Source organism: Capricornis sumatraensis, unplaced genomic scaffold, assembly GCF_032405125.1.
Source record: "Capricornis sumatraensis isolate serow.1 unplaced genomic scaffold, serow.2 scaffold7, whole genome shotgun sequence".
Lineage (NCBI taxonomy): Eukaryota > Metazoa > Chordata > Mammalia > Artiodactyla > Bovidae > Capricornis > Capricornis sumatraensis.
Window position 1 is genome coordinate 3,699,147 of NW_027184618.1, and position 71,683 is coordinate 3,770,829.

Genomic DNA, 71,683 nt, shown 5'->3' on the forward strand with positions numbered 1-71,683 from the left:
CACGTGCATGCCCCCACTCGAGACGAGGCCATACTCCCATGGGGAGACTCCAGAAGTACCCAAAGATCCATGTCAGCCCCTGAGAGGAATCCTCGGTTCCGGCCGTGACTCCACACAAGGTTTTTGGCCCCGGTATCGACGGGAGAGTAATCCCGAGAGGCCCCCTAGCAACTCGCATGGGGACTGGCCTCTCCTGAGGCCACCAGGGCGGGTCCCTGAGGTCCCCGTCGTAACTCGAGAACACCTGCCGCAACTCGAGAAAATCCAGGAAGTTCTCCCTTCCAGGCGAGATGAGGCCTATTTCCGATCAGGCGTCTGGAGACTAATGACACCTAAACTCTGGAACTTCGAAAGGGTCTTTCACACCCTTGCTGCAACTCAAGAAGTTCACCGCCATACCCGTCTCCACTCTAGAGGAAGCACGATGGTCCCGCCCACATCCAGAGGAGCCCCGTTTCCCCCTCGTAGCTCGAGATGAGCGATCCTTTCCCTGCTTTCAACGGGAAAGAATTCCAGGCGTTCCCGTCGCTTCTCAAGAGGAGGCACTCTCAACAGAAAAGGCGAGAGGAACTCCATGGTCGTACCACCATTCCAAGAGTCCCCCAGATGTCTCAGTCCATTCCAGAGGAACCTCTTTGCCCTGCACTGGCTCATCTTTCACGCCGAGGATCGACTCACACCACGGTGGCACGTGGGACAGCCCTGTGGGAAAGACTCGAGGGAAAGCCTCGAGGGAAAACCACAGATCCTTTGATCCACGCGATGGGAAGCGTGACATTGCTGCTACAGCCTGGAAGGAAAGCGCAAGTGCATGTCCCCACTCGAGCCGAGGCCTGACTACCCTGGGGAGACTCCAGAAGTACCCAAAGATCCATGTCAGCCCCTGAGAGGAATCCTCGTTTCCGGCCCTGACTCCACACAAGGATTTTGGCCCCGGTATCGACGGGAGAGGAATCCCGAGAGGCCCCCTAGCAACTCGCCTGGGGACTGGCCTCTCCTGAGGCCACCAGGGCGGGTCCCTGAGGTCCCCGTCGTAACTCGAGAACACCTGCCGCAACTCGAGAAAATCCAGGAAGTTCTCCCTTCCAGGCGAGATGAGGCCTATTTCCGATGAGGCGTCTGGAGACTAATGACACCTAAACTCTGGAACTTCGAAAGGGTCTTTCACACCCTTGCTGCAAATCAAGAAGTTCACCGCCATACCCGTCTCCACTCTAGAGGAAGCACGATGGTCCCGCCCACATCCAGAGGAGCCCCGTTTCCCCCTCCTAGCTCGAGATGAGCGATCCTTTCCCTGCTTTCAACGGGAAAGAATTCCCGGCGTTCCCGTCGCATCTCAACAGGAGGCACTCTCAACAGGAAAGGCGAGAGGAACTCCATGGTCGTACCACCATTCCAAGAGTCCCCCAGATGTCTCAGTCCATTCCAGAGGAACCTCTTTGCCCTGCACTGGCTCATCTTTCACGCCGAGGATCGACTCACACCACGGTGGCAAGTGGGACAGCCCTGTGGGAAAGCCTCGAGGGAAAACCACAGATCCTTTGATCCACGCGATGGGAAGCGTGACATTGCTGCTACAGCCTGGAAGGAAAGTGCACGTGCATGCCCCCACTCGAGATGAGGCCTTTCTCCCCTGGCGAGACTCCAGAAGTACCCAAAGATCCATATCAGCCCGTGAGAGGAATCCTCGGTTCCGGCCCAGACTCCACACAAGGTTTTTGGCCCGGGTATCGACGGGAGAGGAATCCCGAGAGGCCCCCTAGCAAGTCGCATGGGGACTGGCCTCTCCTGAGGCCACCAGGGCGGGTCCCTGAGGTCCCCGTCGTAACTCGAGAACACCTGCCGCAACTCGAGAAAATCCAGGAAGTTCTCCCTTCCAGCGAGATGAGGCCTATTTCCGATGAGGCGTCTGGAGACTAATGACACCTAACCTCTGGAACTTCGAAAGGGTCTTTCACACCCTTGCTGCAACTCAAGAAGTTCACCGCCATACCAATCTCCACTCGAGAGGAAGAACGATGGTCCCGCCCCCATCCAGAGGAGCCCCGTTTCCCCCTCGGAGATCGAGATGAGGGATCCTTTCCCTGCTTTCAACGGGAAAGAATTCCTGCGTTCCCGTCGCATCTCAAGAGGAGGCACTCTCAACAGGAAAGGCGAGAGGAACTCCATGGCCGTACCACCATTCCAAGAGTCCCCCAGATGTCTCTTTCCATTCCAGAGGAACCTCTTTGCCCTGCACTGGCTCATCTTTCACGGAGAGGTCGACTCACACCACAGTGGCACGTGGGACAGCCCTGTGGGAAAGCCTCGAGGGAAAACCACAGATCCTTTGATCCACGTGACGGGAAGCGTGACATTGCTGCTACAGCCTGGAAGGAAAGTGCACGTGCATGCCCCGACTCGAGACGAGGCCTGACTCCCCTGGGGAGACTCCAGAAGTACCCAAAGATCCATGTCAGCCCCTGAGAGGAATCCTCGGTTCCGGCCCTGACTCCACACAAGGTTTTTGCCCCGGTATCGACGGGAGAGGAATCCCGAGAGGCCCCCTAGCAACTCGCATGGGGACTGGCCTCTGCTGAGGCCACCAGGGCGGGTCCCTGAGGTCCCCGTCGTAACTCGAGAACACCTGCCGCAACTCGAGAAAATCCAGGAAGTTCTCCCTTGCAGGCGAGATGAGGCCTATTTCCGATGAGGCGTCTGGAGACTAATGACACCTAACCTCTGGAACTTCGAAAGGGTCTTTCACACCCTTGCTGCAAATCAAGAAGTTCACCGCCATACCCGTCTCCACTCTAGAGGAAGCACGATGGTCCCGCCCACATCCAGAGGAGCCCCGTTTCCCCCTCCTAGCTCGAGATGAGCGATCCTTTCCCTGCTTTCAACGGGAAAGAATTCCCGGCGTTCCCGTCGCATCTCAACAGGAGGCACTCTCAACAGGAAAGGCGAGAGGAACTCCATGGTCGTACCACCATTCCAAGAGTCCCCCAGATGTCTCAGTCCATTCCAGAGGAACCTCTTTGCCCTGCACTGGCTCATCTTTCACGCCGAGGATCGACTCACACCACGGTGGCAAGTGGGACAGCCCTGTGGGAAAGCCTCGAGGGAAAACCACAGATCCTTTGATCCACGCGATGGGAAGCGTGACATTGCTGCTACAGCCTGGAAGGAAAGTGCACGTGCATGCCCCCACTCGAGATGAGGCCTTTCTCCCCTGGCGAGACTCCAGAAGTACCCAAAGATCCATATCAGCCCGTGAGAGGAATCCTCGGTTCCGGCCCAGACTCCACACAAGGTTTTTGGCCCGGGTATCGACGGGAGAGGAATCCCGAGAGGCCCCCTAGCAACTCGCATGGGGACTGGCCTCTCCTGAGGCCACCAGGGCGGGTCCCTGAGGTCCCCGTCGTAACTCGAGAACACCTGCCGCAACTCGAGAAAATCCAGGAAGTTCTCCCTTCCAGCGAGATGAGGCCTATTTCCGATGAGGCGTCTGGAGACTAATGACACCTAACCTCTGGAACTTCGAAAGGGTCTTTCACACCCTTGCTGCAACTCAAGAAGTTCACCGCCATACCAATCTCCACTCGAGAGGAAGAACGATGGTCCCGCCCCCATCCAGAGGAGCCCCGTTTCCCCCTCGGAGATCGAGATGAGGGATCCTTTCCCTGCTTTCAACGGGAAAGAATTCCTGCGTTCCCGTCGCATCTCAAGAGGAGGCACTCTCAACAGGAAAGGCGAGAGGAACTCCATGGCCGTACCACCATTCCAAGAGTCCCCCAGATGTCTCTTTCCATTCCAGAGGAACCTCTTTGCCCTGCACTGGCTCATCTTTCACGGAGAAGTCGACTCACACCACAGTGGGACGTGGGACAGCCCTGTGGGAAAGCCTCGAGGGAAAGCCTCGAGGGAAAACCACAGATCCTTTGATCCACGCGATGGGAAGCGTGACATTGCTGCTACAGCCTGGAAGGAAAGCGCACGTGCATGGCCCCACTCGAGCCGAGGCCTGACTCCCCTGGGGAGACTCCAGAAGTCCCCAAAGGTCCATGTCAGCCCCTGAGAGGAATCCTCGTTTCCGGCCCTGACTCCACACAAGGATTTTGGCCCCGGTATCGACGGGAGAGGAATACCGAGAGGCCCCCTAGCAACTCGCCTGGGGACTGGCCTCTCCTGAGGCCACCAGGGCGGGTCCCTGATGTCCCCGTCGTAACTCGAGAACACCTGCCGCAACTCGAGAAAATCCAGGAAGTTCTCCCTTCCAGGCGAGATGAGTCCTATTTCCGATGAGGCGTCTGGAGACTAATGACACCTAAACTCTGGAACTTCGAAAGGGTTTTTCACACCCTTGCTGCAACTCAAGAAGTTCACCGCCATACCCGTCTCCACTCGAGAGGAAGCACGATAGTCCCGCCCACATCCAGAGGAGCCCCCTTTCCCCCTCCTAGCTCGAGATGAGCGATCCTTTCCCTGCTTTCAACGGGAAAGAATTCCCGGCGTTCCCGTCGCATCTCAAGAGGAGGCACTCTCAACAGGAAAGGCGAGAGGAACTCCATGGTCTTACCACCATTCCAAGAGTCCCCCAGATGTCTCAGTCCATTCCAGAGGAACCTCTTTGCCCTGCACTGGCTCATCTTTCACGCCGAGGATCGACTCACACCACGGTGGCACGTGGGACAGCCCAGTGGGAAAGCCTCGAGGGAAAGCCTCGAGGGAAAACCACAGATCCTATGATCCACGCCACGGGAAGCGTGACATTGCTGCTACAGCCTGGAAGGAAAGCGCACGTGCATGCCCCCACTCGAGACGAGGCCATACTCCCATGGGGAGACTCCAGAAGTACCCAAAGATCCATGTCAGCCCCTGAGAGGAATCCTCGGTTCCGGCCGTGACTCCACACAAGGATTTTGGCCCCGGTATCGACGGGAGAGGAATCCTGAGAGGCCCTCTAGCAACTCGCATGGGGACTGGCCTCTCCTGAGGCCACCAGGGCGGGTCCCTGAGGTCCCCGTCGTAACTCGAGAACACCTGCCGCAACTCGAGAAAATCCAGGAAGTTCTCCCTTCCAGGCGAGATGAGGCCTATTTCCGATGAGGCGTCTGGAGACTAATGACACCTAACCTCTGGAACTTCGAAAGGGTCTTTCACACCCTTGCTGCAACTCAAGAAGTTCACCGCCATACCCGTCTCCACTCTAGAGGAAGCACGATGGTCCCGCCCACATCCAGAGGAGCCCCGTTTCCCCCTCCTAGCTCGAGATGAGCGATCCTTTCCCTGCTTTCAACGGGAAAGAATTCCCGGCGTTCCCGTCGCATCTCAAGAGGAGGCACTCTCAACAGGAAAGGCGAGAGGAACTCCATGGTCGTACCACCATGCCAAGAGTCCCCCAGATGTCTCAGTCCATTTCAGAGGAACCTCTTTGCCCTGCACTGGCTCATCTTTCACGCCGAGGATCGACTCACACCACGGTGGCACGTGGGACAGCCCTGTGGGAAAGCCTCGAGGGAAAGCCTCGAGGGAAAACCACAGATCCTTTGATCCAGGCGATGGGAAGCGTGACATTGCTGCTACAGCCTGGAAGGAAAGCGCACGTGCATGCACCCACATGAGATAAGGCCTGTCTCCCCTGGCGAGACTCCAGAAGTACCCAAAGATCCATATCAGCCCGTGAGAGAAATCCTCGGTTCCGGCCCTGACTCCACACAAGGATTCTGGCCCGGGTATCGACGGGAGAGGAATCCCGAGAGGCCCCCTAGCAACTCGCATGGGGACTGGCCTCTCCTGACGCCACCACGGCGGGTCCCTGAGGTCCCCGTCGTAACTCGAGAACACCTGCCGCAACTCGAGAAATTCCAGGAAGTTCCCCCTTCCAGGCGAGATGAGGCCTATTTCCGATGAGGCGTCTGGAGACTAATGACACCTAACCTCTGGAACTTCGAAAGGGTCTTTCACACCCTTGCTGCAGCTCAAGAAGTTCACCGCCATACCCGTCTCCACTCGAGAGGAAGCACGATCGTCCCGCCCACATCCAGAGGAGCCCCCTTTCCCCCTCATAGCTCGAGATGAGGAATCCTTTCCCTGCTTTCAATGGGAAAGAATTCCCGGCGTTCCCGTCGCATCTCAAGCCGAGGCACTCTCAACAGGAAAGGCGAGAGGAACTCGATGGTCGTACCACCATTCCAAGAGTCCCCCAGATGTCTCAGTCCATTCCAGAGGAACCTCTTTGCCCTGCACTGGCTCATCTTTCACGCCGAGGATCGACTCACACCACGGTGGCACGTGGGACAGCCCAGTGGGAAAGCCTCGAGGGAAAGCCTCGAGGGAAAACTACAGATCCTATGATCCACGCCACGGGAAGCGTGACATTGCTGCTACAGCCTGGAAGGAAAGCGCACGTGCATGCCCCCACTCGAGCCGAGGCCTGACTCCCCTGGGGAGACTCCAGAAGTACCCAAACATCCATGTCAGCCCCTGAGAGGAATCCTCGGTTCCGGCCCTGACTCCACACAAGGTTTTTGGCCCAGGTATCGACGGGAGAGGAATCCCGAGAGGCCCCCTAGCAACTCGCCTGGGGACTGGCCTCTCCTGAGGCCACCAGGGCGGGTCCCTGATGTCCCCGTCGTAACTCGAGAACACCTGCCGCAACTCGAGAAAATCCAAGAAGTTCTCCCTTCCAGGCGAGATGAGTCCTATTTCCGATGAGGCGTCTGGAGACTAATGACACCTAAACTCTGGAACTTCGAAAGGGTCTTTCACACCCTTGCTGCAACTCAAGAAGTTCACCGCCACACCCGTCTCCACTCGAGAGGAAGCACGATGGTCCCGCCCACATCCAGAGGAGCCCCGTTTCCCCCTCGTAGCTCGAGATGAGGGATCCTTTCCCTGCTTTCAACGGGAAAGAATTCCTGGCGTTCCCGTCGCATCTCAAGAGGAGGCACTCTCAACAGGAAAGGCGAGGGGAACTCCATGGTCGTACCACCATTCCAAGAGTCCCCCAGATGTCTCAGTCCATTCCAGAGGAACCTCTTTGCCCTGCACTGGCTCATCTTTCACGCCGAGGATCGACTCACACCACGGTGGCACGTGGGACAGCCCTGTGGGAAAGCCTCGAGGGAAAGCCTCGAGGGAAAACCACAGATCCTTTGATCCACGCCACGGGAAGCGTGATATTGCTGCTACAGCCTGGAAGGAAAGCGCACGTGCATGCCCCCACTCGAGACGAGGCCATACTCCCATGGGGAGACTCCAGAAGTACCCAAAGATCCATGTCAGCCCCTGAGAGGAATCCTCGGTTCCGGCCGTGACTCCACACAAGGTTTTTGGCCCCGGTATCGACGGGAGAGTAATCCCGAGAGGCCCCCTAGCAACTCGCATGGGGACTGGCCTCTCCTGAGGCCACCAGGGCGGGTCCCTGAGGTCCCCGTCGTAACTCGAGAACACCTGCCGCAACTCGAGAAAATCCAGGAAGTTCTCCCTTCCAGGCGAGATGAGGCCTATTTCCGATCAGGCGTCTGGAGACTAATGACACCTAAACTCTGGAACTTCGAAAGGGTCTTTCACACCCTTGCTGCAACTCAAGAAGTTCACCGCCATACCCGTCTCCACTCTAGAGGAAGCACGATGGTCCCGCCCACATCCAGAGGAGCCCCGTTTCCCCCTCGTAGCTCGAGATGAGCGATCCTTTCCCTGCTTTCAACGGGAAAGAATTCCAGGCGTTCCCGTCGCTTCTCAAGAGGAGGCACTCTCAACAGAAAAGGCGAGAGGAACTCCATGGTCGTACCACCATTCCAAGAGTCCCCCAGATGTCTCAGTCCATTCCAGAGGAACCTCTTTGCCCTGCACTGGCTCATCTTTCACGCCGAGGATCGACTCACACCACGGTGGCACGTGGGACAGCCCTGTGGGAAAGACTCGAGGGAAAGCCTCGAGGGAAAACCACAGATCCTTTGATCCACGCGATGGGAAGCGTGACATTGCTGCTACAGCCTGGAAGGAAAGCGCAAGTGCATGTCCCCACTCGAGCCGAGGCCTGACTACCCTGGGGAGACTCCAGAAGTACCCAAAGATCCATGTCAGCCCCTGAGAGGAATCCTCGTTTCCGGCCCTGACTCCACACAAGGATTTTGGCCCCGGTATCGACGGGAGAGGAATCCCGAGAGGCCCCCTAGCAACTCGCCTGGGGACTGGCCTCTCCTGAGGCCACCAGGGCGGGTCCCTGATGTCCCCGTCGTAACTCGAGAACACCTGCCGCAACTCGAGAAAATCCAGGAAGTTCTCCCTTCCAGGCGAGATGAGTCCTATTTCCGAATAGGCGTCTGGAGACTAATGACACCTAAACTCTGGAACTTCGAAAGGGTCTTTCACACCCTTGCTGCAACTCAAGAAGTTCACCGCCATACCCGTCTCCACTCGAGAGGAAGCACGATGGTCCCGCCCACATCCAGAGGAGCCCCCTTTCCCCCTCCTAGCTCGAGATGAGCGATCCTTTCCCTGCTTTCAACGGGAAAGAATTCCCGGCGTTCCCGTCGCATCTCAAGAGGAGGCACTCTCAACAGGAAAGGCGAGAGGAACTCCATGGTCTTACCACCATTCCAAGAGTCCCCCAGATGTCTCAGTCCATTCCAGAGGAACCTCTTTGCCCTGCTCTGGCTCATCTTTCACGCCGAGGATCGACTCACACCACGGTGGCACGTGGGACAGCCCTGTGGGAATGCCTCGAGGGAAAGCCTCGAGGGAAAACCACAGATCCTTTGATCCACGCCACGGGAAGCGTGACATTGCTGCTACAGCCTGGAAGGAAAGCGCACGTGCATGCCCCCACTCGAGACGAGGCCATACTCCCATGAGGAGACTCCAGAAGTACCCAAAGATCCATGTCAGCCCCTGAGAGGAATCCTCGGTTCCGGCCGTGACTCCACACAAGGTTTTTGGCCCCGGTATCGACGGGAGTGGAATCCCGAGAGGCCCCCTAGCAACTCGCATGGGGACTGGCCTCTCCTGAGGCCACCAGGGCGGGTCCCTGAGGTCCCCGTCGTAACTCGAGAACACCTGCCGCAACTCGAGAAAATCCAGGAAGTTCTCCCTTCCAGGCGAGATGAGGCCTATTTCCGATGAGGCGTCTGGAGACTAATGACACCTAACCTCTGGAACTTCGAAAGGGTCTTTCACACCCTTGCTGCAACTCAAGAAGTTCACCGCCATACCCGTCTCCACTCTAGAGGAAGCACGATGGTCCCGCCCACATCCAGAGGAGCCCCGTTTCCCCCTCCTAGCTCGAGATGAGCGATCCTTTCCCTGCTTTCAACGGGAAAGAATTCCCGGCGTTCCCGTCGCATCTCAAGAGGAGGCACTCTCAACAGGAAAGGCGAGAGGAACTCCATGGTCGTACCACCATTCCAAGAGTCCCCCAGATGTCTCAGTCCATTTCAGAGGAACCTCTTTGCCCTGCACTGGCTCATCTTTCACGCCGAGGATCGACTCACACCACGGTGGCACGTGGGACAGCCCAGTGGGAAAGCCTCGAGGGAAAACCACAGATCCTTTGATCCACGCCACGGGAAGCGTGACATTGCTGCTACAGCCTGGAAGGAAAGCGCACGTGCATGCCCCCACTCGAGCCGAGGCCTGACTCCCCTGGGGAGATTCCAGAAGTACCCAAACATCCATGTCAGCCCCTGAGAGGAATCCTCGGTTCCGGCCCTGACTCCACACAAGGTTTTTGGCCCCGGTATCGACGGGAGAGGAATCCCGAGAGGCCCCCTAGCAACTCGCATGGGGACTGGCCTCTCCTGAGGCCATCAGGGCGGGTCCCTGTGGTCCCCGTCGTAACTCGAGAACACCTGCCGCAACTCGAGAAAATCCAGGAATTTCTCCCTTCCAGGCGAGATGAGGCCTATTTCCGATGAGGCGTCTGGAGACTAATGACACCTAACCTCTGGAACTTCGAAAGGGTCTTTCACACCCTTGCTGCAACTCAAGAAGTTCACCGCCATACCCGTCTCCACTCGAGAGGAAGCACGATGGTCCCGCCCACATCCAGAGGAGCCCCGTTTCCCCCTCGTAGCTCTAGATGAGGGATCCTTTCCCTGCTTTCAACGGGAAAGAATTCCCGGCGTTCCCGTCGCATCTCAAGAGGAGGCACTCTCAACAAGAAAGGCGAGAGGAACTGCATGGTCGTACCACCATTTCAAGAGTCCCCCAGATGTCTCAGTCCATTCCAGAGGAACCTCTTTGCCCTGCACTGGCTCATCTTTCACGCCGAGGATCGACTCACACCACGGTGGCACGTGGGACAGCCCTGTGGGAAAGCCTCGAGGGAAAACCACAGACCCTTTGATCCACGCGATGGGAAGCGTGACATTGCTTCTACAGCCTGGAAGGAAAGCGCACGTGCATGCCCCCACTCGAGATGAGGCCTGTCTCCCCTGGCGAGACTCCAGAAGTACCCAAAGATCCATATCAGCCCGTGAGAGAAATCCTCGGTTCCGGCCCTGACTCCACAAAAGGTTTCTGGCCCGGGTTTCGACGGGAGAGGAATCCCGAGAGGCCCCCTAGCAACTCGCATGGGGACTGGCCTCTCCTGACGCCACCACGGCGGGTCCCTGAGGTCCCCGTCGTAACTCGAGAACACCTGCCGCAACTCGAGAAATTCCAGGAAGTTCCCCCTTCCAGGCGAGATGAGGCCTATTTCCGATGAGGCGTCTGGAGACTAATGACACCTAACCTCTGGAACTTCGAAAGGGTCTTTCACACCCTTGCTGCAGCTCAAGAAGTTCACCGCCATACCCGTCTCCACTCGAGAGGAAGCACGATCGTCCCGCCCACATCCAGAGGAGCCCCCTTTCCCCCTCATAGCTCGAGATGAGGAATCCTTTCCCTGCTTTCAATGGGAAGGAATTCCCGGCGTTCCCGTCGCATCTCAAGCCGAGGCACTCTCAATAGGAAAGGCGAGAGGAACTCGATGGTCGTACCACCATTCCAAGAGTCCCCCAGATGTCTCAGTCCATTCCAGAGGAACCTCTTTGCCCTGCACTGGCTCATCTTTCACGCCGAGGATCGACTCACACCACGGTGGCACGTGGGACAGCCCAGTGGGAAAGCCTCGAGGGAAAGCCTCGAGGGAAAACCACAGATCCTATGATCCACGCCACGGGAAGCGTGACATTGCAGCTACAGCCTGGAAGGAAAGCGCACGTGCATGCCCCCACTCGAGCCGAGGCCTGACTCCCCTGGGGAGACTCCAGAAGTACCCAAACATCCATGTCAGCCCCTGAGAGGAATCCTCGGTTCCGGCCCTGACTCCACACAAGGTTTTTGGCCCCGGTATCGACGGGAGAGGAATCCCGAGAGGCCCCCTAGCAACTCGCATGGGGACTGCCCTCTCCTGAGGCCATCAGGGCGGGTCCCTGTGGTCCCCGTCGTAACTCGAGAACACCTGCCGCAACTCGAGAAAATCCAGGAATTTCTCCCTTCCAGGCGAGATGAGGCCTATTTCCGATCAGGCGTCTAGAGACTAATGACACCTAACCTCTGGAACTTCGAAAGGGTCTTTCACACCCTTTCTGCAACTCAAGAAGTTCACCGCCATACCCGTCTCCACTCGAGAGGAAGCACGATGGTCCCGCCCACATCCAGAGGAGCCCCGTTTCCCCCTCGTAGCTCGAGATGAGGGATCCTTTCCCTGCTTTCAACGGGAAAGAATTCCCGGCATTCCCGTCGCATCTCAAGAGGAGGCACTCTCAACAAGAAAGGCGAGAGGAACTGCATGGTCGTACCACCATTTCAAGAGTCCCCCAGATGTCTCAGTCCATTCCAGAGGAACCTCTTTGCCCTGCACTGGCTCATCTTTCACGCCGAGGATCGACTCACACCACAGTGGCACGTGGGACAGCCCTGTGGGAAAGCCTCGAGGGAAAACCACAGATCCTTTGATCCACGCGATGGGAAGCGTGACATTGCTGCTACAGCCTGGAAGGAAAGTGCACGTGCCTGCCCCCACTCGAGATGAGGCCTGTCTCCCCTGGCGAGACTCCAGAAGTACCCAAAGATCCATATCAGCCACTGAAAGGAATCCTCGGTTGCGGCCCTAACTCCACACAAGGTTTTTGGCCCCGGTATCGATGGGAGAGGAATACCGAGAGGCCCCCTAGCAACTCGCATGGGGACTGGCCTCTTCTGAGGCCACCAGGGCGGGTCCCTGAGGTCCCCGTCGTAACTCGAGAACACCTGCCGAAACTCGAGAAAATCCAGGAAGTTCTCCCTTCCAGGCGAGATGAGGCCTATTTCCGATGAGGCGTCTGGAGACTAATGACACCTAAACTCTGGAACTTCGAAAGGGTCTTTCACACCCTTGCTGCAACTCAAGAAGTTCACCGCCATACCCGTCTCCACTCGAGAGGAAGCACGATCGTCCCGCCCACATCCAGAGGAGCCCCGTTTCCCCCTCGTAGCTCGAGATGAGCGATCCTTTCCCTGCTTTCAACGGGAAAGAATTCCTGGCGTTCCCGTCGCATCTCAAGAGGAGGCACTCTCAACAGGAAAGGCGAGGGGAACTCCATGGTCTTACCACCATTCCAAGAGTCCCCCAGATGTCTCAGTCCATTCCAGAGGAACCTCTTTGCCCTGCACTGGCTCATCTTTCACGCCGAGGATCGACTCACACCACGGTGGCTCGTGGGACAGCCCAGTGGGAAAGCCTCGAGGGAAAACCACAGATCCTTTGATCCACGCCACGGGAAGCGTGACATTGCTGCTACAGCCTGGAAGGAAAGCGCACGTGCATGCCCCCACTCGAGCCGAGGCCTGACTCCCCTGGGGAGATTCCAGAAGTACCCAAACATCCATGTCAGCCCCTGAGAGGAATCCTCGGTTCCGGCCCTGACTCCACACAAGGTTTTTGGCCCCGGTATCGACGGGAGAGGAATCCCGAGAGGCCCCCTAGCAACTCGCATGGGGACTGGCCTCTCCTGAGGCCATCAGGGCGGGTCCCTGTGGTCCCCGTCGTAACTCGAGAACACCTGCCACAACTCGAGAAAATCCAGGAATTTCTCCCTTCCAGGCGAGATGAGGCCTATTTCCGATGAGGCGTCTGGAGACTAATGACACCTAACCTCTGGAACTTCGAAAGGGTCTTTCACACCCTTGCTGCAACTCAAGAAGTTCACCGCCATACCCGTCTCCACTCGAGAGGAAGCACGATGGTCCCGCCCACATCCAGAGGAGCCCCGTTTCCCCCTCGTAGCTCGAGATGAGGGATCCTTTCCCTGCTTTGAACGGGAAAGAATTCCCGGCGTTCCCGTCGCATCTCAACAGGAGGCACTCTCAACAAGAAAGGCGAGAGGAACTGCATGGTCGTACCACCATTTCAAGAGTCCCCCAGATGTCTCAGTCCATTCCAGAGGAACCTCTTTGCCCTGCACTGGCTCATCATTCACGCCGAGGATCGACTCACACCACGGTGGCACGTGGGACAGCCCTGTGGGAAAGCCTCGAGGGAAAACCACAGACCCTTTGATCCACGTGATGGGAAGCGTGACATTGCTGCTACAGCCTGGAAGGAAAGCGCACGTGCATGCCCCCACTCGAGATGAGGCCTGTCTCCCCTGGCGAGACTCCAGAAGTACCCAAAGATCCATATCAGCCACTGAAAGGAATCCTCGGTTCCGGCCCTAACTCCACACAAGGTTTTTGGCCCCGGTATCGATGGGAGAAGAATACCGAGAGGCCCCCTAGCAACTCGCATGGGGACTGGCCTCTTCTGAGGCCACCAGGGCGGGTCTCTGAGGTCCCCGTCGTAACTCGAGAACACCTGCCGCAACTCGAGAAAATCCAGGAAGTTCTCCCTTCCAGGCGAGATGAGGCCTATTTCCGATGAGGCGTCTGGAGACTAATGACACCTAACCTCTGGAACTTCGAAAGGGTCTTTCACACCCTTGCTGCAACTCAAGAAGTTCACCGCCATACCCGTCTCCACTCGATAGGAAGCACGATAGTCCCGCCCTCATCCAGAGGAGCCCTGTTTCCCCTCGTAGCTCGAGATGAGGTATCCTTTCCCTGCTTTCAACGGGAAAGAATTCCCGGCGTTCCCGTCGCATCTCAAGAGGAGACACTCTCAACAGGAAAGGCGAGAGGAACTCCATGGTCGTACCACCATTCCAAGAGTCCCCCAGATGTCTCAGTCCATTCCAGAGGAACCTCTTTGCCCTACACTGGCTCATCTTTCACGCCGAGGATCGACTCACACCACGGTGGCACGTGGGACAGCCCTGTGTGAAAGCCTCGAGGGAAAGCCTCGAGGGAAAACCACAGATCCTTTGATCCACGCGACGGGAAGCGTGACATTGCTGCTACAGCCTGGAAGGAAAGCGCACGTGCATGCCCCGACTCGAGACAAGGCCTGACTCCCCTGGGGAGACTCCAGAAGTACCCAAAGAATCATGTCAGCCCCTTAGAGAAATCCTCGGTTCCGGCCTTGACACCACACAAGGTTTTTGGCCCCAGTATCGACGGGAGAAGAATCCCGAGAGGGCCCCTAGCAACTCGCATGGGGACTGGCCTCTCCTGAGCCCACCAGGGCGGGTCCCTGAGGTCCCCGTCGTAACTCGAGAACACCTGCCGCAACTCGAGAAAATCCAGGAAGTTCTCCCTTCCAGGCGAGATGAGGCCTATTTCCGATCAGGCATCTGGAGACTAATGACACCTAATCTCTGGAACTTCGAAAGGGTCTTTCACACCCTTGCTGCAACTCAAGAAGTTCACCGCCATACCCGTCTCCACTCTAGAGGAAGCACGATGGTCCCGCCCACATCCAGAGGAGCCCCGTTTCCCCCTCCTAGCTCGAGATGAGCGATCCTTTCCCTGCTTTCAACGGGAAAGAATTCCCGGCGTTCCCGTCGCATCTCAAGAGGAGGCACTCTCAACAGGAAAGGCGAGAGGAACTCCATGGTCGTACCACCATTCCAAGAGTCCCCCAGATGTCTCAGTCCATTCCAGAGGAACCTCTTTGCCCTGCACTGGCTCATCTTTCACGCCGAGGATCGACTCACACCACGGTGGCACGTGGGACAGCCCTGTGGGAAAGCCTCGAGGGAAAGCCTCGAGGGAAAACCACAGATCCTTTGATCCACGCCCCGGGAAGCGTGACATTGCTGCTACAGACTGGAAGGAAAGTGCACGTGCATGCCCCGACTCGAGACGAGGCCTGACTCCCCTGGGGAGACTCCAGAAGTACCCAAAGATCCATGTCAGCCCCTGAGAGGAATCCTCGGTTCCGGCCCTGACTCCACACAAGGTTTTTGCCCCGGTATCGACGGGAGAGGAATCCCGAGAGGCCCCCTAGCAACTCGCATGGGGACTGGCCTCTCCTGAGGCCACCAGGGCGGGTCCCTGAGGTCCCCGTCGTAACTCGAGAACACCTGCCACAACTCGAGAAATTCCAGGAAGTTCCCCCTTCCAGGCGAGATGAGGCCTATTTCCGATGAGGCGTCTGGAGACTAATGACACCTAACCTCTGGAACTTCGAAAGGGTCTTTCACACCCTTGCTGAAACTCAAGAAGTTCACCGCCACACCCGTCTCCACTCGAGAGGAAGCACGATGGTCCCGCCCACATCCAGAGGAGCCCCGTTTCCCCCTCGTAGCTCGAGATGAGGGATCCTTTCCCTGCTTTCAACGGGAAAGAATTCCTGGCGTTCCCGTCGCATCTCAAGAGGAGGCACTCTCAACAGGAAAGGCGAGGGGAACTCCATGGTCGTACCACCATTCCAAGAGTCCCCCAGATGTCTCAGTCCATTCCAGAGGAACCTCTTTGCCCTGCACTGGCTCATCTTTCACGCCGAGGATCGACTCACACCACGGTGGCACTTGGGACAGCCCTGTGGGAAAGCCTCGAGGGAAAGCCTCGAGGGAAAACCACAGATCCTTTGATCCACGCCACGGGAAGCGTGACATTGCTGCTACAGCCTGGAAGGAAAGCGCACGTGCATGCCCCCACTCGAGACGAGGCCATACTCCCATGGGGAGACTCCAGAAGTACCCAAAGATCCATGTCAGCCCCTGAGAGGAATCCTCGGTTCCGGCCGTGACTCCACACAAGGTTTTTGGCCCCGGTATCGACGGGAGAGGAATCCCGAGAGGCCCCCTAGCAACTCGCATGGGGACTGGCCTCTCCTGAGGCCACCAGGGCGGGTCCCTGAGGTCCCCGTCGTAACTCGAGAACACCTGCCGCAACTCGAGAAAATCCAGGAAGTTCTCCCTTCCAGGCGAGATGAGGCCTATTTCCGATGAGGCGTCTGGAGACTAATGACACCTAACCTCTGGAACTTCGAAAGGGTCTTTCACACCCTTGCTGCAACTCAAGAAGTTCACTGCCATACCCGTCTCCACTCTAGAGGAAGCACGATGGTCCCGCCCACATCCAGAGGAGCCCCGTTTCCCCCTCCTAGCTCGAGATGAGCGATCCTTTCCCTGCTTTCAACGGGAAAGAATTCCCGGCGTTCCCGTCGCATCTCAAGAGGAGGCACTCTCAACAGGAAAGGCGAGAGGAACTCCATGGTCGTACCACCATTCCAAGAGTCCCCCAGATGTCTCAGTCCATTTCAGAGGAACCTCTTTGCCCTGCACTGGCTCATCTTTCACGCCGAGGATCGACTCACACCACGGTGGCACGTGGGACAGCCCTGTGGGAAAGCCTCGAGGGAAAGCCTCGAGGGAAAACCACAGATCCTTTGATCCACGAGATGGGAAGCGTGACATTGCTGCTACAGCCTGGAAGGAAAGCGCACGTGCATGCACCCACTCGAGATAAGGCCTGTCTCACCTGGCCAGACTCCAGAAGTACCCAAAGATCCATATCAGCCCGTGAGAGGAATCCTCGGTTCCGGCCCTGACTCCACACAAGGTTTTTGGCCCGGGTATCGACGGGAGAGGAATCCCGAGAGGCCCCCTAGCAACTCGCATGGGGACTGGCCTCTCCTGAGGCCACCAGGGCGGGTCCCTGAGGTCCCCGTCGTAACTCGAGAACACCTGCCGCAACTCGAGAAAATCCAGGAAGTTCTCCCTTCCAGGCGAGATGAGGCCTATTTCCGATGAGGCGTCTGGAGACTAATGACACCTAACCTCTGGAACTTCGAAAGGGTCTTTCACACCCTTGCTGCAACTCAAGAAGTTCACCGCCATACCCGTCTCCACTCGAGAGGAAGCACGATCGTCCCGCCCACATCCAGAGGATCCCCCTTTCCCCCTCGTAGCTCGAGATGAGGAATCCTTTCCCTGCTTTCAACGGGAAAGAATTCCCGGCGTTCCCGTCGCATCTCAAGAGGAGGCACTCTCAACAAGAAAGGCGAGAGGAACTGCATGGTCGTACCACCATTTCAAGAGTACCCCAGATGTCTCAGTCCATTCCAGAGGAACCTCTTTGCCCTGCACTGGCTCATCTTTCACGCCGAGGATCGACTCACACCACGGTGGCACGTGGGACAGCCCTGTGGGAAAGCCTCGAGGGAAAACCACAGATCCTTTGATCCACGCGATGGGAAGCGTGACATTGCTGCTACAGCCTGGAAGGAAAGCGCACGTGCATGCCCCCACTTGAGATGAGGCCTGTCTCCCCTGGCGAGACTCCAGAAGTACCCAAAGATCCATATCAGCCACTGAAAGGAATCCTCGGTTCCGGCCCTAACTCCACACAAGGTTTTTGGCCCCGGTATCGATGGGAGAGGAATACCGAGAGGCCCCCTAGCAACTCGCATGGGGACTGGCCTCTTCTGAGGCCACCAGGGCGGGTCCCTGAGGTCCCCGTCGTAACTCGAGAACACCTGCCGCAACTCGAGAAAATCCAGGAAGTTCTCCCTTCCAGGCGAGATGAGGCCTATTTCCGATGAGGCGTCTGGAGACTAATGACACCTAACCTCTGGAACTTCGAAAGGGTCTTTCACACCCTTGCTGCAACTCAAGAAGTTCACCGCCATACCCGTCTCCACTCGATAGGAAGCACGATAGTCCCGCCCTCATCCAGAGGAGCCCTGTTTCCCCTCGTAGCTCGAGATGAGGGATCCTTTCCCTGCTTTCAACGGGAAAGAATTCCCGGCGTTCCCGTCGCATCTCAAGAGGAGACACTCTCAACAGGAAAGGCGAGAGGAACTCCATGGTCGTACCACCATTCCAAGAGTCCCCCAGATGTCTCAGTCCATTCCAGAGGAACCTCTTTGCCCTACACTGGCTCATCTTTCACGCCGAGGATCGACTCACACCACGGTGGCACGTGGGACAGCCCTGTGGGAAAGCCTCGAGGGAAAGCCTCGAGGGAAAACCACAGATCCTTTGATCCACGCGACGGGAAGCGTGACATTGCTGCTACAGCCTGGAAGGAAAGCGCACGTGCATGCCCCGACTCGAGACAAGGCCTGACTCCCCTGGGGAGACTCCAGAAGTACCCAAAGAACCATGTCAGCCCCTGAGAGAAATCCTCGGTTCCGGCCTTGACACCACACAAGGTTTTTGGCCCCAGTATCGACGGGAGAGGAATCCCGAGAGGGCCCCTAGCAACTCGCATGGGGACTGCCCTCTCCTGAGGCCACCAGGGCGGGTCCCTGAGGTCCCCGTCGTAACTCGAAAACACCTGCCGCAACTCGAGAAAATCCAGGAAGTTCTCCCTTCCAGGCGAGATGAGGCCTATTTCCGATCAGGCGTCTGGAGACTAATGACACCTAATCTCTGGAACTTCGAAAGGGTCTTTCACACCCTTGCTGCAACTCAAGAAGTTCACCGCCATACCCGTCTCCACTCTAGAGGAAGCACGATGGTCCCGCCCACATCCAGAGGAGCCCCGTTTCCCCCTCCTAGCTCGAGATGAGCGATCCTTTCCCTGCTTTCAACGGGAAAGATTTCCCGGCGTTCACGTCGCATCTCAAGAGGAGGCACTCTCAACAGGAAAGGCGAGAGGAACTCCATGGTCGTACCACCATTCCAAGAGTCCCCCAGATGTCTCAGTCCATTCCAGAGGAACCTCTTTGCCCTGCACTGGCTCATCTTTCACGCCGAGGATCGACTCACACCACGGTAGGCACGTGGGACAGCCCTGTGGGAAAGCCTCGAGGGAAAGCCTCGAGGGAAAACCACAGATCCTTTGATCTACGCCCCGGGAAGCGTGACATTGCTGCTACAGCCTGGAAGGAAAGTGCACGTGCATGCCCCGACTCGAGACGAGGCCTGACTCCCCTGGGGAGACTCCAGAAGTACCCAAAGATCCATGTCATCCCCTGAGAGGAATCCTCGGTTCCGGCCCTGACTCCACACAAGGTTTTTGCCCCGGTATCGACGGGAGAGGAATCCCGAGAGGCCCCCTAGCAACTCGCATGGGGACTGGCCTCTCCTGAGGCCACCAGGGCGGGTCCCTGAGGTCCCCGTCGTAACTCGAGAACACCTGCCACAACTCGAGAAATTCCAGGACGTTCCCCCTTCCAGGCAAGATGAGGCCTATTTCCGATGAGGCGTCTGGAGACTAATGACACCTAACCTCTGGAACTTCGAAAGGGTCTTTCACACCCTTGCTGCAACTCAAGAAGTTCACCGCCACACCCGTCTCCACTCGAGAGGAAGCACGATGGTCCCGCCCACATCCAGAGGAGCCCCGTTTCCCCCTCGTAGCTCGAGATGAGGGATCCTTTCCCTGCTTTCAACGGGAAAGAATTCCTGGCGTTCCCGTCGCATCTCAAGAGGAGGCACTCTCAACAGGAAAGGCGAGGGGAACTCCATGGTCGTACCACCATTCCAAGAGTCCCCCAGATGCCTCAGTCCATTCCAGAGGAACCTCTTTGCCCTGCACTGGCTCATCCTTCCCGCCGAGGATCGACTCACACCACGGTGGCACGTGGGACAGCCCTGTGGGAAAGCCTCGAGGGAAAGCCTCGAGGGAAAACCACAGATCCTTTGATCCACGCCACGGGAAGCGTGACATTGCTGCTACAGCCTGGAAGGAAAGTGCACGTGCATGCCCCGACACGAGACGAGGCCTGACTCCCCTGGGGAGACTCCAGAAGTACCCAAAGATCCATGTCAGCCCCTGAGAGGAATCCTCGGTTCCGGCCCTGACTCCACACAAGGTTTTTGGCCCCGGTATCGACGGGAGAGTAATCCCGAGAGGCCCCCTAGCAACTCGCATGGGGACTGGCCTCTCCTGAGGCCACCAGGGCGGGTCCCTGAGGTCCCCGTCGTAACTCGAGAACACCTGCCGCAACTCGAGAAAATCCAGGAAGTTCTCCCTTCCAGGCGAGATGAGGCCTATTTCCGATCAGGCGTCTGGAGACTAATGACACCTAAACTCTGGAACTTCGAAAGGGTCTTTCACACCCTTGCTGCAACTCAAGAAGTTCACCGCCATACCCGTCTCCACTCTAGAGGAAGCACGATGGTCCCGCCCACATCCAGAGGAGCCCCGTTTCCCCCTCGTAGCTCGAGATGAGCGATCCTTTCCCTGCTTTCAACGGGAAAGAATTCCAGGCGTTCCCGTCGCTTCTCAAGAGGAGGCACTCTCAATAGAAAAGGCGAGAGGAACTCCATGGTCGTACCACCATTCCAAGAGTCCCCCAGATGTCTCAGTCCATTCCAGAGGAACCTCTTTGCCCTGCACTGGCTCATCTTTCACGCCGAGGATCGACTCACACCACGGTGGCACGTGGGACAGCCCTGTGGGAAAGCCTCGAGGGAAAGCCTCGAGGGAAAACCACAGATCCTTTGATCCACGAGATGGGAAGCGTGACATTGCTGCTACAGCCTGGAAGGAAAGCGCACGTGCATGCACCCACTCGAGATAAGGCCTGTCTCACCTGGCGAGACTCCAGAAGTACCCAAAGATCCATATCAGCCCGTGAGAGGAATCCTCGGTTCCGGCCCTGACTCCACACAAGGTTTTTGGCCCGGGTATCGACGGGAGAGGAATCCCGAGAGGCCCCCTAGCAACTCGCATGGGGACTGGCCTCTCCTGAGGCCACCAGGGCGGGTCCCTGAGGTCCCCGTCGTAACTCGAGAACACCTGCCGCAACTCGAGAAAATCCAGGAAGTTCTCCCTTCCAGGCGAGATGAGGCCTATTTCCGATGAGGCGTCTGGAGACTAATGACACCTAACCTCTGGAACTTCGAAAGGGTCTTTCACACCCTTGCTGCAACTCAAGAAGTTCACCGCCATACCCGTCTCCACTCGAGAGGAAGCACGATAGTCCCTGCCACATCCAGAGGAGCCCCATTTCCCCCTCGTAGCTCCAGATGAGGGATCCTTTTCCTGCTTTCAACGGGAAAGAATTCCCGGCGTTCCCGTCGCATCTCAAGAGGAGGCACTCTCAACAGGAAAGGCGAGAGGAACTCCATGGTCGTACCACCATTCCAAGAGTCCCCCAGATGTCTCAGTCCATTCCAGAGGAAGCTCTTTGCCCTACACTGGCTCATCTTTCACGCCGAGGATCGACTCACACCACGGTGGCACGTGGGACAGCCCTGTGGGAAAGCCTCGAGGGAAAGCCTCGAGGGAAAACCACAGATCCTTTGATCCACGCGACGAGAAGCGTGACATTGCTGCTACAGCCTGGAAGGAAAGCGCACGTGCCTGCCCCGACTCGAGACAAGGCCTGACTCCCCTGGGGAGACTCCAGAAGTACCCAAAGATCCATGTCAGCCCCTGAGAGAAATCCTCGGTTCCGGCCTTGACACCACACAAGGTTTTTGGCCCCAGTATCGAAGGGATAGGAATCCCGAGAGGGCCCCTAGCAACTCGCATGGGGACTGGCCTCTCCTGAGGCCACCAGGGCGGGTCCCTGAGGTCCCCGTCGTAACTCGAGAACACCTGCCGCAACTCGAGAAAATCCAGGAAGTTCTCCCTTCCAGGCGAGATGAGGCCTATTTCCGATGAGGCGTCTGGAGACTAATGACACCTAAACTCTGGAACTTCGAAAGGGTCTTTCACACCCTTGCTGCAACTCAAGAAGTTCACCGCCATACCCGTCTCCACTCTAGAGGAAGCACGATGGTCCCGCCCACATCCAGAGGAGCCCCGTTTCCCCCTCCTAGCTCGAGATGAGCGATCCTTTCCCTGCTTTCAACGGGAAAAAATTCCCGGCGTTCCCGTCGCATCTCAAGAGGAGGCACTCTCAACAGGAAAGGCGAGAGGAACTCCATGGTCGTACCACCATTCCAAGAGTCCCCCAGATGTCTCAGTCCATTCCAGAGGAACCTCTTTGCCCTGCACTGGCTCATCTTTCACGCCGAGGATCGACTCACACCACGGTGGCACGTGGGACAGCCCTGTGGGAAAGCCTCGAGGGAAAACCACAGATCCTTTGATCCACGCGATGGGTAGCGTGACATTGCTGCTACAGCCTGGAAGGAAAGCGCACGTGCATGCCCCGACTCGAGACAAGGCCTGACTCCCCTGGGGAGACTCCAGAAGTACCCAAAGATCCATGTCAGCCCTTGAGAGAAATCCTCGGTTCCGGCCCTGACACCACACAAGGTTTTTGGCCCCAGTATCGACGGGAGAGGAATCCCGAGAGGGCCCCTAGCAACTCGCATGGGGACTGGCCTCTCCTGAGGCCATCAGGGCGGGTCCCTGAGGTCCCCGTCGTAACTCGAGAACACCTGCCGCAACTCGAGAAAATCCAGGAAGTTCTCCCTTCCAGGCGAGATGAGGCCTATTTCCGATGAGGCGTCTGGAGACTAATGACACCTAACCTCTGGAACTTCGAAAGGGTCTTTCACACCCTTGCTGCAAATCAAGAAGTTCACCGCCATACCCGTCTCCACTCGAGAGGAAGCACGATGGTCCCGCCCACATCCAGAGGAGCCCCGTTTCCCCCTCGTAGCTCGAGATGAGGGATTCTTTCCCTGCTTTCAACGGGAAAGAATTCCCGGCGTTCCCTTCGCATCTCAAGAGGAGGCACTCTCAGCAGGAAAGGCGAGAGGAACTCCATGGTCTTACCACCATTCCAAGAGTCCCCCAGATGTCTCAGTCCATTCAAGAGGAACCTCTTTCCCTGCACTGGCTCATCTTTCACGCCGAGGATCGACTCACACCACGGTGGCACGTGGGACAGCCCTGTGGGAAAGCCTCGAGGGAAAGCCTCGAGGGAAAACCACAGATCGTTTGATTCACGCCACGGGAAGCGTGACATTGCTGCTACAGCCTTGAAGGAAAGCGCACGTGCATGCCCCCACTCGAGACGAGGCCTGACTCCCCTGGGGAGACTCCAGAAGTACCCAAAGATCCATGTCAGCCACTGAGAGGAATCATCGGTTCCGGCCCTGACTCCACACAAGGTTTTTGGCCCCGGTATCGACGGGAGAGGAATCCCGAGAGGCCCCCTAGCAACTCGCATGGGGACTGGCCTCTCCTGAGGCCACCAGGGCGGGTCCCTGAGGTCCCCGTCGTAACTCGAGAACACCTGCCGCAACTCGAGAAAATCCAGGAAGTTCTCCCTTCCAGGCGAGATGAGGCCTATTTCCGATGAGGCGTCTGGAGACTAATGACACCTAACCTCTGGAACTTCGAAAGGGTCTTTCACACCCTTGCTGCAACTCAAGAAGTTCACCGCCATACCCGTCTCCACTCGAGAGGAAGCACGATAGTCCCGCCCACATCCAGAGGAGCCCCGTTTCCCCCTCGTAGCTCGAGATGAGGGATCCTTTCCCTGCTTTCAACGGGAAAGAATTCCCGGCGTTCCCGTCGCATCTCAAGAGGAGGCACTCTCAACAGGAAAGGCGAGAGGAACTCCATGGTCGTACCACCATTCCAAGAGTCCCCCAGATGTCTCAGTCCATTCCAGAGGAAGCTCTTTGCCCTGCACTGGCTCATCGTTCACGCCGAGGATCGACTCACACCACGGTGGCACGTGGGACAGCCCTGTGGGAAAGCCTCGAGGGAAAGCCTCGAGGGAAAACCACAGATCCTTTGATCCACTCGACGGGAAGCGTGACATTGCTGCTACAACCTGGAAGGAAAGCGCACGTGCATGCCCACACTCGAGATGAGGCCTGTCTCCCCTGGCGAGACTCCAGAAGTACCCAAAGATCCATATCAGCCCCTGAAAGGAATCCTCGGTTCCGGCCCTAACTCCACACAAGGTTTTTGGCCCCGGTATCGACGGGAGAGGAATCCCGAGAGGCCCCCTAGCAACTCGCATGGGGACTGGCCGTTCCTGAGGCCACCAGGGCGGGTCCCTGAGGTCCCCGTCGTAACTCGAGAACACCTGCCGCAACTCGAGAAAATCCAGGAAGTTCTCCCTTCCAGGCGAGATGAGGCCTATTTCCGATGAGGCGTCTGGAGACTAATGACACCTAACCTCTGGAACTTCGAAAGGTTGTTTCACACCCTTGCTGCAACTCAAGAAGTTCACCGCCATACCCGTCTCCACTCGAGAGGAAGCACGATAGTCCCGCCCACATCCAGAGGAGCCCCGTTTCCCCCTCGTAGCTCGAGATGAGGGATCCTTTCCCTGCTTTCAACGGGAAAGAATTCCCGGCGTTCCCGTCGCATCTCAAGAGGAGGCACTCTCAACAGGAAAGGCGAGAGGAACTCCATGGTCGTACCACCATTCCAAGAGTCCCCCAGATGTCTCAGTCCATTCCAGAGGAAGCTCTTTGCCCTACACTGGCTCATCTTTCACGCCGAGGATCGACTCACACCACGGTGGCACGTGGGAGAGCCCTGTGGGAAAACCACAGATCCTTTGATCCACGCGATGGGAAGCGTGACATTGCTGCTACAGCCTGGAAGGAAAGCGCACGTGCATGCCCCCACTCGAGATGGGTCCTGTCTCCCCTGGCGAGACTCCAGAAGTACCCAAAGATCCATATCAGCCCGTGAGAGGAATCCTCGGTTCCGGCCCTGACTCCACACAAGGTTTTTGGCCCGGGTATCGACGGGAGAGGAATCCCGAGAGGCCCCCTAGCAACTCGCATGGGGACTGGCCTCTCCTGAGGCCACCAGGGCGGGTCCCTGAGGTCCCCGTCGTAACTCGAGAACACCTGCCGCAACTCGAGAAAATCCAGGAAGTTCTCCCTTCCAGGCAGGATCAGGCCTATTTCCGATGAGGCGTCTGGAGACTAATGACACCTAACCTCTGGAACTTCGAAAGGGTCTTTCACACCCTTGCTGCAACTCACGAAGTTCACCGCCATACCCGTCTCCACTCGAGAGGAAACTCGATCGTCCCGCCCACATCCAGAGGAGCCCCCTTTCCCCCTCGTAGCTCGAGATGAGGAATCCTTTCCCTGCTTTCAATGGGAAAGAGTTCCCGGCGTTCCCGTCGCATCTCAAGCGGAGGCACTCTCAACAGGAAAGGCGAGAGGAACTCCATGGTCGTACCACCATTCCAAGAGTCCCCCAGATGTCTCAGTCCATTCCAGAGGAAGCTCTTTGCCCTGCACTGGCTCATCTTTCACGCCGAGGATCGACTCACACCACGGTGGCACGTGGGACAGCCCTGTGGGAAAGCCTCGAGGGAAAGCCTCGAGGGAAAACCACAGATCCTTTGATCCACGCGACGGGAAGCGTGACATTGCTGCTACAGCCTGGAAGGAAAGTGCACGTGCATGCCCCGACTCGAGACGAGGCCTGACTCCCCTGGGGAGACTCCAGAAGAACCCAAAGATCCCTGTCAGCCCGTGAGAGGAATCCTCGGTTCCGGCCCTGACTCCACACAAGTTTTTTGGCCCCGGTATCGACGGGAGAGGAATCCCGAGAGGCCCCCTAGCAAGTCGCATGGGGACTGGCCTCTCCTGAGGCCACCAGGGCGGGTCCCTGAGGTCCCCGTCGTAACTCGAGAACACCTGCCACAACTCGAGAAATTCCAGGAAGTTTCCCCTTCCAGGCGAGATGAGGCCTATTTCCGATGAGGCGTCTGGAGACTAATGACACCTAACCTCTGGAACTTCGAAAGGGTCTTTCACACCCTTGCTGCAACTCAAGAAGTTCACCGCCATACCCGTCTCCACTCGAGAGGAAGCACGATCGTCCCGCCCACATCCAGAGGAGCCCCCTTCCCCCTCGTAGCTCGAGATGAGGAATCCTTTCCCTGCTTTCAATGGGAAAGAATTCCCGGCGTTCCCGTCGCATGTCAAGCGGCGGCACTCTCAACAGGAAAGGCGAGAGGAAATCCATGGTCGTACCACCATTCCAAGAGTCCCCCAGATGTCTCAGTCCATTCCAGAGGAAGCTCTTTGCCCTGCACTGGCTCATCTTTCACGCCGAGGATCGACTCACACCACGGTGGCACGTGGGACAGCCCTGTGGGAAAGCCTCGAGGGAAAGCCTCGAGGGAAAACCACAGATCCTTTGATCCACGCCACGGGAAGCGTGACATTGCTGCTACAGCCTGGAAGGAAAGTGCACGTGCATGCCCCGACTCGAGACGAGGCCTGACTCCCCTGGGGAGACTCCAGAAGTACCCAAAGATCCATGTCAGCCCCTGAGAGGAATCCTCGGTTCAGGCCCTGACTCCACACAAGGTTTTTGGCCCCGGTATCGACGGGAGAGGAATCCCGAGAGGCCCCCTAGCAACTCGCATGGGGACTGGCCTCTCCTGAGGCCACCAGGGCGGGTCCCTGAGGTCCCCGTCGTAACTCGAGAACACCTGCCGCAACTCGAGAAAATCCAGGAAGTTCTCCCTTCCAGGCGAGATGAGGCCTATTTCCGATGAGGCGTCTGGAGACTAATGACACCTAAACTCTGGAACTTCGAAAGGGTCTTTCACACCCTTGCTGCAACTCAAGAAGTTCACCGCCATACCCGTCTCCACTCGAGAGGAAGCACGATGGTCCCGACCACATCCAGAGGAGCCCCGTTTCCCCCTCCTAGCTCGAGATGAGCGATCCTTTCCCTGCATTCAACGGGAAAGAATTCCCGGCGTTCCCGTCGCATCTCAAGAGGAGGTACTCTCAACAGGAAAGGCGAGAGGAACTCCATGGTCGTACCACCATTCCAAGAGTCCCGCAGATGTCTCAGTCCATTCCAGAGGAACCTCTTTGCCCTGCACTGGCTCATCTTTCACGCCGAGGATCGACTCACACCACGGTGGCACGTGGGACAGCCCTGTGGGAAGCCTCGAGGGAAAGCCTCGAGGGAAAACCACAGATCCTTTGATCCACGCGATTGGAAGCATGATATTGCTGCTAAAGCCTGGAAGGAAAGCGCACGTGCATGCCCCCACTCGAGATGAGGCCTGTCTCCCCTGGCGAGACTCCAGAAGTACCCAAAGATCCATATCAGCCCGTGAGAGGAATCCTCGGTTCCGGCCCTGACTCCACACAAGGTTTTTGTCCCGGGTATCGACGGGAGAGGAATCCCGAGAGGCCCCCTAGCAACTCGCATGGGGACTGGCCTCTCCTGAGGCCACCAGGGCGGGTCCCTGAGGTCCACGTCGTAACTCGAGAACACCTGCCGCAACTCGAGAAAATCCAGGAAGTTCTCCCTTCCAGGCAGGATGAGGCCTATTTCCGATGAGGCGTCTGGAGACTAATGACACCTAACCTCTGGAACTTCGAAAGGGTCTTTCACACCCTTGCTGCAACTCAAGAAGTTCACCGCCATACCCGTCTCCACTCGAGAGGAAGCACGATCGTCCCGCCCACATCCAGAGGAGCCCCCTTTCCCCCTCGTAGCTCGAGATGAGGAATCCTTTCCCTGCTTTCAATGGGAAAGAGTTCCAGGCGTTCCCGTCGCATCTCAAGCGGAGGCACTCTCAACAGGAAAGGCGAGAGGAACTCCATGGTCGTACCACCATTCCAAGAGTCCCCCAGATGTCTCAGTCCATTCCAGAGGAAGCTCTTTGCCCTGCACTGGCTCATCTTTCACGCCGAGGATCGACTCACACCACGGTGGCACGTGGGACAGCCCTGTGGGAAAGCCTCGAGGGAAAGCCTCGAGGGAAAACCACAGATCCTTTGATCCACGCGACGGGAAGCGTGACATTGCTGCTACAGCCTGGAAGGAAAGTGCACGTGCATGCCCCGACTCGAGACGAGGCCTGACTCCCCTGGGGAGACTCCAGAAGAACCCAAAGATCCCTGTCAGCCCGTGAGAGGAATCCTCGGTTCCGGCCCTGACTCCACACAAGGATTTTGGCCCCGGTATCGACGGGAGAGGAATCCCGAGAGGCCCCCTAGCAACTCGCATGGGGACTGGCCTCTCCTGAGGCCACCAGGGCGGGTCCCTGAGGTCCCCGTCGTAACTCGAGAACACCTGCCGCAACTCGAGAAAATCCAGGAAGTTCTCCCTTCCAGGCGAGATGAGGCCTATTTCCGATGAGGCGTCTGGAGACTAATGACACCTAAACTCTGGAACTTCGAAAGGGTCTTTCACACCCTTGCTGCAACTCAAGAAGTTCACCGACATACCCGTCTCCACTCGAGAGGAAGCACGATGGTCCCGCCCCCATCAAGAGGAGCCCCGTTTCCCCCTCCTAGCTCGAGATGAGCGATCCTTTCCCTGCTTTCAACGGGAAAGGATTCCCGGCGTTCCCGTCGCATCTCAGGAGGAGGCACTCTCAACAGGAAAGGCGAGAGGAACTCCATGGTCGTACCACCATTCCAAGAGTCCCGCCGATGTCTCAGTCCGTTCCAGAGGAACCTCTTTGCCCTGCACTGGCTCATCTTTCACGCCGAGGATCGACTCACACCACGGTGGCACGTGGGACAGCACTGTGGGAAGCCTCGAGGGAAAGCCTCGAGGGAAAACCACAGATCGTTTGATCCACGCGATGGGAAGCGTGACATTGCTGCTACAGCCTGGAAGGAAAGCGGACGTGCATGCCCCCACTCGAGATGAGGCCTGTCTCCCCTGGCGAGACTCCAGAAGTACCCAAAGATCCATATCAGCCCGTGAGAGGAATCCTCGGTTCCGGCCCTGACTCCACACAAGGTTTTTGGCCCGGGTATCGACGGGAGAGGAATCCCGAGAGGCCCCCTAGCAACTTGCATGGGGACTGGCCTCTCCTGAGGCCACCAGGGCGGGTCCCTGAGGTCCCCGTCGTAACTCGAGAACACCTGCCTCAACTCGAGAAAATCCAGGAAGTTCTCCCTTCCAGGCAGGATGAGGCCTATTTCGGATGAGGCGTCTGGAGACTAATGACACCTAACCTCTGGAACTTCGAAAGGGTCTTTCACACCCTTGCTGCAATTCAAGAAGTTCACCGCCATACCCGTCTCCACTCGAGAGGAAGCACGATCGTCCCGCCCACATCCAGAGGAGCCCCCTTTCCCCCTCGTAGCTCGAGATGAGGAATCCTTTCCCTGCTTTCAATGGGAAAGAATTCCCGGCGTTCCCGTCGCATCTCAAGCGGAGGCACTCTCAACAGGAAAGGCGAGAGGAACTCCATGGTCGTACCACCATTCAAGAGTCCCCCAGATGGCTCAGTCCATTCCAGAGGAACCTCTTTGCCCTGCACTGGCTCATCTTTCACGCCGAGGATCGAATCACACCACGGTGGCACGTGGGACAGCCCTGTGGGAAAGCCTCGAGGGAAAGCCTCGAGGGAAAACCACAGATCCTTTGATCCACGCCACGGGAAGCGTGACATTGCTGCTACAGCCTGGAAGGAAAGTGCACGTGCATGCCCCGACTCGAGACGAGGCCTGACTCCCCTGGGGAGACTCCAGAAGTACCCAAAGATCCATGTCAGCCCAGGAGAGTAATCCTCGGTTCCGGCCCTGACTCCACACAAGGATTTCGGCCCCGGTATCGACGGGAGAGGAATCCCGAGAGGCCCCCTAGCAACTCGCATGGGGACTGGCCTCTCCTGAGGCCACCAGGGCGGGTCCCTGAGGTCCCCGTCGTAACTCGAGAACACCTGCCGCAACTCGAGAAAATCCAGGAAGTTCTCCCTTCCAGGCGAGATGAGGCCTATTTCCGATGAGGCGTCTGGAGACTAATGACACCTAAACTCTGGAACTTCGAAAGGGTCTTTCACACCCTTGCTGCAACTCAAGAAGTTCACCGCCATACCCGTCTCCACTCGAGAGGAAGCACGATGGTCCCGCCCCCATCAAGAGGAGCCCCGTTTCCCCCTCCTAGCTCGAGATGAGCGATCCTTTCCCTGCTTTCAACGGGAAAGGATTCCCGGCGTTCCCGTCGCATCTCAGGAGGAGGCACTCTCAACAGGAAAGGCGAGAGGAACTCCATGGTCGTACCACCATTCCAAGAGTCCCGCCGATGTCTCAGTCCGTTCCAGAGGAACCTCTTTGCCCTGCACTGGCTCATCTTTCACGCCGAGGATCGACTCACACCACGGTGGCACGTGGGACAGCACTGTGGGAAGCCTCGAGGGAAAGCCTCGAGGGAAAACCACAGATCCTTTGATCCACGCCACGGGAAGCGTGACATTGCTGCTACAGCCTGGAAGGAAAGCGCACGTGCATGCCCCCACTCGAGACGAGGCCTGACTCCCATGGGGAGACTCCAGAAGTACCCAAAGATCCATGTCAGCCCCTGAGAGGAATCCTCGGTTCCGGCCCTGACTCCACACAAGGTTTTTGGCCCCGGTATCGACGGGAGAGGAATCCCGAGAGGCCCCCTAGCAAGTCGCATGGGGACTGGCCTCTCCTGAGGCCACCAGGGCGGGTCCCTGAGGTCCCCGTCGTAACTCGAGAACACCTGCCGTAACTCGAGAAAATCCAGGAAGTTCTCCCTTCCAGGCGAGATGAGGCCTATTTCCGATGAGGCGTCTGGAGACTAATGACACCTAACCTCTGGAACTTCGAAAGGGTCTTTCACACCCTTGCTGCAATTCAAGAAGTTCACCGCCATACCCGTCTCCACTCGAGAGGAAGCACGATGGTCCCGCCCACATCCACAGGAGCCCCGTTTCCCCCTCGTAGCTCGAGATGAGGAATCCTTTCCCTGCTTTCAACGGGAAAGAATTCCCCATATTCCCGTCCCATCTCAAGAGGAGGCACTCTCAACAGCAAAGGCGAGAGGAACTCCATGGTCGTACCACCATTCCAAGAGTCCCCCAGATGTCTCAGTCCATTCCAGAGGAACCTCTTTGCCCTGCACTGGCTCATCTTTCACACCGAGGATCGACTCACACCACGGTGGCACGTGGGACAGCCCTGTGGAAAGCCTCGAGGGAAAGCCTCGAGGGAAAACCACAGATCCTTTGATCCATGCGACGGGAAGCGTGACATTGCTGCTACAGCCTGGAAGGAAAGTGCACGTGCATGCCCCCACTCGAGACGAGGCCTGTCTCCCCTGGCGAGACTACAGAAGTACCCAAAGATCCATATCAGCCCCTGAGAGTAATCCTCGGTTCCGGCCCTGACGCCACACAAGGTTTTTGGCCCCGGTATCGACGGGAGAGGAATCCCGAGAGGCCCCCTAGCAACTCGCATGGGGACTGGCCTCTCCTGTGGCCACCAGGGCGGGTCCCTGAGGTCCCCGTCGTAACTCGAGAACACCTGCCGCAACTCGAGAAAATCCAGGAAGTTCTCCCTTCCAGGCGAAATGAGGCCTATTTCCGATGAGGCGTCTGGAGACTAATGACACCTAACCTCTGGAACTTCGAAAGGGTCTTTCACACCCTTGCTGCAACTCAAGAAGTTCACCGCCATACCCGTCTCCACTCGAGAGGAAGCACGATAGTCCCGCCCCCATCCAGAGGAGCCCCGTTTCCCCCTCGTAGCTCGAGATGAGGGATCCTTTCCCTGCTTTCAACGGGAAAGACTTCCCGGCGTTCCCGTCTCATCTCAAGAGGAGGCACTCTCAACAGGAAAGGCGAGAGGAACTCCATGGTCGTACCACCATTCCAAGAGTCCCCCAGATGTCTCAGTCCATTCCAGAGGAAGCTCTTTGCCCTACACTGGCTCATCTTTCACGCCGAGTATCGAGTCACACCACGGTCGCACGTGGAACAGCCCTGTGGGAAAGCCTCGAGGGAAAGCCTTGAGTGAAAACCACAGATCCTTTGATCCACGCCACGGGAAGCGTGACATTGCTGCTACAGCCTGGAAGGAAAGCGCACGTGCATGCCCCGACTCGAGACGAGGCCTGACTCCCCTGGGGAGACTCCAGAAGTACCCAAAGATCCGTGTCAGCCCCTGAGAGGAATCCTCGGTTCCGGCCCTGACTCCACACAAGGTTTTTGGCCCCGGTATCGACGGGAGAGGAATCCCGAGAGGGCCCCTAGCAACTCGCATGGGGACTGGCCTCTCCTGAGGCCACCAGGGCGGGTCCCTGAGGTCCCCGTCGTAACTCGAAAACACCTGCCGCAACTCGAGAAAATCCAGGAAGTTCTCCCTTCCAGGCGAGATGAGGCCTATTTCCGATGAGGCGTCTGGAGACTAATGACACCTAACCTCTGGAACTTCGAAAGGGTCTTTCACACCCTTGCTGCAACTCAGGAAGTTCACCGCCATACCCGTCTCCACTCGAGAGGAAGCACAATGGTCCCGCCCACATCCAGAGGAGCCCCGTTTCCCCCTCGTAGCTCGAGATGAGGGATCCTTTCCCTGCTTTCAATGGGAAAGAATTCCCGGCGTTCCCGTCGCATCTCAAGAGGAGGCACTCTCAACAGGAAAGGCGAGAGGAACTCCATGGTCGTACCACCATTCCAAGAGTCCCCCAGATGTCTCAGTCCATTCCAGAGGAACCTCTTTGACCTGCACTGGCTCATCTTTCACGCCGAGGATCGACTCACACCACGGTGGCACGTGGGACAGCCCTGTGGGAAAGCCTCGAGGGAAAGCCTCAAGGGAAAACCACAGATCGTTTGATTCACGCCACGGGAAGCGTGACATTGCTGCTACAGCCTTGAAGGAAAGCGCACGTGCATGCCCCCACTTGAGACGAGGCCTGACTCCCCTGGGGAGACTCCAGAAGTACCCAAAGATCCATGTCAGCCACTGAGAGGAATCCTCGGTTCCGGCCCTGACTCCACACAAGGTTTTTGGCCCCGGTATCGACGGGAGAGCAATCCCGAGAGGCCCCCTAGCAACTCGCATGGGGACTGGCCTCTCCTGAGGCCACCAGGGCGGGTCCCTGAGTTCCCCGTCGTAACTCGAGAACACCTGCCGCAACTCGAGAAAATCCAGGAAGTTCTCCCTTCCAGGCGAGATGAGGCCTATTTCCGATGAGGCGTCTGGAGACTAATGACACCTAACGTCTGGAACTTCGAAAGGGTCTTTCACACCCTTGCTGCAACTCAAGAAGTTCACCGCCATACCCGTCTCCACTCGAGAGGAAGGACGATCGTCCCGCCCACATCCAGAGGAGCCCCCTTTCCCCCTCGTAGCTCGAGATGAGGAATCCTTTCCCTGCTTTCAATGGGAAAGAATTCCCGGCGTTCCCGTCGCATCTCAAGCGGAGGCACTCTCAACAGGAAAGGCGAGAGGAACTCCATGGTCGTACCACCATTCCAAGAGTCCCCCAGATGTCTCAGTCCATTCCAGAGGAACCTCTTTGCCCTGCACTGGCTCATCTTTCACGCCGAGGATCGACTCACACCACGGTGGCACGTGGGACAGCCCTGTGGGAAAGCCTCGAGGGAAAGCCTCGAGGGAAAACCACAGATCCTTTGATCCACGCCACGGGAAGCGTGACATTGCTGCTACAGCCTGGAAGGAAAGCGCACGTGCATGCCCCGACTCGAGACAAGGCCTGACTCCCCTGGGGAGACTCCAGAAGTACCCAAAGATCCATGTCAGCCCCTGAGAGAAATCCTCGGTTCCGGCCCTGACACCACACAAGGTTTTTGGCCCCGGTATCGACGGGAGAGGAATCCCGAGAGGGCCCCTAGCAACTCGCATGTGGACTGGCCTCTCCTGAGGCCACCAGGGCGGGTCCCTGAGGTCCCCGTCGTAACTCGAGAACACCTGCCGCAACTCGAGAAAATCCAGGAAGTTCTCCCTTCCAGGCGAGATGAGGCCTATTTCCGATGAGGCGTCTGGAGACTAATGACACCTAACCTCTGGAACTTCGAAAGGGTCTTTCACACCCTTGCTGCAACTCAAGAAGTTCACCGCCATACCCGTCTCCACTCGAGAGGAAGCACGATGGTCCCGCCCACATCCAGAGGAGCCCCGTTTCCCCCTCGTAGCTCGAGATGAGGGATCCTTTCCCTGCTTTCAACGGGAAAGATTTCCCGGAGTTCCCTTCGCATCTCAAGAGGAGGCACTCTCAACAGGAAAGGTGAGAGGAACTCCAAGGTCGTACCACCATTCCAAGAGTCCCCCAGATGTCTCAGTCCATTCCAGAGGAACCTCTTTGCCCTGCACTGGCTCATCTTTCACGCCGAGGATCGACTCACACCACGGTGGCACGTGGGACAGCCCTGTGGGAAAGCCTCGGGGGAAAACCACAGATCCTTTGATCCACGCGACGGGAAGCGTGACATTGCTGCTACAGCCTGGAAGGAAAGCGCACGTGCATGCCCCCACTCGAGACGAGGCCTGACTCCCCTGGGGAGACTCCAGAAGTACCCAAAGATCCATGTCAGCCCCTGAGAGGAATCCTCGGTTCCGGCCCTGACTCCACACAAGGTTTTTGGCCCCGGTATCGACGGGAGAGGAATACCGAGAGGCCCCCTAGCAACTCGCATGGGGACTGGCCTCTCCTGAGGCCACCAGGGCGGGTCCCTGAGGTCCCCGTCGTAAATGGAGAACACCTGCCGCAACTCGAGAAAATCCAGGAAGTTCTCCCTTCCAGGCGAGATGAGGCCTATTTCCGATGAGGCGTCTGGAGACTAATGACACCTAAACTCTGGAACTTCGAAAGGGTCTTTCACACCCTTGCTGCAACTCAAGAAGTTCACCGCCATACCCGTCTCCACTCGAGAGGAAGCACGATGGTCCCGCCCACATCCAGAGGAGCCCCGTTTCCCCCTCGTAGCTCGAGATGAGGGATCTTTTCCCTGCTTTCAACGGGAAAGAATTCCCGGCGTTCCCGTCGCATCTCAAGAGGAGGCACTCTCAACAGGAAAGGCGAGAGGAACTCCATGGTCGTACCACCATTCCAAGAGTCCCCCAGATGTCTCAGTCCATTCCAGAGGAACCTCTTTGCCCTGCACTGGCTCATCTTTCACGCCGAGGATCGACTCACACCACGGTGGCACGTGGGACAGCCCTGTGGGAAAGCCTCGAGGAAAGCCTCGAGGGAAAACCACAGATCCTTTGATCCACGCCACGGGAAGCGTGACATTGCTGCTACAGCCTGGAAGGAAAGCGCACGTGCATGCCCCCACTCGAGACGAGGCCTGACTCCCCTGGGGAGACTCCAGAAGTACCCAAAGATCCATGTCAGCCCCTGAGAGGAATCCTCGGTTCCGGCCCTGACTCCACACAAGGATTTTGGCCCCGGTATCGACGAGAGAGTAAACCCGAGAGGCCCCCTAGCAACTCGCATGGGGACTGGCCTCTCCTGAAGCCACCAAGGCGGGTCCCTGAGGTCCCCGTCGTAATTCGAGAACACCTGCCGCAACTCGAGAAAATCCAGGAAGTTCTCCCTTCCAGGCGAGATGAGGCATATTTCCGATGAGGCGTGTGGAGACTAATGACACCTAACCTCTGGAACTTCGAAAGGGTCTTTCACACCCTTGCTGCGACTCAAGAAGTTCACCGCCATACCCGTCTCCACTCGAGAGGAAGCACGATGGTCCCGCCCACATCCAGAGGATCCCCGTTTCCCCCTCGTAGCTCGAGATGAGGGATCCTTTCCCTGCTTTCAACGGGAAAGAATTCCCGGCGTTCCCGTCGCATCTCAAGAGGAGGCACTCTCAACAGGAAAGGAGAGAGGAACTCCATGGTCGTACCACCGTTCCAAGAGTCCCCCAGATGTCTCAGTCCATTCCAGAGGAACCTCTTTGCCCTGCACTGGCTCATCTTTCATGCCGAGGATCGACTCACACCACGGTGGCACGTGGGACAGCCCTGTGGGAATGCCTCGAGGGAAAGCCTCGAGGGAATACCGCAGATCCTTTGATCCACGAGTCGGGAAGCGTGACAATGCTGCTACAGCCTGGAAGGAAAGCGCACGTGCATGCCCCCACTCGAGACGAGGCCTGACTCCCCTGGGGAGACTCCAGAAGTACCCAAAGATCCATGTCAGCCCCTGAGAGGAATCCTCGGTTCCGGCCCTGACTCCACACAAAGTTTTCGGCCCCGGTATCGACGGGAGAGGAATCCCGAGAGGCACCCTAACAACCCGCATGGGGACTGGCCTCTCCTGAGGCCACCAGGGCGGGTCCCTGAGGTTCCCGTCGTAACTCGAGAGCACCTGCCGCAACTCGAGAAATTCCAGGAAGTTCTCCCTTCCAGGCGAGATGAGGCCTATTTCCGATGAGGCGTCTGGAGACTAATGACACCTAACCTCTGGAACTTCGAAAGGGTCTTTCACACCCTTGCTGCGACTCAAGAAGTTCACCGCCATACCCGTCTCCACTCGAGAGGAAGCACGATGGTCCCGCCCACATCCAGAGGATCCCCGTTTCCCCCTCGTAGCTCGAGATGAGGGATCCTTTCCCTGCTTTCAACGGGAAAGAATTCCCGGCGTTCCCGTCGCATCTCAAGAGGAGGCACTCTCAACAGGAAAGGCGAGAGGAACTCCATGGTCCTACCACCATTCCAAGAGTCCCCCAGATGTCTCAGTCCATTCCAGAGGAACCTCTTTGCCCTGCACTGGCTCATCTTTCACGCCGAGGATCGACTCACACCACGGTGGCACGTGGCACAGCCCTGTGGGAAAGCCTCGAGGAAAGCCTCGAGGGAAAACCACAGATTCTTTGATCCACGCGAAGGGAAGCGTGACATTGCTGCTACAGCCTGGAAGGAAAGCGCACGTGCATGCCCCCACTCGAGACGAGGCCTGACTCCCCTGGGGAGACTCCAGAAGTACCCAAAGATCCATGGCAGCCCCTGAGAGGAATCCTCGGTTCCGGCCCTGACTCCACACAAGGATTTTGGCCCCGGTATCGACGGGAGAGGAATCCCGAGAGGCCCCCTAGCAACTCGCATGGGGACTGGCCTCTCCTGAGGCCACCAGGGCGGGTCCCTGAGGTCCCCGTCGTAACTCGAGAACACCTGCCACAACTCGAGAAAATCCAGGAAGTTCTCCCTTCCAGGCGAGATGAGGCCTATTTCCGATGAGGCGTCTGGAGACTAATGACACCTAACCTCTGGAACTTCGAAAGGGTCTTTCACACCCTTGCTGCAACTCAAGAAGTTCACCGCCATACCCGTCTCCACTCGAGAGGAAGCACGATGGTCCCGCCCACATCCAGAGGAGCCCCGTTTCCCCCTCGTAGCTCGAGATGAGGGATCCTTTCCCTGCTTTCAACGGGAAAGAATTCCCGGCGTTCCCGTCGCATCTCAAGAGGAGGCACTCTCAACAGGAAAGGCGAGAGGAACTCCATGGTCGTACCACCATTCCAAGAGTCCCCCAGATGTCTCAGTCCATTCCAGAGGAACCTCTTTGCCCTGCACTGGCTCATCTTTCACGCCACGATCGACTCACACCACGGTGGCACGTGGGACAGCCCTGTGGGAAAGCCTCAAGGGAAAGCCTCGAGGGAAAACCACAGATCCTTTGATCCACGGGAAGGGAAGCGTGACATTGCTGCTACAGCCTGGAAGGAAAGCGCACGTGCATGCCCCCACTCGAGACGAGGCCTGACTCCCCTGGGGAGACTCCAGAAGTACCCAAAGATCCATGTCAGCCCCTGAGAGGAATCCTCGGTTCCGGCCCTGACTCCACACAAGGTTTTTGGCTCCGGTATCGACGGGAGAGGAATCCCGAGAGGCCCCCTAGCAACTCGCATGGGGACTGGCCTCTCCTGAGGCCACCAGGGCGGGTCCCTGAGGTCCCCGTCGTAACTGGAGAACACCTGCCGCAACTCGAGAAAATCCAAGAAGTTCTCCCTTCCAGGCGAGATGAGGCCTATTTCCGATGAGGCGTCTGGAGACTAATGACACCTAAACTCTGGACCTTCGAAAGGGTCTTTCACACCCTTGCTGCAACTCAAGAAGTTCACCGCCATACCCGTCTCCACTCGAGAGGAAGCACGATGGTCCCGCCCACATCCAGAGGAGCCCCGTTTCCCCCTCGTAGCTCGAGATGAGGGATCTTTTCCCTGCTTTCAACGGGAAAGAATTCCCGGCGTTCCCGTCGCATCTCAAGAGGAGGCACTCTCAACAGGAAAGGCGAGAGGAACTCCATGGTCGTACCACCATTCCAAGAGTCCCCCAGATGTCTCAGTCCATTCCAGAGGAACCTCTTTGCCCTGCACTGGCTCATCTTTCACGCCTAGGATCGACTCACACCACGGTGGCACGTGGGACAGCCCTGTGGGAAATCCTCGAGGAAAGCCTCGAGGGAAAACCACAGATCCTTTGATCCACGCCACGGGAAGCGTGACATTGCTGCTACAGCCTGGAAGGAAAGCGCACGTGCATGCCCCCACTCGAAACGAGGCCTGACTCCCCTGTGGAGACTCCAGAAGTACCCAAAGATCCATGTCAGCCCCTGAGAGGAATCCTCGGTTCCGGCCCTGACTCCACACAAGGTTTTTGGCCCCGGTATCGACGGGAGAGGAATCCCGAGAGGCCCCCAAGCAACTCGCATGGGGACTGGCCTCTCCTGAGGCCACCAGTGCGGGTCCCTGAGGTCCCCGTCGTAACTCCAGAACAGCTGCCGCAACTCGAGAAAATCCAGGATGTTCTCCCTTCCAGGCGAGATTAGGCCTATTTCCGATGAGGCGTCTGGAGACTAATGACACCTAACCTCTGGAACTTCGAAAGGGTCTTTCACACCCTTGCTGCAACTCAAGAAGTTCACCGCCATACCCGTCTCGACTCGAGAGGAAGAACGATGGTCCCGCCCACATCCAGAAGAGCCCCGTTTCCCCCTCGTAGCTCGAGATGAGGGATCCTTTCCCTGCTTTCAACGGGAAAGAATTCCCGGCGTTCCCGTCGCATCTCAAGAGGAGGCACTCTCAACAGGAAAGGCGAGAGGAACTCCATGGTCGTACCACCATTCCAAGAGTCCCCCAGATGTCTCAGTCCATTCCAGAGGAACCTCTTTGCCCTGCACTGGCTCATCTTTCACGCCGAGGATCGACTCACACCACGGTGGCACGTGGGACAGCCCTGTGGGAAAGCCTCGAGGGAAAACCACAGATCCTTTGATCCACGCCACGGGAAGCGTGACATTGCTGCTACAGCCTGGAAGGAAAGCGCACGTGCATGCCCCCACTCGAGACGAGGCCTGACTCCCCTGGGGAGACTCCAGAAGTACCCAAAGATCCATGTCAGCCCCTGAGAGGAATCCTCGGTTCCGGCCCTGACTCCACACAAGGTTTTTGGCCCCGGTATCGACGGGAGAGGAATCCCGAGAGGCCCCCTAGCAACTCGCATGGGGACTGGCCTCTCCTGAGGCCACCAGGGCGGGTCCCTGTGGTCCCCGTCGTAACTCGAGAACACCTGCTGCAACTCGAGAAAATCCAGGAAGTTCTCCCTTCCAGGCGAGATGAGGCCTATTTCCGATGAGGCGTCTGGAGACTAATGACACCTAACCTCTGGAAATTCGAAAGGGTCTTTCACACCCTTGCTGCAACTCAAGAAGTTCACCGCCATACCCGTCTCCACTCGAGAGGAAGCACGATGGTCCCGCCCACATCCAGAGGAGCCCCGTTTCCCCCTCGTAGCTCGAGATGAGGGATCCTTTCCCTGCTTTCAACGGGAAAGAATTCCCGGCGTTCCCGTCGCATCTCAAGAGGAGGCACTCTCAACAGGAAAGGCGAGAGGAACTCCATGGTCGTACCACCATTCCAAGAGTCCCCCAGATGTCTCAGTCCATTCCAGAGGAACCTCTTTGCCCTGCACTGGCTCATCTTTCACGCCAGGATCGACTCACACCACGGTGGCACGTGGGACAGCCCTGTGGGAAAGGCTCGAGGGAAAGCCTCGAGGGAAAACCACAGATCCTTTGATCCACGCGAAGGGAAGCGTGACATTGCTGCTACAGCCTGGAAGGAAAGCGCCCGTGCATACCCCCACTCGAGACGAGGCCTGACTCCCCTGGGAAGACTCCAGAAGTACCCAAAGATCCATGTCAGCCCCTGAGAGGAATCCTCGGTTCCGGCCCTGACTCCACACAAGGTTTTTGTCCCCGGTATCGACGGGAGAGGAATCCCGAGAGGCCCCCTAGCAACTCGCATGGGGACTGGCCTCTCCTGAGGCCACCAGGGCGGGTCCCTGAGGTCCCCGTCGTAACTCGAGAACACCTGCCGCAACTCGAGAAAATCCAGGAAGTTCACCCTTCCAGGCGAGATGAGGCCTATTTCCGATGAGGCATCTGGAGACTAATGACACCAAACCTCTGGAACTTCGAAAGGGTCTTTCACACCCTTGCTGCAACTCAAGAAGTTCACCGCCATACCAGTCTCCACTCGAGACGAAACACGATGGTCCCGCCCACATCCAGAGGAGCCCCGTTTCCCCATCTTAGCTCGAGATGTGGGATCCTTTCCCTGCTTTCAACGGCAAAGAATTCCCGGCGTTCCCGTAGCATCTCAAGAGGAGGCACTCTCAACAGGAAAGGCGAGAGGAACTCCATGGTCGTACCACCATTCCAAGAGTCCCCCAGATATCTCAGTCCATTCCAGAGGAACCTCTTTGCCCTGCACTGGCTCATCTTTCACGCCGAGGATCGACTCACACCACGGTGGCACGTTGGGCAGCCCTGTGGGAAAGCCTCGAGGAAAGCCTCGAGGGAAAACCACAGATCCTTTGATCCACGCGACGGGAAGCGTGACATTTCTGCCACAGCCTGGAAGGAAAGCGTACGTGCATGCCCCCACTGGAGACGAGGCCTGACTCCCCTGGGGAGACTCCAGAAGTACCCAAAGATCCATGTCAGCCCCTGAGAGGAATCCTCGGTTCCGGCCCTGACTCCACACAAGGTTTTTGGCCCCGGTATGGACGGGAGAGGAATCCCGAGAGGCCCCCTAGCAACTCGCATGGGGACTGGCCTCTCCTGAGGCCACCAGGGCGGGTCCCTGAGGTCCCCATCGTAACTCGAGAACACCTGCCGCAACTCGAGAAAATCCAGGAAGTTCTCCCTTCCAGGCGAGATGAGGCCTATTTCCGATGAGGCGTCTGGAGACTAATGACACCTAACCTCTGGAACTTCGAAAGGGTCTTTCACACCCTTGCTGCAACTCAAGAAGTTCACCGCCATACCCGTCTCCACTCGAGAGGAAGCACGATGGTCCCGCCCACATCCAGAGGAGCCCCGTTTCCCCCTCGTAGCTCGAGATGAGGGATCCTTTCCCTGCTTTCAACGGGAAAGAATTCCCGGCGTTCCCGTCGCATCTCAAGAGGAGGCACTCTCAACAGGAAAGGCGAGAGGAACTCCATGGTCGTACCACCATTCCAAGAGTCCCCCAGATGTCTCAGTCCATTCCAGCGGAACCTCTTTGCCCTGCACTGGCTCATCATTCACGCCAGGATCGACTCACACCACGGTGGCACGTGGGACAGCCCTGTGGGAAAGCCTCGAGGGAAAGCCTCGAGGGAAAACCACAGATCCTTTGATCCACGCGAAGGGAAGCGTGACATTGCTGCTACAGCCTGGAAGGAAAGCGCACGTGCATGCCCCCACTCGAGACGAGGCCTGACTCCCCTGGGGAGACTCCAGAAGTACCCAAAGATCCATGTCAGCCTCTAAGAGGAATCCTCGGTTCCGGCCCTGACTCCACACAAGGTTTTTGGCCCCGGTATCGACGGGAGAGGAATCCCGAGAGGCCCCCTAGCAACTCGCATGGGGACTGGCCTCTCCTGAGGCCACCAGGGCGGGTCCCTGAGGTCCCCGTCGTAACTCGAGAACACCTGCCGCAACTCGAGAAAATCCAGGAAGTTCACCATTCCAGGCGAGATGAGGCCTATTTCCGATGAGGCATCTGGAGACTAATGACACCAAACCTCTGGAACTTCGGAAGGGTCTTTCACACCCTTGCTGCAACTCAAGAAGTTCACCGCCATACCCGTCTCCACTCGAGAGGAAACACGATGGTCCCGCCCACATCCAGAGGAGCCCCGTTTCCCCATCGTAGCTCGAGATGTGGGATCCTTTCCCTGCTTTCAACGGGAAAGAATTCCCGGCGTTCCCGTCGCATCTCAAGAGGAGGCACTCTCAACAGGAAAGGCGAGAGGAACTCCATGGTCGTACCACCATTCCAAGAGACCCCAGATGTCTCAGTCCATTCCAGAGGAACCTCTTTGCCCTGCACTGGCTCATCTTTCACGCCGAGGATCGACTCACACCACGGTGGCACGTGCGACAGCCCTGTGGGAAAGCCTCGAGGGAAAACCACAGATCCTTTGATCCACGCCACGGGAAGCGTGACATTGCTGCTACAGCCTGGAAGGAAAGCGCACGTGCATGCCCCGACTCGAGACGAGGCCTGACTCCCCTGGGGAGACTCCAGAAGTACCCAAAGATCCATGTAAGCCCCTGAGAGGAATCCTCGTTTCCGGACCTGACTCCACACAAAGTTTTTGGCCCCGGTATCGACGGGAGAGGAATCCCGAGAGGCCCCCTAGCATCTCGCATGGGGACTGGCCTCTCCTGAGGCCACCAGGGCGGGTCCCTGAGTTCCCCGTCGTAACTCGAGAGCACCTGCCGCAACTCGAGAAAATCCAGGAAGTTCTCCCTTCCAGGCGAGATGAGGCCTATTTCCGATGAGGCGTCTGGAGACTAATGACACCTAACCTCTGGAACTTCGAAAGGGTCTTTCACACCCTTGCTGCAACTCAAGAAGTTCACCGCCATACCCGTCTCCACTCGAGAGGAAGCACGATGGTCCCGCCCACATCCAGAGGAGCCCCGTTTCCCCCTCGTAGCTCGAGATGAGCGATCCTTTCCCTGCTTTCAACGGGAAAGAATTCCCGGCGTTCCCGTCGCATCTCAAAAGGAGGCACTCTCAACAGGAAAGGCGAGAGGAACTCCATGGTCGTACCAACATTCCAAGAGTCCCCCAGATGTCTCAGTCCATTCCAGCGGAACCTCTGTGCCCTGCACTGGCTCATCTTTCACGCCAGGATCGACTCACACCACGGTGGCACGTGGGACAGCCCTGTGGGAAAGCCTCGAGGGAAAGCCTCGAGGGAAACCACAGATCCTTTGATCTACGCGAAGGGAAGCGTGACATTGCTGCTACAGCCTGGAAGGAAAGCGCACGTGCATGCCCCCACTCGAGACGAGGCCTGACTCCCCTGTGGAGACTCCAGAAGTACCCAAAGATCCATGTCAGCCCCTGAGAGGAATCCTCGGTTCCGGCCCTGACTCCACACAAGGTTTTTGGCCCCGGTATCGACGGGAGAGGAATCCCGAGAGGCCCCCTAGCAACTCGCATGGGGACTGGCCTCTCCTGAGGCCACCAGGGCGGGTCCCTGAGGTCCCCGTCGTAACTCGAGAACACCTGCCGCAACTCGAGAAAATCCAGGAAGTTCTCCCTTCCAGGCGAGATGAGGCCTATTTCCGATGAGGCGTCTGGAGACTAATGACACCTAACCTCTGGAACTTCGAAAGGGTCTTTCACACCCTTGCTGCAACTCAAGAAGTTCACCGCCATACCCGTCTCCACTCGAGAGGAAGCACGATGGTCCCGCCCACATCCAGAGGAGCCCCGTTTCCCCCTCGTAGCTCGAGATGAGGGATCCTTTCCCTGCTTTCAACGGGAAAGAATTCCCGGCGTTCCCGTCGCATCTCAAAATGAGGCATTCTCAACAGGAAAGGCGAGAGGAACTCCATGGTCGTACCACCATTCCAAGAGTCCCCCAGATGTTTCAGTCCATTCCAGCGGAACCTCTTTGCCCTGCACTGGCTCATCTTTCACGCCAGGATTGACTCACACCACGGTGGCACGTGGGACAGCCCTGTGGGAAAGCCTCGATGGAAAGCCTCGAGGGAAAACCACAGATCCTTTGATCCACGCGACGGGAAGCGTGACATTGCTGCTACAGCCTGGAAGGAAATCGCACGTGCATGCCCCCACTCGAGACGAGGCCTGACTCCCCTGGGGAGACTCCAGAAGTACCCAAAGATCCATGTCAGCCCCTGAGAGGAATCCTCGGTTCCGGCCCTGACTCCACACAAGGTTTTTGGCCCCGGTATCGACGGGAGAGAAATCCCGAGAGGCCCCCTAGCAACTCGCATGGGGACTGGCCTCTCCTGAGGCCACCAGGGCGGGTCCCTGAGGTCCCCGTCGTAACTCGAGAACACCTGCCGCAACTCGAGAAAATCCAGGAAGTTCTCCCTTCCAGGCGAGATGAGGCCTATTTCCGATGAGGCGTCTGGAGACTAATGACACCTAACCTCTAGAACTTCGAAAAGGTCTTTCACACCCTTGCTGCAACTCAAGAAGTTCACCGCCATACCCGTCTCCACTCGAGGGGAAGCACGATGGTCCCGCCCACATCCAGAGGAGCCCCGTTTCCCCCTCGTAGCTCGAGATGAGGGATCCTTTCCCTGCTTTCAACGGGAAAGAATTCCCGGCGTTCCCGTCGCATCTCAAGAGGAGGCACTCTCAACAGGAAAGGCGAGAGGAACTCCATGGTCGTACCACCATTCCAAGAGTCCCCCAGATGTCTCAGTCCATTCCAGAGGAACCTCTTTGCCCTGCACTGGCTCATCTTTCACGCCAGCATCGACTCACACCACGGTGGCACGTGGGACAGCCCTGTGGGAAAGCCTCGAGGGAAAGCCTCGAGGGAAACCACAGATCCTTTGATCTACGCGAAGGGAAGCGTGACATTGCTGCTACAGCCTGGAAGGAAAGCGCACGTGCATGCCCCCACTCGAGACGAGGCCTGACTCCCCTGTGGAGACTCCAGAAGTACCCAAAGATCCATGTCAGCCCCTGAGAGGAATCCTCGGTTCCGGCCCTGACTCCACACAAGGTTTTTGGCCCCGGTATCGACGGGAGAGGAATCCCGAGAGGCCCCCTAGCAACTCGCATGGGGACTGGCCTCTCCTGAGGCCACCAGGGCGGGTCCCTGAGGTCCCCGTCGTAACTCGAGAACACCTGCCGCAACTCGAGAAAATCCAGGAAGTTCTCCCTTCCAGGCGAGATGAGGCCTATTTCCGATGAGGCGTCTGGAGACTAATGACACCTAACCTCTGGAACTTCGAAAGGGTCTTTCACACCCTTGCTGCAACTCAAGAAGTTCACCGCCATACCCGTCTCCACTCGAGAGGAAGCACGATGGTCCCGCCCACATCCAGAGGAGCCCCGTTTCCCCCTCGTAGCTCGAGATGAGGGATCCTTTCCCTGCTTTCAACGGGAAAGAATTCCCGGCGTTCCCGTCGCATCTCAAAATGAGGCATTCTCAACAGGAAAGGCGAGAGGAACTCCATGGTCGTACCACCATTCCAAGAGTCCCCCAGATGTTTCAGTCCATTCCAGCGGAACCTCTTTGCCCTGCACTGGCTCATCTTTCACGCCAGGATCGACTCACACCACGGTGGCACGTGGGACAGCCCTGTGGGAAAGCCTCGATGGAAAGCCTCGAGGGAAAACCACAGATCCTTTGATCCACGCGACGGGAAGCGTGACATTGCTGCTACAGCCTGGAAGGAAATCGCACGTGCATGCCCCCACTCGAGACGAGGCCTGACTCCCCTGGGGAGACTCCAGAAGTACCCAAAGATCCATGTCAGCCCCTGAGAGGAATCCTCGGTTCCGGCCCTGACTCCACACAAGGTTTTTGGCCCCGGTATCGACGGGAGAGAAATCCCGAGAGGCCCCCTAGCAACTCGCATGGGGACTGGCCTCTCCTGAGGCCACCAGGGCGGGTCCCTGAGGTCCCCGTCGTAACTCGAGAACACCTGCCGCAACTCGAGAAAATCCAGGAAGTTCTCCCTTCCAGGCGAGATGAGGCCTATTTCCGATGAGGCGTCTGGAGACTAATGACACCTAACCTCTAGAACTTCGAAAAGGTCTTTCACACCCTTGCTGCAACTCAAGAAGTTCACCGCCATACCCGTCTCCACTCGAGGGGAAGCACGATGGTCCCGCCCACATCCAGAGGAGCCCCGTTTCCCCCTCGTAGCTCGAGATGAGGGATCCTTTCCCTGCTTTCAACGGGAAAGAATTCCCGGCGTTCCCGTCGCATCTCAAGAGGAGGCACTCTCAACAGGAAAGGCGAGAGGAACTCCATGGTCGTACCACCATTCCAAGAGTCCCCCAGATGTCTCAGTCCATTCCCGCGGAACCTCTGTGCCCTGCACTGGCTCATCTTTCACGCCAGGATCGACTCACACCACGGTGGCACGTGGGACAGCCCTGTGGGAAAGCCTCGAGGGAAAGCCTCGAGGGAAAACCACAGATCCTTTGATCCACGCGAAGGGAAGCGTGACATTGCTGCTACAGCCTGGAAGGAAAGCGCACGTGCATGCCCCCACTCGAGACGAGGCCTGATTCCCCTGGGGAGACTCCAGAAGTACCCAAAGATCCATGTCAGCCCCTGAGAGGAATCCTCGGTTCCGGCCCTGACTCCACACAAGGTTTTTGGCCCCGGTATCGACGGGAGAGGAATCCCGAGAGGCCCCCTAGCAACTCGCATGGGGACTGACCTCTCCTGAGGCCACCAGTGCGGGTCCCTGAGGTCCCCGTCGTAACTCCAGAACAGCTGCCGCAACTCGAGAAAATCCAGGAAGTTCTCCCTTCCAGGCGAGATTAGGCCTATTTCCGATGAGGCGTCTGGAGACTAATGACACCTAACCTCTGGAACTTCTAAAGGGTCTATCACACCCTTGCTGCAACTCAAGAAGTTCACCGCCATACCCGTCTCGACTCGAGAGGAAGCACGATGGTCCGCCCACATCCAGAGGAGCCCCGTTTCCCCCTCGTAGCTCGAGATGAGGGATCCTTTCCCTGCTTTCAACGGGAAAGAATTCCCGGCGTTCCGGTCGCATCTCAAGAGGAGGCACTCTCAACAGGAAAGGCGAGAGGAACTCCATGGTCGTACCACCATTCCAAGAGTCCCCCAGATGTCTCAGTCCATTCCAGAGGAACCTCTTTGCCCTGCACTGGCTCATCTTTCACGCCAGGATCGACTCACACCACGGTGGCACGTGGGACAGCCCTGTGGGAAAGCCTCGAGGGAAAGCATCGAGGGAAAACCACAGATCCTTTGATCCACGCGAAGGGAAGCGTGACATTGCTGCTCCAGGCTGGAAGGAAAGCGCACGTGCATGCCCCCACTCGAGACGAGGCCTGATTCCCCTGGGGAGACTCCAGAAGTACCCAAAGATCCATGTCAGCCCCTGAGAGGAATCCTCGGTTCCGGCCCTGACTCCACACAAGGTTTTTGGCCCCGGTATCGACGGGAGAGGAATCCCGAGAGGCCCCCTAGCAACTCGCATGGGGACTGGCCTCTCCTGAGGCCACCAAGGCGGGTCCCAGAGGTCCCCGTCGTAACTCGAGAACACCTGCCGCAACTCGAGAAAATCCAGGAAGTTCTCCCTTCCAGGCGAGATGAGGCCTATTTCCGATGAGGCGTCTGGAGACTAATGACACCTAACCTCTGGAACTTCGAAAGGGTCTTTCACACCCTTGCTGCAACTCAAGAAGTTCACCGCCATACCCGTCTCCACTCGAGAGGAAGCACGATGGTCCCGCCCACATCCAGAGGAGCCCCGTTTCCCCCTCGTAGCTCGAGATGAGGGATCCTTTCCCTGCTTTCAACGGGAAAGAATTCCCGGCGTTCCTGTCGCATCTCAAGAGGAGGCACTCTCAACAGGAAAGGCGAGAGGAACTCCATGGTCGTACCACCATTCCAAGAGTCCCCCAGATGTCTCAGTCCATTCCAGCGGAACCTCTGTGCCCTGCACTGGCTCATCTTTCACGCCAGGATCGACTCACACCACGGTGGCCCGTGGGACAGCCCTGTGGGAAAGCCTCGAGGAAAAGCCTCGAGGGAAAACCACAGATCCTTTGATCCACGCGAAGGGAAGCGTGACATTGCTGCTACAGCCTGGAAGGAAAGCGCACGTGCATGCCCCCACTCGAGACGAGGCCTGACTCCCCTGTGGAGACTCCAGAAGTACCCAAAGATCCATGTCAGACCCTGAGAGGAATCCTCGGTCCCGGCCCTGACTCCACACAAGGTTTTTGGCCCCGGTATCGACGGGAGAGGAATCCCGAGAGGTCCCCTAGCAACTCGCATGGGGACTGGCCTCTCCTGAGGCCACCAGGGCGGGTCCCTGAGGTCCCCGTCGTAACTCCAGAACAGCTGCCGCAACTCGAGAAAATCCAGGAAGTTCTCCCTTCCAGGCGAGATTAGGCCTATTTCCGATGAGGCGTCTGGAGACTAATGACACCTAACCTCTGGAAATTCGAAAGGGTCTTTCACACCCTTGCTGCGACTCAAGAAGTTCACCGCCATACCCGTCTCCACTCGAGAGGAAGCACGATGGTCCCGCCCACATCCAGAGGAGCCCCGTTTCCCCCTCGTAGCTCGAGATGAGGTATCCTTTCCCTGCTTTCAACGGGAAAGAATTCCCGGCGTTCCCGTCGCATCACAAGAGGAGGCACTCTCAACAGGAAAGGCGAGAGGAACTCCATGGTCGTACCACCATTCCAAGAGTCCCCCAGATGTCTCAGTCCATTCCAGAGGAACCTCTTTGCACTGCACTGGCTCATCTTTCACGCCTAGGATCGACTCACACCACGGTGGCACGTGGGACAGCCCTCTGGGAAAGCCTCGAGGGAAAGCCTCGAGGGAAAACCACATATCCTTTGATCCACGCGACGGGAAGCGTAACATTTCTGCCACAGCCTGGAAGGAAAGCGCACGTGCATGCCCCCACTGGAGACGAGGCCTGACTCCCCTGGGGAGACTCCAGAAGTACCCAAAGATCCATGTCAGCCCCTGAGAGGAATCCTCGGTTCCGGCCCTGACTCCACACAAGGTTTTTGGCCCCGGTAACGACGGGAGAGGAATCCCGAGAGGGCCCCTAGCAACTCGCATGGGGACTGGCCTCTCCTGAGGCCACCAGTGCGGGTCCCTGAGGTCCCCGTCGTAACTCCAGAACAGCTGCCGCAACTCCAGAAAATCCAGGAAGTTCTCCCTTCCTGGCGAGATTAGGCCTATTTCCGATGAGGCGTCTGGAGACTAATGACACCTAACCTCTGGAACTTCGAAAGGGTCTTTCTCACCCTTGCTGCAACTCAAGAAGTTCACCGCCATACCCGTCTCGACTCGAGAGGAAGCACGATGGTCCCGCCCACATCCAGAGGAGCCCCGTTTCCCCCTCGTAGCTCGAGATGAGGAATCCTTTCCCTGCTTTCAACGGGAAAGAATTCCCGGCGTTCCCGTCGCATCTCAAGAGGAGGCACTCTCAACAGGAAAGGCGAGAGGAACTCCATGGTCGTACCACCATTCCAAGAGTCCCCCAGATGTCTCAGTCCATTCCAGAGGAACCTCTTTGCCCTGCACTGGCTCATCTTTCACGCCGAGGATCGACTCACACCACGGTGGCACGTGGGACAGCCCTGTGGGAAAGCCTCGAGGGAAAGCCTCGAGGGAAAACCACAGATCCTTTAATCCACGTGACGGGAAGCGTGACATTGCTGTTACAGCCTGGAAGGAAAGCGCACGTGCATGCCCCCACTCGAGACGAGGCCTGACTCCCCTGGGGAGACTCCAGAAGTACCCAAAGATCCATGTCAGCCCCTGAGAGGAATCCTCGGTTCCGGCCCTGACTCCACACAAGGTTTTTGGCCCCGGTATCGACGGGAGAGGAATCCCGAGAGGCCCCCTAGCAACTCGCATGAGGACTGGCCTCTCCTGAGGCCACCAGGGCGGGTCCCTGAGGTCCCCGTCGTAACTCGAGAACACCTGCCGCAACTCGAGAAAATCCAGGAAGTTCTCCCTTCCAGGCGAGATGAGGCCTATTTCCGATGAGGCGTCTGGAGACTAATGACACCTAACCTCTGGAACTTCGAAAGGGTCTTTCACACCCTTGCTGCAACTCAAGAAGTTCACCGCCATACCCGTCTCCACTCGAGAGGAAGCACGATGGTCCCGCCCACATACAGAGGAGCCCCGTTTCCCCCTCGTAGCTCGAGATGAGGGATCCTTTCCCTGCTTTCAACGGGAAAGAATTCCCGGCGTTCCCGTCGCATCTCAAGAGGAGGCACTCTCAACAGGAAAGGGGAGAGGAACTCCATGGTCGTACCACCATTCCAAGAGTCCCCCAGATGTCTCAGTCCATTCCAGAGGAACCTCTTTGCCCTGCACTGGCTCATCTTTCACGCCGAGGATCGACTCACACCACGGTGGCACGTGGGACAGCCCTGTGGGAAAGCCTCGAGGGAAAGCCTCGAGGGAAAACCACAGATCCTTTGATCCACGCCACGGGATGCGTGACATTGCTGCTACAGCCTGGAAGGAAAGCGCACGTGCATGCTCCCACTCGAGACGAGGCCTGACTCCCTTGGGGAGACTCCAGAAGTACCCAAAGATCCATGTGAGCCCCTGAGAGGAATCCTCGGTTCCGGCCCTGACTCCACACAAGGTTTTTGGCCCCGGTATCGACGGGAGAGGAATCCCGAGAGGCCCCCTAGCAACTCGCATGGGGACTGGCCTCTCCTGAGGCCACCAGGGCGGGTCCCTGAGGTCCCCGTCGTAACTCGAGAACACCTGCCGCAACTCGAGAAAATCCAGGAAGTTCTCCCTTCCAGGCGAGATGAGGCCTATTTCCGATGAGGCGTCTGGAGACTAATGACACCTAACCTCTGGAACTTCGAAAGGGTCTTTCACACCCTTGCTGCAACTCAAGAAGTTCACCGCCATACCCGTCTCCACTCGCGAGGAAGCACGATGGTCCCGCCCACATCCAGAGGAGCCCCGTTTCCCCCTCGTAGCTCGAGATGAGGGATCCTTTCCCTGCTTTCAACGGGAAAGAATTCCCGGCGTTCCCGTCGCATCTCAAGAGGAGGCACTCTCAACAGGAAAGGCGAGAGGAACTCCATGGTCGTACCACCATTCCAAGAGTCCCCCAGATGTCTCAGTCCATTCCAGAGGAACCTCTTTGCCCTGCACTGGCTCATCTTTCACGCCGAGGATCGACTCACACCACGGTGGCACGTGGGACAGCCCTGTGGGAAAGCCTCGAGGGAAAGCCTCGAGGGAAAACCACAGATCCTTTGATCCACGTGACGGAAAGCGTGACATTGCTGCTACAGCCTGGAAGGAAAGCGCACGTGCATGCCCCCACTCGAGACGAGGCCTGACTCCCCTGGGGAGACTCCAGAAGTACCCAAAGATCCATGTCAGCCCCTGAGAGGAATCCTCGGTTCCGGCCCTGACTCCACCCAAGGTTTTTGGCCCCGGTATCGACGGGAGAGGAATCCCGAGAGGCCCCCTAGCAACTCGCATGAGGACTGGCCTCTCCTGAGGCCACCAGGGCGGGTCCCTGAGGTCCCCGTCGTAACTCGATAACACCTGCCGCAACTCGAGAAAATCCAGGATGTTCTCCCTTCCAGGCGAGATGAGGCCTATTTCCGATGAGGCGTCTGGAGACTAATGACACCTAACCTCTGGAACTTCGAAAGGGTCTTTCACACCCTTGCTGCAACTCAAGAAGTTCACCGCCATACCCGTCTCCACTCGAGAGGAATCACGATGGTCCCGCCCACATCCAGAGGAGCCCCGTTTCCCCCTCGTAGCTCGAGATGAGGGATCCTTTCCCTGCTTTCAACGGGAAAGAATTCCCGGCGTTCCCGTCGCATCTCAAGAGGAGGCACTCTCAACAGGAAAGGCGAGAGGAACTCCATGGTCGTACCACCATTCCAAGAGTCCCCCAGATGTCTCAGTCCATTCCAGAGGAACCTCTTTGCCCTGCACTGGCTCATCTTTCACGCCGAGGATCGACTCACACCACGGTGGCACGTGGGACAGACCTGTGGGAAAGCCTCGAGGGAAAGCCTCGAGGGAAAACCGCAGATCCTTTGATCCACGCGACGGGAAGTGTGACATTGCTGCTACAGCCTGGAAGGAAAGCGCACGTGCATGCCCCCACTCGAGACGAGGCCTGACTCCCCTGGGGAGACTCCAGAAGTACCCAAAGATCCATGTCAGCCCCTGAGAGGAATCCTCGGTTCCGGCCCTGACTCCACACAATGTTTTTGGCCCCGGTATCGACGGGAGAGGAATCCCGAGAGGCCCCCTAGCAACTCGCATGGGGACTGGCCTCTCCTGAGGCCACCAGGGCGGGTCCCTGAGGTCCCCGTCGTAACTCGAGAACACCTGCCGCAACTCGAGAAATTCCAGGAAGTTCTCCCTTCCAGGCGAGATGAGGCCTATTTCCGATGAGGCGTCTGGAGACTAATGACACCTAACCTCTGGAACTTCGAAAGGGTCTTTCACACCCTTGCTGCAACTCAAGAAGTTCACCGCCATACCCGTCTCCACTCGCGAGGAAGCACGATGGTCCCGCCCACATCCAGAGGAGCCCCGTTTCCCCCTCGTAGCTCGAGATGAGGGATCCTTTCCCTGCTTTCAACGGGAAAGAATTCCCGGCGTTCCCGTCGCATCTCAAGAGGAGGCACTCTCAACAGGAAAGGCGAGAGGAACTCCATGGTCGTACCACCATACCAAGAGTCCCCCAGATGTCTCAGTCCATTCCAGAGGAACCTCTTTGCCCTGCACTGGCTCATCTTTCACGCCGAGGATCGACTCACACCACGGTGGCACATGGGACAGCCCTATGGGAAAGCCTCGAGGGAAAGCCTCGAGGGCAAACCACAGATCCTTTGATCCACGCGACGGAAAGTGAGACATTGCTGCTACAGCCTGGAAGGAAAGCGCACGTGCATGCCCCCACTCGAGACGAGGCCTGACTCCCCTGGGGAGACTCCAGAAGTACCCAAAGATCCATGTCAGCCCCTGAGAGGAATCCTCGGTTCCGGCCCTGACTCCACACAAGGTTTTTGGCCCCGGTATCGACGGGAGAGGAATCCCGAGAGGCCCCCTAGCAACTCGCATGAGGACTGGCCTCTCCTGAGGCCACCAGGGCGGGTCCCTGAGGTCCCCGTCGTAACTCGAGAACACCTGCCGCAACTCGAGAGAATCCAGGAAGTTCTCCCTTCCAGGCGAGATGAGGCCTATTTCCGATGAGGCGTCTGGAGACTAATGACACCTAACCTCTGGAACTTCGAAAGGGTCTTTCACACCCTTGCTGCAACTCAAGAAGTTCACCGCCATACCCGTCTCCACTCGAGAGGAAGCACGATGGTCCCGCCCACATCCAGAGGAGCCCCGTTTCCCCCTCGTAGCTCGAGATGAGGGATCCTTTCCCTGCTTTCAACGGGAAAGAATTCCCGGCGTTCCCGTCGCATCTCAAGAGGAGGCACTCTCAACAGGAAAGGCGAGAGGAACTCCATGGTCGTACCACCATTCCAAGAGTCCCCCAGATGTCTCAGTCCATTCCAGAGGAACCTCTTTGCCCTGCACTGGCTCATCTTTCACGCCGAGGATCGACTCACACCACGGTGGCACGTGGGACAGCCCTGTGGGACAGCCTCGAGGGAAAGCCTCGAGGGAAAACCACAGATCCTTTGATCCACGCCACGGGAAGCGTGACATTGCTGCTACAGCCTGGAAGGAAAGCGCACGTGCATGCCCCCACTCGAGACGAGGCCTGACTCCCCTGGGGAGACTCCAGAAGTATCCAAAGATCCATGTCAGCCCCTGAGAGGAATCCTCGGTTCCGGCCCTGAATCCACACAACGTTTTTGGCCCCGGTATCGACGGGAGAGGAATCCCGAGAGGCCCCCTAGCAACTCGCATGGGGACTGGCCTCTCCTGAGGCCACCAGGGCGGGTCCCTGAGGTCCCCGTCGTAACTCGAGAACACCTGCCGCAACTCGAGAAATTCCAGGAAGTTCTCCCTTCCAGGCGAGATGAGGCCTATTTCCGATGAGGCGTCTGGAGACTAATGACACCTAACCTCTGGAACTTCGAAAGGGTCTTTCACACCCTTGCTGCAACTCAAGAAGTTCACCGCCATACCCGTCTCCACTCGAGAGGAAGCACGATGGTCCCGCCCACATCCACAGGAGCCCCGTTTCCCCCTCGTAGCTCGAGATGAGGGATCCTTTCCCTGCTTTCAACGGGAAAGAATTCCCGGCGTTCCCGTCGCATCTCAAGAGGAGGCACTCTCAACAGGGAAGGCGAGAGGAACTCCATGGTCGTACCACCATTCCAAGAGTCCCCCAGATGTCTCAGTCCATTCCAGAGGAACCTCTTTGCCCTGCACTGGCTCATCTTTCACGCCGAGGATCGACTCACACCACGGTGGCACGTGGGACAGCCCTGTGGGAAAGCCTCGAGGGAAAGCCTCGAGGGAAAACCACAGATCCTTTGATCCACGTGACGGGAAGCGTGACATTGCTGCTACAGCCTGGAAGGAAAGCGCACGTGCATGCCCCCACTCGAGACGAGGCCTGACTCCCCTGGGGAGACTCCAGAAGTACCCAAAGATCCATGTCAGACCCTGAGACGAATCCTCGGTTCCGGCCCTGACTCCACACAAGGTTTTTGGCCCCGGTATCGACGGGAGAGGAATCCCGAGAGGCCCCCTAGCAACTCGCATGAGGACTGGCCTCTCCTGAGGCCACCAGGGCGGGTCCCTGAGGTCCCCGTCGTAACTCGAGAACACCTGCCGCAACTCGAGAAAATCCAGGAAGTTCTCCCTTCCAGGCGAGATGAGGCCTATTTCCGATGAGGCGTCTGGAGACTAATGACACCTAACCTCTGGAACTTCGAAAGGGTCTTTCACACCCTTGCTGCAACTCAAGAAGTTCACCGCCATACCCGTCTCCACTCGAGAGGAAGCACGATGGTCCCGCCCACATCCAGAGGAGCCCCGTTTCCCCCTCGTATCTCGAGATGAGGGATCCTTTCCCTGCTTTCAACGGGAAAGAATTCCCGGCGTTCCCGTCGCATCTCAAGAGGAGGCACTCTCAACAGGAAAGGCGAGAGGAACTCCATGGTCGTACCACCATTCCAAGAGTCCCCCAGATGTCTCAGTCCATTCCAGAGGAACCTCTTTGCCCTGCACTGGCTCATCTTTCACGCCGAGGATCGACTCACACCACGGTGGCACGTGGGACAGCCCTGTGGGAAAGCCTCAAGGGAAAGTCTCGAGGGAAAACCACAGATCCTTTGATCCACGTGACGGGAAGCGTGACATTGCTGCTACAGCCTGGAAGGAAAGCGCACGTGCATGCCCCCACTCGAGACGAGGCCTGACTCCCCTGGGGAGACTCCAGAAGTACCCAAAGATCCATGTCAGACCCTGAGACGAATCCTCGGTTCCGGCCCTGACTCCACACAAGGTTTTTGGCCCCGGTATCGACGGGAGAGGAATCCCGAGAGGCCCCCTAGCAACTCGCATGAGGACTGGCCTCTCCTGAGGCCACCAGGGCGGGTCCCTGAGGTCCCCGTCGTAACTCGAGAACACCTGCCGCAACTCGAGAAAATCCAGGAAGTTCTCCCTTCCAGGCGAGATGAGGCCTATTTCCGATGAGGCGTCTGGAGACTAATGACACCTAACCTCTGGAACTTCGAAAGGGTCTTTCACACCCTTGCTGCAACTCAAGAAGTTCACCGCCATACCCGTCTCCACTCGAGAGGAAGCACGATGGTCCCGCCCACATCCAGAGGAGCCCCGTTTCCCCCTCGGAGCTCGAGATGAGGGATCCTTTCCCTGCTTTCAACGGGAAAGAATTCCCGGCGTTCCCGTCGCATCTCAAGAGGAGGCACTCTCAACAGGAAAGGCGAGAGGAACTCCATGGTCGTACCATCATTCCAAGAGTCCCCCAGATGTCTCAGTCCATTCCAGAGGAACCTCTTTGCCCTGCACTGGCTCATCTTTCACGCCGAGGATCGACTCACACCACGGTGGCACGTGGGACAGCCCTGTGGGAAAGCCTCGAGGGAAAGCCTCGAGGGAAAACCACAGATCCTTTGATCCACGCCACGGGAAGCGTGACATTGCTGCTACAGCCTGGAAGGAAAGCGCACGTGCATGCCCCCACTCGAGACGAGGCCTGACTCCCCTTGGGAGACTCCAGAAGTACCCAAAGATCCATGTCAGCCCCTGAGAGGAATCCTCGGTTCCGGCCCTGACTCCACACAAGGTTTTTGGCCCCGGTATCGACGGGAGAGGAATCCCGAGAGGCCCCCTAGCAACTCGCATGAGGACTGGCCTCTCCTGAGGCCACCAGGGCGGGTCCCTGAGGTCCCCGTCGTAACTCGAGAACACCTGCCGCAACTCGAGAAAATCCAGGAAGTTCTCCCTTCCAGGCGAGATGAGGCCTATTTCCGATGAGGCGTCTGGAGACTAATGACACCTAACCTCTGGAACTTTGAAAGGGTCTTTCACACCCTTGCTGCAACTCAAGAAGTTCACCGCCATACCCGTCTCCACTCGAGAGGAAGCACGATGGTCCCGCCCACATCCAGAGGATCCCCGTTTCCCCCTCGTAGCTCGAGATGAGGGATCCTTTCCCTGCTTTCAACGGGAAAGAATTCCCGGCGTTCCCGTCGCATCTCAAGAGGAGGCACTCTCAACAGGAAAGGCGAGAGGAACTCCATGGTCGTACCACCATTCCAAGAGTCCCCCAGATGTCTCAGTCCATTCCAGAGGAACCTCTTTGCCCTGCACTGGCTCATCTTTCACGCCGAGGATCGACTCACACCACGGTGGCACGTGGGACAGCCCTGTGGGAAAGCCTCGAGGGAAAGCCTCGAGGGAAAACCACAGATCCTTTGATCCACGCCACGGGAAGTGTGACATTGCTGCTACAGGCTGGAAGGAAAGCGCACGTGCATGCCCCCACTCTAGACGAGGCCTGACTCCCCTGGGGAGACTCCAGAAGAACCCAAAGATCCATGTCAGCCCCTGAGAGGAATCCTCGGTTCTGGCCCTGACTCGACACAAGGTTTTTGGCCCCGGTATCGACGGGAGAGGAATCCCGAGAGGCCCCCTAGCAAGTCGCATGGGGACTGGCCTCTTCTGAGGCCACCAGGGCGGGTCCCTGAGGTCCCGGTCGTATCTGGAGAACACCTGCCGCAACTCGAGAAAATCCAGGAAGTTCTCCCTTCCAGGCGAGAAGAGGCCTATTTCCGATGAGGCGTCTGGAGACTAATGACACCTAACCTCTGGAACTTCGAAAGGGTCTTTCACACCCTTGCTGAAACTCAAGAAGTTCACCGCCATACCCGTCTCCACTCGAGAGGAAGCACGATGGTCCCGCCCACATCCAGAGGAGCCCCGTTTCCCCCCTGAAGCTCGAGATGAGGGATCCTTTCCCTGCTTTCAACGGGAAAGAATTCCCGGCGTTCCCGTCGCATCTCAAGAGGAGGCACTCTCAACAGGAAAGGCGAGAGGAACTCCATGGTCGTACCACCATTCCAAGAGTCCCCCAGATGTCTCAGTCCATTCCAGAGGAACCTCTTTGCCCTGCACTGGCTCATCTTTCACGCCGAGGATCGACTCACACCACGGTTGCACGTGGGACAGCCCTGTGGGAAAGCCTCGAGGGAAAGCCTCGAGGGAAAACCACAGATCCTTTGATCCACGTGACGGGAAGTGTGACATTGCTGCTACAGCCTGGAAGGAAAGCGCACGTGCATGCCCCCACTCGAGACGAGGCCTGACTCCCCTGGGGAGACTCCAGAAGTACCCAAAGATCCATGTCAGCCCCTGAGAGGAATCCTCGGTTCCGGCCCTGACTCCACACAAGGTTTTTGGCCCCGGTATCGACAGGAGAGGAATCCCGAGAGGCCCCCTAGCAACTCGCATGAGGACTGGCCTATCCTGAGGCCACCAGGGCGGGTCCCTGAGGTCCCCGTCGTAACTCGAGAACACCTGCCGCAACTCGAGAAAAACCAGGAAGTTCTCCCTTCCAGGCGAGATGAGGCCTATTTCCGATGAGGCGTCTGGAGACTAATGACACCTAACCTCTGGAACTTCGAAAGGGTCTTTCACACCCTTGCTGCAACTCAAGAAGTTCACCGCCATACCCGTCTCCACTCGAGAGGAAGCACGATGGTCCCGCCCACATCCAGAGGAGCCCCGTTTCCCCCTCGTAGCTCGAGATGAGGGATCCTTTCCCTGCTTTCAACGGGAAAGAATTCCCGGCGTTCCCGTCGCATCTCAAGAGGAGGCACTCTCAACAGGAAAGGCGAGAGGAACTCCATGGTCGTACCACCATTCCAAGAGTCCCCCAGATGTCTCAGTCCATTCCAGAGGAACCTCTTTGCCCTGCACTGGCTCATCTTTCACGCCGAGGATCGACTCACACCACGGTGGCACGTGGGACAGCCCTGTGGGAAAGCCTCGAGGGAAAGCCTCGAGGGAAAACCACAGATCCTTTGATCCACGCCACGGGAAGTGTGACATTGCTGCTACAGGCTGGAAGGAAAGCGCACGTGCATGCCCCCACTCTAGACGAGGCCTGACTCCCCTGGGGAGACTCCAGAAGAACCCAAAGATCCATGTCAGCCCCTGAGAGGAATCCTCGGTTCTGGCCCTGACTCGACACAAGGTTTTTGGCCCCGGTATCGACGGGAGAGGAATCCCGAGAGGCCCCCTAGCAAGTCGCATGGGGACTGGCCTCTTCTGAGGCCACCAGGGCGGGTCCCTGAGGTCCCGGTCGTATCTGGAGAACACCTGCCGCAACTCGAGAAAATCCAGGAAGTTCTCCCTTCCAGGCGAGAAGAGGCCTATTTCCGATGAGGCGTCTGGAGACTAATGACACCTAACCTCTGGAACTTCGAAAGGGTCTTTCACACCCTTGCTGAAACTCAAGAAGTTCACCGCCATACCCGTCTCCACTCGAGAGGAAGCACGATGGTCCCGCCCACATCCAGAGGAGCCCCGTTTCCCCCTCGTAGCTCGAGATGAGGGATCCTTTCCCTGCTTTCAACGGGAAAGAATTCCCGGCGTTCCCGTCGCATCTCAAGTGGAGGCACTCTCAACAGGAAAGGCGAGAGGAACTCCATGGTCGTACCACCATTCCAAGAGTCCCCCAGATGTCTCAGTCCATTCCAGAGGAACCTCTTTGCCCTGCACTGGCTCATCTTTCACGCCGAGGATCGACTCACACCACGGTGGCACGTGGGACAGCCCTGTGGGAAAGCCTCGAGGGAAAGCCTCGAGGGAAAACCACAGATCCTTTGATCCACGCCACGGGATGCGTGACATTGCTGCTACAGCCTGGAAGGAAAGCGCACGTGCATGCTCCCACTCGAGACGAGGCCTGACTCCCTTGGGGAGACTCCAGAAGTACCCAAAGATCCATGTGAGCCCCTGAGAGGAATCCTCGGTTCCGGCCCTGACTCCACACAAGGTTTTTGGCCCCGGTATCGACGGGAGAGGAATCCCGAGAGGCCCCCTAGCAACTCGCATGGGGACTGGCCTCTCCTGAGGCCACCAGGGCGGGTCCCTGAGGTCCCCGTCGTAACTCGAGAACACCTGCCGCAACTCGAGAAAATCCAGGAAGTTCTCCCTTCCAGGCGAGATGAGGCCTATTTCCGATGAGGCGTCTGGAGACTAATGACACCTAACCTCTGGAACTTCGAAAGGGTCTTTCACACCCTTGCTGCAACTCAAGAAGTTCACCGCCATACCCGTCTCCACTCGCGAGGAAGCACGATGGTCCCGCCCACATCCAGAGGAGCCCCGTTTCCCCCTCGTAGCTCGAGATGAGGGATCCTTTCCCTGCTTTCAACGGGAAAGAATTCCCGGCGTTCCCGTCGCATCTCAAGAGGAGGCACTCTCAACAGGAAAGGCGAGAGGAACTCCATGGTCGTACCACCATTCCAAGAGTCCCCCAGATGTCTCAGTCCATTCCAGAGGAACCTCTTTGCCCTGCACTGGCTCATCTTTCACGCCGAGGATCGACTCACACCACGGTGGCACGTGGGACAGCCCTGTGGGAAAGCCTCGAGGGAAAGCCTCGAGGGAAAACCACAGATCCTTTGATCCACGTGACGGAAAGCGTGACATTGCTGCTACAGCCTGGAAGGAAAGCGCACGTGCATGCCCCCACTCGAGACGAGGCCTGACTCCCCTGGGGAGACTCCAGAAGTACCCAAAGATCCATGTCAGCCCCTGAGAGGAATCCTCGGTTCCGGCCCTGACTCCACCCAAGGTTTTTGGCCCCGGTATCGACGGGAGAGGAATCCCGAGAGGCCCCCTAGCAACTCGCATGAGGACTGGCCTCTCCTGAGGCCACCAGGGCGGGTCCCTGAGGTCCCCGTCGTAACTCGATAACACCTGCCGCAACTCGAGAAAATCCAGGATGTTCTCCCTTCCAGGCGAGATGAGGCCTATTTCCGATGAGGCGTCTGGAGACTAATGACACCTAACCTCTGGAACTTCGAAAGGGTCTTTCACACCCTTGCTGCAACTCAAGAAGTTCACCGCCATACCCGTCTCCACTCAAGAGGAAGCACGATGGTCCCGCCCACATCCAGAGGAGCCCCGTTTCCCCCTCGTAGCTCGAGATGAGGGATCCTTTCCCTGCTTTCAACGGGAAAGAATTCCCGGCATTCCCGTCGCATCTCAAGAGGAGGCACTCTCAACAGGAAAGGCGAGAGGAACTCCATGGTCGTACCACCATTCCAAGAGTCCCCCAGATGTCTCAGTCCATTCCAGAGGAATCTCTTTGCCCTGCACTGGCTCATCTTTCACGCCGAGGATCGGCTCACACCACGGTGGCACGTGGGACAGCCCTGTGGGAAAGCCTCAAGGGAAAGCCTCGAGGGAAAACCACAGATCCTTTGATCCACGCCACGGGAAGCGTGACATTGCTGCTACAGCCTGGAAGGAAAGCGCACGTGCATGCCCCCACTCGAGACGAGGCCTGACTCCCCTGGGGAGACTCCAGAAGTACCCAAAGATCCATGTCAGACCCTGAGAGGAATCCTCGGTTCCGGCCCTGACTCCACACAAGGTTTGTGGCCCCGGTATCGACGGGAGAGGAATCCCGAGAGGCCCCCTAGCAACTCGCATGAAGACTGGCCTCTTGTGAGGACACCAGGGCGGGTCCCTGAGGTCCCCGTTGTAACTCGAGAACACCTGCCGCAACTCGAGAAAATCCAGGAAGTTCTCCCTTCCAGGCGAGATGAGGCCTATTTCCGATGAGGCGTCTGGAGACTAATGACACCTAACCTCTGGAACTTCGAAAGGGTCTTTCACACCCTTGCTGCAACTCAAGAAGTTCACCGCCATACCCGTCTCCACTCGACAGGAAGCACGATGGTCCCGCCCACATCCAGAGGAGCCCCGTTTCCCCCTCGTAGCTCGAGATGAGGGATCCTTTCCCTGCTTTCAACTGGAAAGAATTCCCGGCGTTCCCGTCGCATCTCAAGAGGAGGCACTCTCAACAGGAAAGGCGAGAGGAACTCCATGGTCGTACCACCATTCCAAGAGTCCCCCAGATGTCTCAGTCCATTCCAGAGGAACCTCTTTGCCCTTCACTGGCTCATCTTTTACGCCGAGGATCGACTCACACCACGGTGGCACGTGGGACAGCCCTTTGGGAAAGCCTCGAGGGAAAGCCTCGAGGGAAAACCACAGATCCTTTGATCCACGCCACGGGAAGCGTGACATTGCTGCTACAGCCTGGAAGGAAAGCGCACGTGCATGCCCCCACTCGAGACGAGGCCTGACTCCCCTGGGGAGACTCCAGAAGTACCCAAAGATCCATGTCAGCCCCTGAGAGGAATCCTCGGTTCTGGCCCTGACTCCACACAAGGTTTTTGGCCCCGGTATCGAGGGGAGAGGAATCCCGAGAGGCCCCCTAGCAAGTCGCATGGGGACTGGCCTCTCCTGAGGCCACCAGGGCGTGTCCCTGAGGTCCCCGTCGTAACTCGAGAACACCTGCCGCAACTCGAGAAATTCCAGGAAGTTCTCCCTTCCAGGCGAGATGAGGCCTATTTCCGATGAGGCGTCTGGAGACTAATGACACCTAACCTCTGGAACTTCGAAAGGGTCTTTCACACCCTTGCTGCAACTCAAGAAGTTCACCGCCATACCCGTCTCCACTCGACAGGAAGCACGATGGTCCCGCCCACATCCAGAGGAGCCCCGTTTCCCCCTCGTAGCTCGAGATGAGGGATCCTTTCCCTGCTTTCAACGGGAAAGAATTCCCGGCGTTCCCGTCGCATCTCAAGAGGAGGCACTCTCAACAGGAAAGGCGAGAGGAACTCCATGGTCGTACCACCATTCCAAGAGTCCCCCAGATGTCTCAGTCCATTCCAGAGGAACCTCTTTGCCCTTCACTGGCTCATCTTTCACGCCGAGGATCGACTCACACCACGGTGGCACGTGGGACAGCCCTTTGGGAAAGCCTCGAGGGAAAGCCTCGAGGGAAAACCACAGATCCTTTGATCCACGCCACGGGAAGCGTGACATTGCTGCTACAGCCTGGAAGGAAAGCGCACGTGCATGCCCCCACTCGAGACGAGGCCTGACTCCCCTGGGGAGACTCCAGAAGTACCCAAAGATCCATGTCAGCCCCTGAGAGGAATCCTCGGTTCCGGCCCTGACTCCACACAAGGTTTTTGGCCCCGGTATCGACGGGAGAGGAATCCCGAGAGGCCCCCTAGCAAGTCGCATGGGGACTGGCCTCTCCTGAGGCCACCAGGTCGGGTCCCTGAGGTCCCCGTCATAACTCGAGAACACCTGCCGCAACTCGAGAAAATCCAGGAAGTTCTCCCTTCCAGGCGAGATGAGGCCTATTTCCGATGAGGCTTCTGGAGACTAATGACACCTAACCTCTGGAACTTCGAAAGGGTCTTTCACACCCTTGCTGCAACTCAAGAAGTTCACCGCCATACCCGTCTCCACTCGAGAGGAAGCACGATGGTCCCGCCCACATCCAGAGGAGCCCCGTTTCCCCCTAGTAGCTCGAGATGAGGGATCTTTTCCCTGCTTTCAACGGGAAAGAATTCCCGGCGTTCCCGTCGCATCTCAAGAGGAGGCACTCTCAACAGGAAAGGCGAGAGGAACTCCATGGTCGTACCACCATTCCAAGAGTCCCCCAGATGTCTCAGTCCATTCCAGAGGAACCTCTTTGCCCTGCACTGGCTCATCTTTCACGCCGAGGATCGAATCACACCACGGTGGCACGTGGGACAGACCTGTGGGAAAGCCTCGAGGGAAAGCCTCGAGGGAAAACCACAGATCCTTTGATCCACGCGACGGGAAGTGTGACATTGCTGCTACAGGCTGGAAGGAAAGCGCACGTGCATGCCCCCACTCTAGACGAGGCCTGACTCCCCTGGGGAGTCTTCAGAAGAACCCAAAGATCCATGTCAGCCCCTGAGAGGAATCCTCGGTTCTGGCCCTGACTCGACACAAGGTTTTTGGCCCCGGTATCGACGGGAGAGGAATCCCGAGAGGCCCCCTAGCAAGTCGCATGGGGACTGGCCTCTCCTGAGGCCACCAGGGCGGGTCCCTGAGGTCCCCGTCGTAACTCGAGAACACCTGCCGCAACTCGAGAAAATCCAGGAAGTTCTCCCTTCCAGGCGAAATGAGGCCTATTTCCGATGAGGCGTCTGGAGACTAATGACACCTAACCTCTGGAACTTCGAAAGGGTCTTTCACACCCTTGCTGCAACTCAAGAAGTTCACCGCCATACCCGTCTCCACTCGAGAGGAAGCACGATGGTCCCGCCCACATCCAGAGGAGCCCCGTTTCCCCCTCGTAGCTCGAGATGAGGGATCCTTTCCCTGCCTTCATCGGGAAAGAATTCCCGGCGTTCCCGTCGCATCTCAAGAGGAGGCACTCTCAACAGGAAAGGCGAGAGGAACTCCATGGTCGTACCACCATTCCAAGAGTCCCCCAGATGTTTCAGTCCATTCCAGCGGAACCTCTTTGCCCTGCACTGGCTCATCTTTCACGCCAGGATCGACTCACACCACGGTGGCACGTGGGACAGCCCTGTGGGAAAGCCTCGATGGAAAGCCTCGAGGGAAAACCACAGATCCTTTGATCCACGCGACGGGAAGCGTGACATTGCTGCTACAGCCTGGAAGGAAATCGCACGTGCATGCCCCCACTCGAGACGAGGCCTGACTCCCCTGGGGAGACTCCAGAAGTACCCAAAGATCCATGTCTGCCCCTGAGAGGAATCCTCGGTTCCGGCCCTGACTCCACACAAGGTTTTTGGCCCCGGTATCGACGGGAGAGAAATCCCGAGAGGCCCCCTAGCAACTCGCATGGGGACTGGCCTCTCCTGAGGCCACCAGGGCGGGTCCCTGAGGTCCCCGTCGTAACTCGAGAACACCTGCCGCAACTCGAGAAAATCCAGGAAGTTCTCCCTTCCAGGCGAGATGAGGCCTATTTCCGATGAGGCGTCTGGAGACTAATGACACCTAACCTCTAGAACTTCGAAAAGGTCTTTCACACCCTTGCTGCAACTCAAGAAGTTCACCGCCATACCCGTCTCCACTCGAGGGGAAGCACGATGGTCCCGCCCACATCCAGAGGAGCCCCGTTTCCCCCTCGTAGCTCGAGATGAGGGATCCTTTCCCTGCTTTCAACGGGAAAGAATTCCCGGCGTTCCCGTCGCATCTCAAGAGGAGGCACTCTCAACAGGAAAGGCGAGAGGAACTCCATGGTCGTACCACCATTCCAAGAGTCCCCCAGATGTCTCAGTCCATTCCAGAGGAACCTCTTTGCCCTGCACTGGCTCATCTTTCACGCCAGCATCGACTCACACCACGGTGGCACGTGGGACAGCCCTGTGGGAAAGCCTCGAGGGAAAACCACAGATCCTTTGATCCACGCGAAGGGAAGCGTGACATTGCTGCTACAGCCAGGAAGGAAAGCGCACGTGCATGCCCCCACTCGAGACGAGGCCTGATTCCCCTGGGGAGACTCCAGAATTACCCAAAGATCCATGTCAGCCCCTGAGAGGAATCCTCGGTTCCGGCCCTGACTCCACACAAGGTTTTTGGCCCCGGTATCGACGGGAGAGGAATCCCGAGAGGCCCCCTAGCAACTCGCATGGGGACTGACCTCTCCTGAGGCCACCAGTGCGGGTCCCTGAGGTCCCCGTCGTAACTCCAGAACAGCTGCCGCAACTCGAGAAAATCCAGGAAGTTCTCCCTTCCAGGCGAGATTAGGCCTATTTCCGATGAGGCGTCTGGAGACTAATGACACCTAACCTCTGGAACTTCTAAAGGGTCTTTCACACCCTTGCTGCAACTCAAGAAGTTCACCGCCATACCCGTCTCGACTCGAGAGGAAGCACGATGGTCCCGCCCACATCCAGAGGAGCCCCGTTTCCCCCTCGGAGCTCGAGATGAGGGATCCTTTCCCTGCTTTCAACGGGAAAGAATTCCCGGCGTTCCCGTCGCATCTCAAGAGGAGGCACTCTCAACAGGAAAGGCGAGAGGAACTCCATGGTCGTACCACCATTCCAAGAGTCCCCCAGATGTCTCAGTCCATTCCAGAGGAACCTCTTTGCCCTGCACTGGCTCATCTTTCACGCCAGCATCGACTCACACCACGGTGGCACGTGGGACAGCCCTGTGGGAAAGCCTCGAGGGAAAACCACAGATCCTTTGATCCACGCGAAGGGAAGCGTGACATTGCTGCTACAGCCTGGAAGGAAAGCGCACGTGCATGCCCCGACTCGAGACGAGGCCTGACTCCCCTGGGGAGACTCCAGAAGTACCCAAAGATCCATGTAAGCCCCTGAGAGGAATCCTCGTTTCCGGACCTGACTCCACACAAAGTTTTTGGCCCCGGTATCGACGGGAGAGGAATCCCGAGAGGCCCCCTAGCATCTCGCATGGGGACTGGCCTCTCCTGAGGCCACCAGGGCGGGTCCCTGAGTTCCCCGTCGTAACTCGAGAGCACCTGCCGCAACTCGAGAAAATCCAGGAAGTTCTCCCTTCCAGGCGAGATGAGGCCTATTTCCGATGAGGCGTCTGGAGACTAATGACACCTAACCTCTGGAACTTCGAAAGGGTCTTTCACACCCTTGCTGCAACTCAAGAAGTTCACCGCCATACCCGTCTCCACTCGAGAGGAAGCACGATGGTCCCGCCCACATCCAGAGGAGCCCCGTTTCCCCCTCGTAGCTCGAGATGAGCGATCCTTTCCCTGCTTTCAACGGGAAAGAATTCCCGGCGTTCCCGTCGCATCTCAAAAGGAGGCACTCTCAACAGGAAAGGCGAGAGGAACTCCATGGTCGTACCAACATTCCAAGAGTCCCCCAGATGTCTCAGTCCATTCCAGCGGAACCTCTGTGCCCTGCACTGGCTCATCTTTCACGCCAGGATCGACTCACACCACGGTGGCACGTGGGACAGCCCTGTGGGAAAGCCTCGAGGGAAAGCCTCGAGGGAAACCACAGATCCTTTGATCTACGCGAAGGGAAGCGTGACATTGCTGCTACAGCCTGGAAGGAAAGCGCACGTGCATGCCCCCACTCGAGACGAGGCCTGACTCCCCTGTGGAGACTCCAGAAGTACCCAAAGATCCATGTCAGCCCCTGAGAGGAATCCTCGGTTCCGGCCCTGACTCCACACAAGGTTTTTGGCCCCGGTATCGACGGGAGAGGAATCCCGAGAGGCCCCCTAGCAACTCGCATGGGGACTGGCCTCTCCTGAGGCCACCAGGGCGGGTCCCTGAGGTCCCCGTCGTAACTCGAGAACACCTGCCGCAACTCGAGAAAATCCAGGAAGTTCTCCCTTCCAGGCGAGATGAGGCCTATTTCCGATGAGGCGTCTGGAGACTAATGACACCTAACCTCTGGAACTTCGAAAGGGTCTTTCACACCCTTGCTGCAACTCAAGAAGTTCACCGCCATACCCGTCTCCACTCGAGAGGAAGCACGATGGTCCCGCCCACATCCAGAGGAGCCCCGTTTCCCCCTCGTAGCTCGAGATGAGGGATCCTTTCCCTGCTTTCAACGGGAAAGAATTCCCGGCGTTCCCGTCGCATCTCAAAATGAGGCATTCTCAACAGGAAAGGCGAGAGGAACTCCATGGTCGTACCACCATTCCAAGAGTCCCCCAGATGTTTCAGTCCATTCCAGCGGAACCTCTTTGCCCTGCACTGGCTCATCTTTCACGCCAGGATCGACTCACACCACGGTGGCACGTGGGACAGCCCTGTGGGAAAGCCTCGATGGAAAGCCTCGAGGGAAAACCACAGATCCTTTGATCCACGCGACGGGAAGCGTGACATTGCTGCTACAGCCTGGAAGGAAATCGCACGTGCATGCCCCCACTCGAGACGAGGCCTGACTCCCCTGGGGAGACTCCAGAAGTACCCAAAGATCCATGTCAGCCCCTGAGAGGAATCCTCGGTTCCGGCCCTGACTCCACACAAGGTTTTTGGCCCCGGTATCGACGGGAGAGAAATCCCGAGAGGCCCCCTAGCAACTCGCATGGGGACTGGCCTCTCCTGAGGCCACCAGGGCGGGTCCCTGAGGTCCCCGTCGTAACTCGAGAACACCTGCCGCAACTCGAGAAAATCCAGGAAGTTCTCCCTTCCAGGCGAGATGAGGCCTATTTCCGATGAGGCGTCTGGAGACTAATGACACCTAACCTCTAGAAATTCGAAAAGGTCTTTCACACCCTTGCTGCAACTCAAGAAGTTCACCGCCATACCCGTCTCCACTCGAGGGGAAGCACGATGGTCCCGCCCACATCCAGAGGAGCCCCGTTTCCCCCTCGTAGCTCGAGATGAGGGATCCTTTCCCTGCTTTCAACGGGAAAGAATTCCCGGCGTTCCCGTCGCATCTCAAGAGGAGGCACTCTCAACAGGAAAGGCGAGAGGAACTCCATGGTCGTACCACCATTCCAAGAGTCCCCCAGATGTCTCAGTCCATTCCAGAGGAACCTCTTTGCCCTGCACTGGCTCATCTTTCACGCCAGCATCGACTCACACCACGGTGGCACGTGGGACAGCCCTGTGGGAAAGCCTCGAGGGAAAAATACAGATCCTTTGATCCACGCGAAGGGAAGCGTGACATTGCTGCTACAGCCAGGAAGGAAAGCGCACGTGCATGCCCCCACTCGAGACGAGGCCTGATTCCCCTGGGGAGACTCCAGAATTACCCAAAGATCCATGTCAGCCCCTGAGAGGAATCCTCGGTTCCGGCCCTGACTCCACACAAGGTTTTTGGCCCCGGTATCGACGGGAGAGGAATCCCGAGAGGCCCCCTAGCAACTCGCATGGGGACTGACCTCTCCTGAGGCCACCAGTGCGGGTCCCTGAGGTCCCCGTCGTAACTCCAGAACAGCTGCCGCAACTCGAGAAAATCCAGGAAGTTCTCCCTTCCAGGCGAGATTAGGCCTATTTCCGATGAGGCGTCTGGAGACTAATGACACCTAACCTCTGGAACTTCTAAAGGGTCTTTCACACCCTTGCTGCAACTCAAGAAGTTCACCGCCATACCCGTCTCGACTCGAGAGGAAGCACGATGGTCCCGCCCACATCCAGAGGAGCCCCGTTTCCCCCTCGGAGCTCGAGATGAGGGATCCTTTCCCTGCTTTCAACGGGAAAGAATTCCCGGCGTTCCCGTCGCATCTCAAGAGGAGGCACTCTCAACAGGAAAGGCGAGAGGAACTCCATGGTCGTACCACCATTCCAAGAGTCCCCCAGATGTCTCAGTCCATTCCAGAGGAACCTCTTTGCCCTGCACTGGCTCATCTTTCACGCCAGCATCGACTCACACCACGGTGGCACGTGGGACAGCCCTGTGGGAAAGCCTCGAGGGAAAACCACAGATCCTTTGATCCACGCGAAGGGAAGCGTGACATTGCTGCTACAGCCTGGAAGGAAAGCGCACGTGCATGCCCCCACTCGAGACGAGGCCTGATTCCCCTGGGGAGACTCCAGAAGTACCCAAAGATCCATGTTAGCCCCTGAGAGGAATCCTCGGTTCCGGCCCTGACTCCACACAAGGTTTTTGGCCCCGGTATCGACGGGAGAGGAATCCCGAGAGGCCCCCTAGCAACTCGCATGGGGACTGGCCTCTCCTGAGGCCACCAGGGCGGGTCCCTGAGGTCCCCGTCGTAACTCGAGAACACCTGCCGCAACTCGAGAAAATCCAGGAAGTTCTCCCTTCCAGGCGAGATGAGGCCTATTTCCGATGAGGCGTCTGGAGACTAATGACACCTAACCTCTAGAACTTCGAAAAGGTCTTTCACACCCTTGCTGCAACTCAAGAAGTTCACCGCCATACCCGTCTCCACTCGAGGGGAAGCACGATGGTCCCGCCCACATCCAGAGGAGCCCCGTTTCCCCCTCGTAGCTCGAGATGAGGGATCCTTTCCCTGCTTTCAACGGGAAAGAATTCCCGGCGTTCCCGTCGCATCTCAAGAGGAGGCACTCTCAACAGGAAAGGCGAGAGGAACTCCATGGTCGTACCACCATTCCAAGAGTCCCCCAGATGTCTCAGTCCATTCCCGCGGAACCTCTGTGCCCTGCACTGGCTCATCTTTCACGCCAGGATCGACTCACACCACGGTGGCACGTGGGACAGCCCTGTGGGAAAGCCTCGAGGGAAAGCCTCGAGGGAAAACCACAGATCCTTTGATCCACGCGAAGGGAAGCGTGACATTGCTGCTACAGCCTGGAAGGAAAGCGCACGTGCATGCCCCCACTCGAGACGAGGCCTGATTCCCCTGGGGAGACTCCAGAAGTACCCAAAGATCCATGTCAGCCCCTGAGAGGAATCCTCGGTTCCGGCCCTGACTCCACACAAGGTTTTTGGCCCCGGTATCGACGGGAGAGGAATCCCGAGAGGCCCCCTAGCAACTCGCATGGGGACTGACCTCTCCTGAGGCCACCAGTGCGGGTCCCTGAGGTCCCCGTCGTAACTCCAGAACAGCTGCCGCAACTCGAGAAAATCCAGGAAGTTCTCCCTTCCAGGCGAGATTAGGCCTATTTCCGATGAGGCGTCTGGAGACTAATGACACCTAACCTCTGGAACTTCTAAAGGGTCTATCACACCCTTGCTGCAACTCAAGAAGTTCACCGCCATACCCGTCTCGACTCGAGAGGAAGCACGATGGTCCGCCCACATCCAGAGGAGCCCCGTTTCCCCCTCGTAGCTCGAGATGAGGGATCCTTTCCCTGCTTTCAACGGGAAAGAATTCCCGGCGTTCCGGTCGCATCTCAAGAGGAGGCACTCTCAACAGGAAAGGCGAGAGGAACTCCATGGTCGTACCACCATTCCAAGAGTCCCCCAGATGTCTCAGTCCATTCCAGAGGAACCTCTTTGCCCTGCACTGGCTCATCTTTCACGCCAGGATCGACTCACACCACGGTGGCACGTGGGACAGCCCTGTGGGAAAGCCTCGAGGGAAAGCATCGAGGGAAAACCGCAGATCCTTTGATCCACGCGAAGGGAAGCGTGACATTGCTGCTCCAGGCTGGAAGGAAAGCGCACGTGCATGCCCCCACTCGAGACGAGGCCTGATTCCCCTGGGGAGACTCCAGAAGTACCCAAAGATCCATGTCAGCCCCTGAGAGGAATCCTCGGTTCCGGCCCTGACTCCACACAAGGTTTTTGGCCCCGGTATCGACGGGAGAGGAATCCCGAGAGGCCCCCTAGCAACTCGCATGGGGACTGGCCTCTCCTGAGGCCACCAAGGCGGGTCCCAGAGGTCCCCGTCGTAACTCGAGAACACCTGCCGCAACTCGAGAAAATCCAGGAAGTTCTCCCTTCTAGGCGAGATGAGGCCTATTTCCGATGAGGCGTCTGGAGACTAATGACACCTAACCTCTGGAACTTCGAAAGGGTCTTTCACACCCTTGCTGCAACTCAAGAAGTTCACCGCCATACCCGTCTCCACTCGAGAGGAAGCATGATGGTCCCGCCCACATCCAGAGGAGCCCCGTTTCCCCCTCGTAGCTCGAGATGAGGGATCCTTTCCCTGCTTTCAACGGGAAAGAATTCCCGGCGTTCCTGTCGCATCTCAAGAGGAGGCACTCTCAACAGGAAAGGCGAGAGGAACTCCATGGTCGTACCACCATTCCAAGAGTCCCCCAGATGTCTCAGTCCATTCCAGCGGAACCTCTGTGCCCTGCACTGGCTCATCTTTCACGCCAGGATCGACTCACACCACGGTGGCCCGTGGGACAGCCCTGTGGGAAAGCCTCGAGGAAAAGCCTCGAGGGAAAACCACAGATCCTTTGATCCACGCGAAGGGAAGCGTGACATTGCTGCTACAGCCTGGAAGGAAAGCGCACGTGCATGCCCCCACTCGAGACGAGGCCTGACTCCCCTGTGGAGACTCCAGAAGTACCCAAAGATCCATGTCAGACCCTGAGAGGAATCCTCGGTCCCGGCCCTGACTCCACACAAGGTTTTTGGCCCCGGTATCGACGGGAGAGGAATCCCGAGAGGTCCCCTAGCAACTCGCATGGGGACTGGCCTCTCCTGAGGCCACCAGGGCGGGTCCCTGAGGTCCCCGTCGTAACTCCAGAACAGCTGCCGCAACTCGAGAAAATCCAGGAAGTTCTCCCTTCCAGGCGAGATTAGGCCTATTTCCGATGAGGCGTCTGGAGACTAATGACACCTAACCTCTGGAAATTCGAAAGGGTCTTTCACACCCTTGCTGCGACTCAAGAAGTTCACCGCCATACCCGTCTCCACTCGAGAGGAAGC